General features: G+C 41.7%; 1 protein-coding gene and 1 pseudogene across 1 annotated transcript; both read left to right on the forward strand.

The window, feature by feature from the left end:
* Positions 1 to 19195: 19195 nt before the first annotated feature.
* CCL20 (C-C motif chemokine ligand 20) lies at positions 19196 to 22782 on the forward strand. The gene is made up of 4 exons (XM_058664264.1): positions 19196 to 19271; positions 20363 to 20477; positions 21755 to 21832; positions 22418 to 22782. Exons 1-4 carry the CDS (start codon positions 19196 to 19198, stop codon positions 22437 to 22439), a joined length of 291 nt encoding a protein of 96 aa, XP_058520247.1. The 3' UTR covers positions 22440 to 22782.
* A 3298-nt stretch (positions 22783 to 26080) lies between these two features.
* LOC101525311 (transmembrane emp24 domain-containing protein 7-like) lies at positions 26081 to 36737 on the forward strand (annotated as a pseudogene).
* Positions 36738 to 60948: the final 24211 nt, after the last annotated feature.

A 60948-nucleotide genomic window follows, 5' to 3' on the forward strand; every position in this document is an offset into this window, starting at 1 on the left:
TTGAGGCATTGTGTCAGGAACTGATATTAATGCATTTAGAAATTCTCAAGCATGCTTTTGCACCAAGATTGAGTGAGGATTTATCCATCTACCTGCGTATTTAGTAGTCATCTGTATCTGTACTATCAGTTATCAATTGTATTTATCTAATTATCTTTCTAATATGTGTATGTTTTCCACTTCTGCCTAGATAGAATATATTTTCTCCCCTTCACATTAAAATTTCTAACAAGTAAATCTGAGACAAGATTTAGAAAAAGCATGAAGTACAAAAGAAAACCACTTCATTTCTTGTTTTGTTAAAGTGCCATTTGGATATTTATGACATCATTCTTGAACCATTCAAAATCATCAGTTAAAGATTAGCCTTCTGTTGATTCACTGAGTCCTGCCTGTGATGATCTTGGCAGGGCCAGACCAAATGATATTGCAGGTCATGTTTGCTCTGTGGACAGACATTCGTACCCTACCCCCAGAAAGCACCATCATTTAGGTTGTCTACTCTAGTGTTTACATGCGGAGTCTGAGGCTGAAACTTCGTGGTTTGTTCAGGGCCACAGGACTGGTGTGTGGCGCCAGTGACAAAGGACCTTAGTGCCCTAGTGCTCCTGATTTATGTCCCCTAGACAGCCTGGCCACATGACACGTGTTCAACAACTGTGTGCTGTGTGCCTAGATTTCTCTAATTTACTTCTTTCTTATTCCATACAGTCATTTAGTCATGGTGACCCCTATAACCATGTATTTTTTGTATTTTTATGTATTATGTCATGACTACAACTCCTGAAAGAGGAGATCCATCAGGCTATTTAATGTGCCTCTTTTTAAAAATTTATTTATTTTTATTGAAGAGGCCAGTTTATGGAGAATAGAAACAAAGATCTTTCCACTGGTTCACTCTCCAAATGGCTGCAATGGCCAGAGCTGAGTTGATATGAAGCCAGGAGCCAGGAGCTTCTTCCAGGTCCCCCACGCAGATGCAGGGTCCCAAGGTTTTGGATCATCTCTCTTGGTTTTCCAGGCCACAAACAGAGATGAGAAGTGGAGCAACCAGGACATGAACTAGCACCCCAAATGGGATGCCCGCTCTTGCAGGTGGAAGATTCGTTAGTTGTGCCAATTGTGTTGGCCTCTATAGTCTTTCTTAATAACCGATTTCTCTCATGGTCTTGTTCATTCCTCAGCTTGAGTAAAAAAGTGGAAGATGTACTTGACACCTCCCTGGGACCAGATTCATTCCTGGAGAAGTTAGTCTACATGACCTAGATGTGTGAGAGTGCAAGCACGGGACCCTAGCTGAGGTACTCACATGCACCACGCATGAGTTGGTTGGTTTTCCTGAAAAGCTTTGGATTTACTCTGGAAGCGCTGTGCTGAATGTTCTTCAATCACTTCTCATTGTTGACCGTCACTAATCCTCTGCAGGCTTAACTGAAGGGCCGTAGGACAGAGGCAAACAAATAACCTCATTCAGCAGCGATTGCACAGCTCTGGCCTTGGCAGTGCCGTTCTCAGGCTAGTTACTCTATCACCCAATATAATTCTAATAGCAAGCGGAATATGCTTTGAGCTGAGTCAACGATTTATTTAATCAGTTGACATAAAGACTCCAAGCAGGCTCTTGTCTTTCTGGAACATTCCAGTTGCCTATCTAGTTCCAAGAGTGGGTTCACTCCCAATGGGCACCTGTGAGTACTGATGAAATATGCCAGTGATGATATACATAGTGGGAAGTGGCGGGCTACCACTTTTGTCAACCTTCTACTATGAGAGGAAATGACTAATGCGGTATGATGTAACAGACTGATGAAAGCTAGTTTGGTCCAAAATGAAGCTTGCTTAGGCGAGGCCAGACTGGTGGAAGGCAGTAAGGTGCTTATAAGACTGCTCCTTAAGCCAGCTTATGAGAAGGTGGTTAAAAATAAAAGGCAGGGAGTTAATAGTTACTGCTGATTGAATGGAAGCATTTTCTGTTGGTGATGCTGAGATGCACATTGTTTGCTCAGTAACACTGCAATTTACTATTGTGATAGTTACTCATTCTTTTGAAGGTAACAAATTATTCAAGGGGCAGACAGAAGTAGACACACATGCATGCTCTGATAAAATGCGAGAGAGAGAGAGAGATAGAGAGAGAGAGGGAGAGAATTGCCAGTATTACACCTCAACCTAAGTATTGTAATACTTGCAATAGCCAGGTTTTGGTCAAGGTCAAAGCTGGGAGCCAGGAACCCAATTCAATTTTCCCCAAACCACTATGACCTCATCACTGCCTTTCTGAATCTTCATTAGCAGGAAGCTGGAAATGAGAGCTGGAGTTGGGACTTGAATCTATCACTCCTACATGGGATGCAAGCATCCCAATCACCACGTCTTAATTGCTTGGCTGAATTCCAGCCCCCTAATTAGTTAGCCATTTGTTAACCCTTACTTGACAAAGTCCTTTATATTTTAAAAACTATTTTATGTACATATTTTTTCTAGCCTATCTAAATGATTTCACAATTAGTTTTTCAGTAGATTTTTAGCATGTAAATTTTATAATACAGTACAAAGTCCAATAAAATGGCATGGCTAAGATTGCTGATGTTTTGTTGCCAGAGTTATATGTATCTTAGTGTTATCTATACTGTCATGAGGGTAGGAGTTGGATCTGGTTTTTAAGATGTGGCTTTGGACGCATTCAGACATGGCCTGCAGCTCATATCTAAATCCCTGAGTTCAAGTCCTAACTTTACTCCCATTAACAACTTATTACTACTGTGCTGTGTGAGAGAAAGCAGGTGGTAGCTCTATTGGGTGGGGCCCTTGTGGTTTTTTTTAAGAAAGATTTATATATTTAGATGATTTTTACATAGTTATTTAGAGTGATAAGGGTCAAGGGCTAGGGAGAATGGGTGAGATGATTATTTTTATATTCTTTTTTTTTTTTTTCCATTCCTGTGTCTGCAGGAAGGGGGGGAGATAAGAAGAGAAGCCACACCCAGCCTCCTAAACACCTCTGCACCCTGGGATGGAGGACAGCTACCCGTCACCACCCCAGGTCTGCAATGTGGGCCACACTGTGAGGGTCCCGCTCAAGAGGTTTCGATAGTTCAACAGTTCTGAATTATTGCCGATCTCTCCGCTCCAAGCACGATGAAATCTCTCCAGAATCCACTGGTTGACATAGTCCACCTTAGAGTCTCTGTTTGTCAGGTATTTACATCCAACATTTGGCTGGGAGAGTTGATCAATTTCTTCTGTCCTCCATTCTCTAGTATCATCCCAGCTCTCCTCTGCAGGCTCCAATGGACTGCCATATAACTCCATGTGCACCTGGATATGCTGTCCACTGCTCTGTATTAGCCACTGAGGAGGCCCAGCTCTGACACATGGATTCTACGGTCAGACCATGGAACCTGCAATTCTCTCCATGTTTGGGGTTCTGAGTTCAGGAGTTTAGTTGGGTGGATCCTCAAAACAAACAAACAAACAAACAAACAAGCTTCATCTGAGATGATCCCAGACCTGATTCTCGTGTGTACTTGCCAATACAGGGTCCGGAACATCTGTTACCCCAATCAGCTTATGTACATGCTGGTGGTTGCAATTGTTGGGTCAGTTATGTCTGTAGCCCTGTCTTCTACACAAACCAATGGATGTGACAGCCCAACCCAATCCTGCTTACCACACACTCGGCCCTCACCCAAACAGGTGGGAGCTGCAGCCTAGTCAGAATGACCCAGAATAACCCCTACCAAGCCTGCCCTCTTCCCTGGTTCCTGTGCTTGCCAGTATGTATGGCAGGCTTGTCCAGTCTGTCCCACACCCCATTCAGCTCTCATACATGTCAATGGGCATTGAAGCCTAGTTTAACCCAACCAGCATTACTATCCAGCCCACACACCTGCCGGCAGTGCCATTCTTTGTCTAGCCATGCCTGTCCCAGTCCTGGTTTTCATGCTCCCCAGTGGGAGTGATAACCCAAGAGGGAGGTGCCAACTATTTACCTACTAGACCCACTCCCACTCCCAGATCTTACACATTCCAGATGGTTCTGCATTTTAACTTGATAGAATTGCCTGTGGGGCCCTGTTGTAAATGTGAGAGGCCTAGATTGTGTTTGCTGTGCACACTTTCAGCTTAGATTAGCTCTCCCTGTTGGGTGATGACAGGGAGAGTTGAACAATGGGTTAGAATTCTGTCAATCGCTACCAAACCAAAACAAAAGTGGTGAAAAATTTTTAAAGCTTACTGTAATATGTTTGTGAAAACCTAGAGTAACATACTCCTTATTTCAAGAAATAAGAAGGTTTTAATTTTTTTCTTGTAAGATTTCTCACTAGAAAGTATTAAACCATGAATTAGCTTAAGTCTTTAAAATCATATTTTTAAGTTCTTTTTATTTCGTATACGAAGAATTGGTGTTCTTTCCACATGTGGTTTTGAAAATAGTTTCTTATTTTGCGATAAAAAAGCAACATGTATTATTGTAAATTATAAATACAGCTTTATGAATAAAATATGCAAATAAGGGGGCAGGATTTTGCACATTGAATATAGTTTCTGTTTTTATTTAGGTGAATTTCATTTTAGTGTCTTTTTAAATGTGTGAATAAAGACACACAAAATTTCTCAGTGAATTAACATACCATTTACAATTTTGTGTTCTACTAGTCTCATTATCATTATATCATTAGATTTTCCCTTGAATAAAATGCTTAAAATGATTAAATAATAACATGACTCAACTCTGCACTTCTTAACCAGTACTCTGTTATTAAATGTTTATTTTAAATTTTATTTCTAATGAACCATTCTGTGCAATGTTTTGTACAAATTTCTTTGTCTTTTTTAAAAAAGATTTTTTTCTCTGAAAGGAAGAGTTGGAGAGAGAGAGAGAGTTCGTTAGACAGAGAGCTATTTTGCATCCACTGGCCCACTCACTCTTCAAATGACCACGATAGTAAGAGCCACACCAGGCTGACCCAGAACCCCAGAGCTCCGTCTGGGTCTCCCAATTTGGGTACAGGGTCCTCAGCACTTGGGACAAGCTCCACACTTTCTCAGGCATATTAGCAGGGAGCAGCCAGAACTTGAGCTGGCACTCATATAGGATGCGAACATTACAGGTGACAGTCCTCCTTGATGTGCCGCAATACCAACCCCACACATTCCTGATTAATATTCTTTATAAATAAAGAATTTGCTGCATATATATGGGACTAAGCTTAGACTTTCCTAGAATAACTTTTGAAATGTATAGCCAAAGGATAATTGGACCTTTATCTACAGAAGTGCAAAACTAAAGTTGAGATGTTTAAATACTACAGACCAGATGTTGCAACATGCCTATATGCTTGCCTTTTAGCTGGTACCATTTCCAAGGGTTAGTGGTAATTTTGGACTTTGACCTGAAACTGTGTGCTCTGAAGGAATTTGTGGCCCCAATCTCGGTGTGCGCCGTGCCCGAGCAGCATTCTTCAGCAAATTCTCTGCTTGTCACGTGATTACCATAATTGGCTTCTTCATGCCAGCTTAGAGAAAACATGCTGGGGAATTTTCAAAATTATAATAGGGAGCTACCCGGATTTCATCATCAGAACAATAGCTCAGTTACATATTTAAAACCTTTGATCTGTTAAATAAATATACATAGTCCTTAGAGGCTCCTTTGGAAAGTACGGTAGCGATAAGGACTGCCCTCCGCTCTTCCACTGGTTCTTTTTTTCTAGTTCTTCCATTTTCCTGGCGAAATATTTACTTTAAGAGTTCAGGGTGTGGCGTATATACCTTACAGGCATGCTCATTTTATGCTAGAAAGAAGTATGTATTCTCAGTCCTTGGTGGGCAGAGGTTAGGACATGCCACACAGAATAGAATGCTGAGGCATTTGTCATATTTTAGACTCATATTTATAAGACGTTGTCTGTTGTGTCCCAGGAAAATTACTTTTGGAGGGCATTATTAAATGTGCCAGGAAATGGGTCTATCTGGTCAGAGGTTTCCTGAAGGTACTTCTCTATCTCAAGGTTATTAGATAGGCATGCATTCTTCATCGTTGAGCTTCATTCATTGGATTTGTCTTATTCAAAATATTTTAAAAAGGTTATTGAAAAAATTTGAAAAAGACTGATCCATAGAGTATTCTTTATTGTATTATTTATAAACCCCCCCAAAAGAAAAAGAAAAACAACTTGGGGAATTAAATCTGGACAAGCATACAATGGAAAATAACGATCACTTAAAAGGGTGGTATAGAGTACATTTTCTTGAGGCGACATATGGACAGACAACTGTATACCTAGCCTTAAAGGAAAAGATGGATTTTAAAAGTGTTCAATAGGATCCAATTAATGTTAAATGTGAGTACAATAACTCTAGAAGTTAGCTGAAATTTAAGTGTCTAGATGGTGAGTTTGTGATTGCTCTTTGTGTCTTTTTGACTCATTTAAACACTATGGTATTTCAACAGAGTATACAACTTGGTACTTTTTAAAAGTGCAAAAGGAAATTTAAAACTCCTTTCTATATTGTGCCTTATAATCTGCTTCGACCTTCAAGAGAAGAAAACACACTAGATTACTGTGCTCAGTGGAACATGGATGTTTGTCTGTGATCAAATCTGCTATTAGGTGAAGACTAAGTCATCATTATTACGTTAAAGCTGCTAAGTTATCCAGGAGCAAATGTAATTCTAGGCTCTACAATATGGCGGCCTTATTACATGATGCTCCTTGCTCAAAGCTGCCAATCCTAGTTCATCCTGGAATTCGTTCTTCAATAGTAGATACTTAGCCTCAGAATCCTTCTGATTACAATATTTCTTGAAAGATTGGCATCAGTTTGCCAATTCAGGCAGTTATCACACTAAGTCACTCACAAAAAGTATTGAAGAGAATTTGCTGCATAGTAAGTGCACTGAGTGTTGTTTTATTTTAAATGTGTTTATTTTCCATTTTTCTTGAAAGGCAGGGAGACAAAGACAGAAAGTGATCTTCCATTGCCATTTGACTGCCCAAATGCCCACCATAGTAAGAACCAAACCAAAGTCAGGAGCCAGGAGCCAGGAGCTTGTTTTGGGTCTCCCACATGGGTGCAGGGTCCCAAGCCTTTGGACCATCCTCTACCACTTTCCTAGGCCATAGGCAGGGAGCTGGATGTGAAGTGGAGTAGGTGGGATTAGAACTAGAGCCCATATGGGATCCCAGGTGCATGCAAGGCAAGGACTTTAGCCACTCACTAGGCTACTGCACTTGGCCCAGGGTGGGTGGGGCAATGCTTGAAACGAAAAGGTAGTCATGAGACGTTGTCTGACTTGGTTATGTAAGTTATTTTGAAGTAGCAAGAGAAACCCACAACCATCTGCATTTATGATGGAAAATTACTATTAAATATCTGAGCTGTCATGTACATTGATAACTCGAATTATCTTCATGATGACAAAACATTTCCTGAAAAGCAGCCAAGTCCTTGCATACAAAAGAGGTAATCATCTGGAATAGTTAGTATAATGTGTTTTATTTTATACTAGATCATAATCTGTATTTTTTAAAAAAATTATTTTCATTCGAAAGGCAGATTTACAGAGAAAAGCATACCCAGAAAGACTTTCAGGTGCTAGCTCACATCCCGAATGGCTGACATGGCCAGAGCTGAGCCAACGAGGAGCCAGAAGTTTCTTTTGGGTTTCCCATGTGGGTGCAGAGTTGCAAGGTTTGGGCCATCCTCTATTGCTTTCCTAGGACATAATCAGGGAATTTAATGGGAAGTGGATCAGCTGGGACATGGACTGGTGCTCATATGGGATCCTGGAGTTTGCCAGATGAGAATTTGGTCACTGAGCCTGGCTGTGATAATTTATAATTTGATTATCATGGGCTACACTTTCTCCCTAGCCACAGCAACAAGCTTAAAGGATGTTAATGTTGTCGGGGACAATCTCTAAACAACGAGGGATGTGACGACTGGTGGTTGCTCTGTCTGTCTTTAGGGGACTCGTTCTGGAAGACAGCTGCTTGTTTCTCAGGGGCCTTGGTGCCATCCTTTTCCCAGTGCCATGACCTAGGGAGCTACTCCTTGCTTCATTTTTCTGATGTACTCCTACATCCTGAGACTGTTGTCTGCACCTGTTATTCTGTTTTCTGGAAAAGTCATGCTAAGATGCTGAGACACAAGGCAGTTGATGTGGGAATTCATATTGTAATGGCTATCCTCCTTTCAAATTATGGTTTATGATTTTTAATTTTCCCAGTGATTTCTATAACACCTTAGTGTATGGTTAAGTCTATATGGAAACTACAACTTGTATTACTCTCTAGGGGAAACGGAAATGTGAACTAACAATATATAATATCCATGTTAGATGCTATATATACATTTGAGACTTGAGGGTGATTTAAAAAATTCACTTTTCACATTAATATCTACTACTGCATTAAATTTTTCTTTTTACAAGTTGTAACTGATACATATCAACTATACATACTTATGGAATATCATATAGTGTCTTGGAGGCATGTTCACACTGTATAATATTCAAATCAGGGTAACCATATCTATCTCCTCAAACATTTCCAATTTTTTTATGTTGAAAACATTAAAAATACTTCCTCCCAATCTTCCTGTTTCTAGAAAATAAAAGTAGATTGCCCTTATCTATAGTCAGTGCAATGTATACTAGAACACGTGAACTACTCGCTCTTACTAAATGAAGTCCCGGCAGTCCCGTTCCCTGTCCTGCCCCTCTGCCTACACTCAGCAAACCCTGCAGTCATCATTTTATTCCTGGCTTTGGTGAAACACTTTTTTACAGCTCACGTAAGAGAGAGATCATGTGGCATTTATCTCCTGTGCCTGCTTATTCCACTCAACATAATAATTTTCAGGTTCACCTGTGATGTCTCAAACGCCACAATCTTATCCTATTTCATAATTGAGTAGTATTCTACTTTTCTTTATCCATTCATCAGCCGATGGATACTTGGATTGTTTTCATTTGTTAGGTTTTATAAACAGTGCTGCAATAATTCTGGAAGTGCTAATATTTCTTTGATATAATATTTTCATTTTCTTTGGATGCGATTTGCTGTATTTTTTGATGTTTCTAGTTTTGATTCTTTTGAAGAACCTCTGTATTGATTTGTACATCTCCGTACTCTTTGCTGCATTTTTTCTTTTCTTTTTTGATAACAAACCGTTTAATTGGAGGGAGGTGAGGTCACATTGTGTTTTCTGTTGTTTTAAACTTTTATTTGTAATCAGCATTCGTTGTCATTTTAATTTGCATCTCTCTAACGACTTGTGATGTTGACAATTTTTTCATGTGTCTGTTCGTTAGTTGCACGCCTTTCTTTGAAAATGTGTAGGGCCCAGTACAATGGCTCAAATGACGCATTCTCCCCTTTCAAGCGCTGGGAACCCATTTGGGCACCAGTTAATGTCCCAGCTGCCCCACTTCTCATCCATCTCCCTGCTTGTGGGCTGGGAAAACAGTGAGAATTATCCAAAGCCTTGGGACCCTGCACCCATATGGGAAACCAGGAGGAATCTCTTGGTTCCTGGTTTCAGATCAGCTCTGCTCTGGTCATTGCAGCCACTTGGGGAGTGAACCCAGTGGATGGAGATCTTTATCTTTGTCTTTCCTTCTTTCTGCAAATATACTTTTCTAATAATAAATAAATATTAAAAAAACTGTGTATTCAGATCTATTGTCACTTTTACTTGGGTTATTTGTTTTTTCTTGCTTTTGAGGTGCCTGAGTTTCTTATATGTTTTAGTTATCAACGCTTCATGACATGTATGATTTGCTAGTATTTCTCCCATTTTGTAACGTGTCCCTTCATTGCTGAATACTTCCTTCCTGGTGCAGAAGCTGTTTCATGAAATACTGCTTATCGGGTTTTCTTTGTTTCCTGTGCTTTGGTGGCTGATCCAAAACTCTCATCCGTTCCAATGTCCTAAATGGTTTCCTCTGAGTTTTCTTGGAATAGCTTGTTTCTCATCAAGCTTTTTGATCTTTTTGAGTTGATTTTTATACAGGATGAAGTTTAGGAAGTGTAACTTCATTCTGAATGTGGCAATCCATTTGTCCCAGCGTCATTGATCGAAAGATTGTCCTTTTCTCCGATTATTGCCAATAATCAGTTGGCCATGGACATACTTAAAGGCTCCCTAGTCTGTTCTGTTGCCATGTATGTCTGTCTTTGTGCCATGCTGAAACGGAAGGTTGACACAAGATATGGAAAGGTTCTTTGTGATCAGGAACTGGGAAAGTTAATGCAATTGAAATGTACATGTACCCAAGCAATATGCAGATTCAAGGCAATTTCTATCAAAATATTGCTGACATTTTTTACAGAGGCAAAAAAAAAAAACCCACCAAAAAACAAACAAACAAGCAAAATGCTACTGAAAGGTATGGAATCATATCAGATCCTCAATAATCGAAGAATTCTTACCTGAAAGTCACAAAGCAGGAGGCATTATAATTGATTTCAAAAGACACTACAAAGCTATCATAGTTAAAGTATAAGTAACTATACTTGAAAATTATTCTTTTAGAATTAATGTAAGTTTATGTTGGACATATTTTTCTATATTCAACATTTAAAAATTTCTGATATAATATTTTCTGTTTTCTATAAAGTGCAATTTTCTTGGTCTCTGTGTTCTAACATTCTCTGAAATGTTTACATCAAGTTTCTCCAGTGTGAAGTCTACAGATCTATTACCTCTGGACCTGCCTAGGTTAAAGCAGTGGGCCCTCTGACCACGACAAGAAAACCACTGAATTTACACTTGCTTAGCCCATATCCACAGTTTCCATCCATTTCCTACATTTTTGTTGTCAGAGTAAAATATTGCATTTCAGAATATCATCTGAAAATCCCAAGTATTTTCCCCTCTAGGTCAGAAAATACTTTTTTTCCCACCTGGCACTCGAGGAGAAATGAACTTTTCAAGATCTTTGATATTTACTTCTGGTAGGGATTTAAAAACTGTCCTGATCACAAGCGGTCTCTCTCTCTCTCTCTCCTCTCTCTCTCTCTCTCTCTCTGTCTGTCTCTCTCTCTTCTACAAGTGCTTTAAGGTCCTGTATTTTTTCTCCAAAGCACATTCTAGTTCTTTTATCGATGCAATCTTTTTATAAATGTTATTCCATTTGAAAGACAGATGCTAGAGATTCCACTTGAAAGACATAACTTGAGAGAAAGAGAGAGAGAGAGAGAGAGAGAGATTTTTCAACCCACTAACTCACTCCTCAAATGCCTGCAGTGATTAAGGCTGGGACAGTCTGAAATCAAGAGCCTGAAATTCAACCCAAGCCTCCCTACATAGGTGGCATCGGGTCTGCGGCAGGCTGGCTGAGCTGGTCTGGCCTGCTGCTCTCATTGGCTCATGCGAGATATGCAGCTGGGGCAGAACTGATGCTACATTGACTGGTATGTGTGCTGGCTAGGACGGGTGACAAAGCACACCTGAACCTGCACTGGCTTCATGCACATAGAGTCAAATCTGAAATCCCCCCAGGCGAGATTTCTTGGGGGACTCCCCAACTAGACTGCTGGACTCGGGGAAACTCACAGGATGTGTAGTCCGACACTGAAATGCACATATTGGAACCGGGCTTCCGCAGTTGCTGATGTTTGTGCAGTGAACAGCATTTAGAAATAAAAATAAAATTAACAACAGAAAAGCCAAACAGAAGTACAAACTATTTTCAGATAGTAAAAAACTGAAAACAATTTAAATGTACAACTTGACTGAAGACTCTGCAACTTTCCTGAAAAATCAAATGCCATGCAGTCATTAGAAGCAACATTTTAGAATAGATGTTGGGAAAAAGTTGTAAGCAAAAGACTGCATAGAAAATAGTTCAGGCTTTTCAGGATACACAATGCATCACAACCACTGAACTCCACAAACATCCTGAAGACACCATGGGCAGTATGTGTGCAATGGACTGTGACTGTCTTCCAATAAACTTTGCCCGCAAAACAGATCATGGACTGAATTTGGCCATGGATTGGCTGTGGCTTGTGAAGTTTCCTTTTTGTTCTTTCTTTTTTTTTAAATTTATGTATGCATTTGAAAGGCAGAGTTACAAAGAGGAGAGGAGAGGAGAGGAGAGGAGAGGAGAGGAGAGGAGAGGAGAGGAGAGGAGAGGAGAGGAGAGGAGAGGAGAGGAGAGGAGAGGAGAGGAGTGATCTAGCTTCCACTGGTTCACTCCCCAAATGGCCACAATGTCTAGAGATAAGCCAGCCTGAAGCCAGGAGCCAGGAGCTTCTTCCCCCTCCTGCATGGGGACAGGACCTGCTGCTTTTCCAGCACATTAGCAGGGAATTGGATGGGAAGTAGAATAGCTGGGACATAGGCTGGCACCCATACTAATGCATAGCAATGCAGGTGTAGACTAACCTACTACACCACAGTGCTGGCTCCGGTAGTTTGTAAACTTTGATTTAAGGAATTTTGAGAGGCTGGCACTGTGCTGCAGTATGTTAAACTGTCTGCCGTGTGGGAATCCCATATGTGTGATGATTTCAGTTCATCTGACACATTTAAGATCTAGCTCCCTGCTAATGCTCTTGGGAAAAGAACAGAAGATGGCTCAAGTCCATGTGCCCTTGCACCCACAAGGGAAACCCAGCTGAAGCTCCAGGCTCCTGACTGGAGCCTGGCACAGCCCTGGCTATTTGGGGCCATGTAGGGAGTGAACCAGTGCAAGGAAATCTCTGTCTCTCTCTGCCTCTCGCTTTCAAATAAGTAACATTTTTAAAAAGACAGAATTATGAATGTGTGATTAAAAGTTTATAATATTTGTATTTATACTATTTTTGTTATAATACTGGGAAATATAATTATAGCATGTCATACACTTACTTAAAAATCGCAATACTACTACTAAAAGTTATAACACTGTTGAAATAAATAGGATAATATTGTTTTAAAGGAAATTTTATCTTGAAATTAACTACAAATAACGTCATCATTATCTCTTGGGATAGCGATTAAACATTTGACAATGTTGAGACATTCTTATTGTAACTGGTGAGGTTGTGGCGGGGAACGGGGAAGTGGTCGCTACTGCCACCTACAGGGTAAAAGCAGAGCTACCACTAAACATTTTACAATACGCAGGATAGCACTGACAGTAGAGAAATATCAAGTCATACGAAACGTTAGTTGTGCCGGAGTTGAGAGACCCTACAAGAGGGTCAGAACTTGTGGATTTATTTCTTATTCTTTATGAATTTTCATTTTCTACTCCAAATTTCTCTCTAGTGATTGGAATTCATCTGAAGAATAACACGGTGAACATGCATGATTTCACTCCCAATGGAGAGAAAAATATCAACATGGAAACCCTAACAGGGGAGAGAGGAAAAGTGAAAAACACGGGCAAAAAGTTGCATGTCTAGAGACATAGAACAAGCAAATCTTTATTAGTGTCATTGTTATTGTGGATATAAGGAAATAGGAAAGCTACAGACACAATTTTGTGACACAATAATACACTTTAGTCTTGGTATAAAATCTGCATGCCTTCAACATAAGCCGTGTCATATATTACTCTAGCCACATTTGCTGCAAGCAGACAGGGAAAGATTTGAGCAGATGCTGAAATATCATTTTTGTGAGACACTTTTTAAGAGAATTATTTGAGAGGCAGAGTGACAGATAAAAAGACATACACACACACACACACACCCTGAGACCGTCTATTCCCGAGTCACTCCCCAGATGGCTGCAACAGCGGAGGTTGAGCCCGGCTGAAGCTCAGTCAGGAACTCTATGAAGTCTCCCCTGTGGATGGACAGGGTCCTAAGTATTCACAGCCTTTCCAGGTCTGTTAGCAGGGATCTGGATTGGAAGTGGAAAGCAACAGGGACCTCATCTGGAGTTCTGGTGCTAACTTTGTAGACAGCCACCTCACATGCTGAACCACAATGGCTGTTGTGGGATTGTTCTTCAACTGAAGTCAGTTGTTTAAAGATCACTGAAAGGGAATACTCTTTTAGAGGTTAAGAAATGGCACGCACAATGCATCAAACCTGGGATTGAAAAGGAAGGGGCAGAAAGAGAATGTCACCTGTTGAAAAACTGTATGTGGGGGCATGTCTTATTGTCCACATGTGTGAGAAAAGGACCCATGATGAAGCCACAGTTATTAGGTCAAAGTCACCATGGAAGGATGAAAGTTGATTTGAAGCCAAGTTCATCCACAGGTTTTCCCCTATAAGTGCTATTTTTTTTTTTATGGAATGAGATAAGAAATTTATAGTTGGTGGTGTTTTGGTGAGTCAGGCGGGAAGCTTAGCAATGTTTGGTTCTGACATTATGAAGGGAACTTCCTAATCACCCCGCAAGTCTAAGTTCAAACCCTGTCTCACACTGACCCAGAAAAGCACCTCATTCCTTGTGATGCCAGAGGTCTCGACTGACCTGTGATACAGTATTTTCCAAACTCTTACCCTTTGCTGACGGAACCGTCTCTTCCTGAAATGAGCACCCATTTTATAGGAATCAAGTTTCATCCTTCCTTGCCGTGGCAGTACATTTTCCATAAAAGAACCTGCATCTAACTGGTGTTCCCTAGATATTATTGTTATTATTTAAAAAGATCTATTTGTTTTGATTGGAAAGGCAGATTTACAGAGAGGTTCACTCCACAAACGGACACAACGGCCAGAGCTGAGTCACTGTAATGCCAGAAGCAAAGAGCTTCTTTGGACCATCTTCCACTGCTCTCTGAGGTCATTAGCAGGGAGCTGGATGGGATGTGGAGCATCTGGAACATGAACTATCACCCATATAGGATGTTGGCTCTTGAAGGTGGAAGATTATCCACTTGAACCAATGTATTGGCCCCTAAATATAATTTTTTAAAAAGATGTGTTTTACATTTTGTTTGGAAGGCATAGAGGTACACGCATGCCCACAGATACACATACAGCATGCGACAGTAAAATAGACAGGAGAGTCGTCTTCTATCCACTGATTCAGTGCCCAGGTAAGGTTGCAGCTTGGGCCAGGCTGGCGCTAGGAGTGCAGAGCTCCATCTGAATCTCCCATATGACTGGCAGGTCCACGTACTTGAGGCTGCCTTCTGCCTTTCCAGGTTCTGAACAGTTGGGACTTGAACTAGTCCTTGAATGTGGGGTGCTGCCATCACAGAAGGTGGCTCAATTTGTTGTGTCAAAACATTGGGCCCCAGTAAATGCTGTTTAAAAGGGACTCTTACCATCTTTCAAAAAACTTATCATGAAATCCCTCACAGAAAGAGAAAATTTTTTAAGATTTATTTATTTATTTGGAAAGCAGGGTAATACATAGAGACAGAGAATCCGCTCTGCTGGTTCACTCCCATGGTGGCTACACTGGCCAGGGCTGGGTAAGAACCAGGAGTTTCTTCTGAGTCTCCCCTGTGGGTGACAGCAGACCAACTTCTCCAGCTGAACGAGTGCCTGCACGGGGTTTTGACCGTGCAGGTGTTAGGTTGATACTACCCAACACCTCTCATAGAAGACACTTGTCAAATATTTTCTGGGGGAGCGGGGAAAAATAAGACTACTACATGCAAGAATTCAAGCTTAAGGAACATCTCTGAGATATTTGAAAAGAATGGCTGGAAAATAAACTCTAGTGAAATAAATTCCATGAAATTAGATTTGAAATAATATTATGTTGGCTTTCCCACTAAAATGTTGACTGCCTGAGAAAAACAAATAGCTGAGAATCACATTTTAGAAAGTATTTCAGTAGGGCCTGGCACGATGGCTCAGTGGCTAAATCCTTGCCTTGAATGGCCTGGGATCCCATGTGGGTGACAGTTCATGTAGTGGCTGCTACACTTACCATCTAGGCTCTCTGCTTGTGGTCTGGCAAAGCAGCAGAGGATGGCCCAAAGCCTTGGGACTCCTTGGGACCCATGTGGGCAACCTGGAAGAGTCTCCTGGCTTTGGATCAGCTCAGCTCATGCTGTTGTGACCATTTGGGCAGTGAACCAGAGAATGTATCTTTTGGTTTTTCCTTCTGTCTATAAATCTATTTTTCCAGTAAAAATAAAGAAATCATTTTTTAAAATAGTACTTCAGCGACAAATATGAAATGACATATCTGTCATTGCAAATGCAATTTCAAATAACCTAAAATTATCTTGCAATGAAAAGGAGGAGAGATGTGATGCAATCAAGACATGAGAGAGAAGAAGAGAAAGGAATCAGAGACGCAGATGAACCAGCTTACCAGGATCAAGAGTAGTAGCAGAGAAAGAAAGAGTGTGTGAGACAGAACTGAGTGTTGGACACAGGGAGATGGAGGGTGCTTGCTTTCGCTATCAGCTTTAGTGGGACAGAATTGACACACCATAAAATTCACTCTTTAGAAGTATGCAATTCAGAGTCTTCTAGTACATTCACAGGGCTGTGCAATCTTTGCCCATTTCTAATTTTAGACACACACACAAAACTCCCCCCCCCCCCACCCATTCAGTCACTCCCAGGTTCTTTTCCTTCTCTCAAACACTCCAGACCAGCCTTGGGTAGTCACTGTTCTCCTTCTTATCTTTGTAGGTTCTTCATTGCTGAAGATCACATAAATGCAATCACATGACATATGGCCTATTGTGCTTCTTTTCCATTTCACATAGAGTTTCAAGGTTCACATGTTTTACAGGTTTTGTCAGTACTTCATTATTATTAGTATTGAATAATACTATTCCATTAAGCAAAATTTTCACATTCTGTTTATCTATTAACTTAGGGTTTTTCTACTTTTTAAATTTTATCTTTGCTTATTTTGGAAGTCAGAGAGAGAGAGAGAAAGGGAGAGAGACAGAAAGAGAGATCTTCCACCGCTGGTTCATGCCCCAAATAGCTGCAACAGCCAGAGCTGGGCTGGTCTGAAGCATGCTCCACTGCCTTCCCATGCACATTAGCGGGGAGTGGGATGGGAAGTGAGGCAGCTAGGACACTAACTGGTGCCCATATGCAATTCCAGAGTGGCAGGCAGAAGGTGCGCCTGTCATGCCAAAGCACAAACCTCAGGATATTTCTAATTTTTAGCTAAATATTGTAAGTATTTACAAATTAGTTGTTGTGTGAGCATAAATTTTAATCTCTTTTTGTGTACCTATGCATGAAATTGCTGGGTCAACATAATTCTGTAAAACTCAATAATAATCACAAAATGATTGTCATTTCCACCAAGAATATATGATGATCGCAATTTAATTATCTCATTGCCAAACACTTGCTAGTTGTCATTTTGATTGTAACAACTCTAGTGGGTGTGAAGGGGTATGTCATGGTGATTTCAATTCACATTTCCCTAATGACTGCTTGTATTGAGCATCCTCTCATATGCTGGCTTGGCTTTTATATATCTTACTTAGAGAAGTTTCTATTCAGCTCTTTTGTTCATTTTTTGTTGGGTTATTTCTCTTCTTACCTTTGGGTTGTAAATGTTCACTATGTAATCTATATATAAATCCTTTCTAAGATATCAGCTTGCAAATATGTCTTTCTTATAATTAATTTTCACATTTTATAGTATTCTTCGAAACACAAAAGCTTTTCATTTTGATATCATTTTGTTTACTTATTTTTAAATTTTCTTGAGCTTTCGGTTTTGTACCTAAAATATTCTTGTCCCCTTTAGGGTAGTAAAGATTTAGCCTTTTCTCGTCTATCAGGAGTTTCATAGTTTTGGCTTTTACGTTTAGATCTATGAAACACTAGAGTTAATTTTTGTTTATAGCGTGAGCCAGCAGTGTAATTTCATTATTTTTGCTTATGAATATTCTGAATTTTCTGCACAATCTGTTGAGGACTGCTGTTTCTCCCACTGAAGTATCTTACTGCTCTAAACGTGTGATCACAGATAACAGGATTTATTTCCAAACCTCAAATTATATGCCCACGATGTGTGCTTTTATGCTTCTATCACTACCACACCTCTACTGGTTTAGATATGCTTTTGTAGAGAGTTTTGAAATCAAGCCATTGGAATCCTCTTCCTTCAGCCTTTTCAAGACAAGGCTTGGTCAAGTTGAAGCCAGGGCTTTTCACTTGGGGTGGCAAGAACCTAAATACCACGATATACATGATCAGGAATTCGGATCAAAAATAGAAGAGCTGGGATTTGAACTCCCCTACTGTAATATGGTATGCAGGTGTTCCAAGTGATGTTTAATTGTTGTGTGAAACAACAGTATATAGTTGTTGTTAAAACAACAGTATATAGTTGTCAGCTCCATTTTCTTTTGTTAAATTTGTGCCTAGATATCATGTTAAAATGGTTTTTTAATCATTGTTTTATGAATTTTATCTTCAGCATTTTTTTGATAGTGGCATTCTAGATCATTACAGTAAAGCCATTGTTGCTATTTGATATACAATTAGCTGTGACTATTAGTTTTACTACTTCAGTTCTTCTGTGGATTTGCACTGAGATATATTAGCTTTTGGTGATGATGAAAAGGGGATTTTTTTTTCTGGGCTTCAGTTAGAACCAGGTAAATATATAATTTCTCAGAAGAGTTGGCTGCAGAACAGGATGAAGATGCGGCTTGTGTCTTACTAAGGGGCTGGTATTTTCCACCATCACTGGGGACATCACCCTCTCAGAATGCTAGTCTAGAAATTCAGGGTCTGCTTTGTGATGCCCAAACACCGGCCGTGCATGTGCAATGCATGTTGCAGCATTCCTGGCATCCCACCTCGTGCTCCCCATGCCTGACTGGCAATGGAAAGGAAACAGGGTGTTACACTAGAGCCCTGGCATGCTCCTCTTCTGGGCTGACCTTTGCATTGCCCTGAATCCTTTATTTTCATAGGCAAAACAGATCGAGTTAAAACTGAACAAACACCTTTTCTGGAACACAGGGCTCAGGTGCTTTTTCTCTCTAAATCCAAAAGACTTGACAGGAGTCTCCCCTTCTCAGCACCACCACCCCCTTTCCCCAACCTTCACACCTTCCCAACATCTAAGAAAAGCAGGAAGTTTTCCCTGTGGGTTTTCTTTGTGTGATGACATGATGGGGCAGGTCAATCAACGGGGAAAACCCCGTGTGAGAACACGCCTTCTGTGTACATTCCCAATATTTACTATAAGTAGGGCTATCCCAAGCAGCTGTCACACAGCAGCACAGCACTGCCAAGCACTGGGTACCCAGCACCAAGCACATTTGGTGTTTGAGCTGAAAATGATGTGCTCTGGCAGAAGCCTGCTCCTGACTGGCCTGATGGCAGCGTTACTTCTCCATCTCTGCAGTGAGTCTGAAGGTAAGTGTCACCCTTTGTGCTAGTCCAGGGGAAGGAGTATTCCCAGTGGCCTCTGGGCCCTGAGCTTTTCTGGAAGCCTGTTAGGAACTGGACAACGGAGTGCTGAGAGGCTCAGCTCATCAGTGAGTGGAGAAGGGCACGTTACCTCTTCTTGCTGCAGATGAGGCTTTTTAATCACCATCAGTCCCACCAGATTTTGAGAGTTTGTGGGCTCTTGGGGTCAGTCCCTTTCGCTTCAAAACAGAACCAAAATCCTATTTCTTGGAGTGATGACATTTGTGAAGAAGAATCAGTAAATGGGATTATTCTGAAATGTAGACAACACTCCATTTCCTATTCATAGAGTTTTAGTCAAGTGTATTCTTACCACTTATGCTCATGTCATGATACCAGACTAGGCTTTGGTGGCATTCCTCACCAACTTGGAGATCATGTTTATCCCTGAATTTAACTTAGGGAAGTGCCCAACGATTGCTTTATCCCAGAAGGCATCACATTTAGTACCAGGCACAGTCCAGAAAATGCACATGTTGAACTTTTCTGAGTTCAAAATTGACAATTTCTATTAATTATCCTTACAATTTGAAAGTGCTTTAGCTGTACCTCCTAAAAGTTACATTTTTTTGTGTGTGACCTAATATTTTTCAGAATCCTACTTTCAGTGCAAAATAGGCAGATAACAACTGGAAGTCTGAGGGTTTTTCTATTTTCTAAATTGGAAAAATTATAAAGATTTTTTTCAAGTTGTTGGGTGTCCATGTTCTTGAGTTTTTATAGTGAGTTAGTATGAAATCCTGTTAATCTGGATTCTATACTATAGGTATTCTACTTATGAGAAGTTGCTTGTTTCTAAGCCATATTGTTGAACAAAAATGTCTCAATACACGAACTATTTTTGACATGATTGGAAACATGTTAAATTGGATCTCAAAGACCTAGTAGAGTTTTCAGACATGGAAAATCATCTGTTCATTAGATTACTTGCCATGTAGGTCAGCTTCAGTAAACATTGCCCACTTCGGATCATCCCAAAACACCAATCACAGAACCAATCATTCATGTGGACTCAGTGCCTTTCCATTCTCTTTTAGCAGCAAGCAACTTTGATTGTTGCCTCCAGTATACAGAATTTGTAATTCCTCCCATGTCTATTGTGGGCTTCACTCAGCAACTGGCCAATGAAGTTTGTGACATCGATGCTATCATGTAAGTTCTTAATTGCCTTTAATTCAAGTATATCAAGAAAACGTGGGAATTTCAAGTATGCAAGTTTTTTCCTTCTTGAGTTTCATTCAGAAATAATTAATGTCACAAAGATAATTTTGTTTTATTAACATATTTCTAATTTTAAATTTATTATTTTTTTAAAAACAGATTTATTTGTTTTACTTGAAAGTCAGGGTTAGAGAGGGAGAAAGAGGGAGAGACGGACAGAGAGATCTTCCATCTGCTGAATTACTGCCCAAATTGTTCTGATGGACAGAGATAGCTTGGAGCCAGGAGCCAGGAGCTAGGAGCTTCCTTTGGGTCTCCCACATGGGTGCAGAGACCCAGGGCCTTGAACCAGTCTTTGTTGCTTTTCATACCATAAGCAAGGAGCCATATCAGAAGCAGAGTAGCCGGGACACAAACTGGTGTTTACGTGGGGTGTTGGCAGAGCAGGCAGAAGATTAGCCTGTTATGCTATTGCACTGGCCTCTAAGTTTACTTTTAATAAAACTGAAATAAGGCAAAAATTGATTTAAAAAAAGATTTATTTATTTCATTAGAAAGGCAGATTTACAGAGAAACAGAGGAAGATCTTTCGTTCACTGGTTCACTTCCCAAATGGCTGCATTGGAAATTGGAAGTCAGGAGCCTATCTAGGTCTCCCACATGGGTGCAGGATTCCAGACTTACCATCCTCTGTTGCTTTCCCAAACCATAAGCAGGGAGCTGGATCTGAAGTGGAGCAGCTGAGACATGAACTGGCACCCATAGGGAATGCCTGTGCTTGAAGGTTTCGGATTAGCATGCTGAGCCACCGCTGCTGCCCTGAATTTTCTTTAAGAGCTTTCTAACATAAACTTATAGCTAACATAAACTTATAGCTAATTAAAAAAGCTATCTCTGAAAGACTCGAAGGCATGTGCTTTAAAATTCTGAAAAAGGTTAGGGAAGAAAAGTAGAATGGATTAATTATAGTATCACATAGAATATTTTTGATTAACATAAAATATTATAGTTTGGAATGATATGCCACAAATCAAATGTCTATACATCTCATACAGCCATCCTGTGGCTTGATTATCCCACCATTGTCTCAGGATTTGCTACAGAACAGAGCGAGGTTGGTATAATCACTTGGAAGGATTTTCTTTCACTTCATTAGCTGAAATGTTTAATGTGTATAGCACTTAATTGGAATATGAAAATTTCCATTGTACATCCTGTAAAAAGTTACTTGATATTCATCAAAAACAATTAATTTTCTGGCTTTTCAGCTTTCACACAAGGAAAAATTTGGCTGTGTGTGCAGACCCAAAGAAGTTATGGGTGAAGAGAGTTTTGCGTAACCTCAGGTATGGAACCTGGACAATCAGTTTCTCTTAAAGTGTTTGGATTCACAGGTGAGAGCCAAAGGTGGACCATGGACTTGCTGGTATTGGCAGTCTAAGTACTGTGAAATTTTTAAAGAGAAATTTGGGGTTTGGTCCACGAAAAAGAAGGTTGTATTTTCCCACTTGCAGATCATCATCATAGCTATTATTTTAATTTGTTGATTTTAAAATATGTGTTGGATTTGTTATGCACTTGATGGTCACAATGACTTGATTCTTATTGCAGAGATGCTCATCTATATACTTTAATGACAAAATCTGAAAAAATAAGCATTAGCTAAGAGAGGTCAATGGTTTTGATTTAGATAAGAGACTGACAGACTCTAACATTTTCTGTGAGTCATAGAGAGTGAATTGGAGACGTAAGACAAGTGTTCACCAGTCGCTTCTGTCATTCATTAAGTGAGCTGTGGTGAGCAAGGCCCATCTTCTCTCAACCCCAATTTCCTCATTACGACTGAGTTCCATGACAGCCTGAGATGATCTTGAAGGCATGGGGTGCAGCCACCCCAAATTTGCTTACACTTTTTTCTTCTCTCTTTACAGTCGTAGAGCCAGGACTACATAAAGATGAATGGTTTCCTGGAGTGGGATTGGACACAGCCCAAGAACCAAAAGAACTTCTGTGGGGTTGGAGATTTCATTTGCACATTTTTTGGGAGCTTGGCACCTATCTGATTTGTAACTTTTTGGGCTTGTCCAGTTAATGAAGTTGATTCATATTGCATCATAGTTGCTTTGTTTAAGCATCATAATAAGTCAAAGTACTTTATGTAAAGTTATTTATGGTTATCCATTTTCTGTGTCTATTTAATACTATTTTCTCATAAGCTATTGGTTTAATATAAGGTATAAAATTATGCTTTGGGGAATATGATTATAAGGGCTTTCTTGCAAGCAGCAAGCTATTTTTTTAAACAAAAACCTATTTAACATTCTTTTGTGTATATAGTTTTTCTCCTATATTGTAAGTCTGAACAATAAGAAAGATGAAAGATAAAAAATGAAAGAATAAAGATAAAAATAAAAGAACTGAGAGGTTATTTGTGCATCATTTATTATGATAATGTATATAGAAAATATTTAAAATATGGAAATTTTCTGAAAACTCTTTTTATTCCATTTACTTCTCTCTGGTTGTTCTCTTTATCTCTTTTCCACTGGGTTGAAGACTTGAATCCTAATGAATTATAATTTAAAAAGCTACTGTTTCTAAATTTAAAGTCACACAAACCAAAGATTAGAAATATCCTACATCTGAAATCTGTATCCCAATGTTTATTGACATGAAACATTTTTTAAATTAAAGAGTACCAAAAATATTTTAGGAATAGAAGTACATACTGACTACTTCAAAAACAGCTTGAAGAATGACTCAATTCTTCATTCTGTCATCAGTCAGGATCTTAGAAACGAAATAGGAACATTTCCATCTAAATCCTCCTGTTTCATGGAAATGTAGTTTCCAAAAGGGTTGTGACTTTCACACTAGACAGGGGTCTGCAAATTGGAGACAGCTGGCAAAAACTGTCACAGGGCTACGGGATTCTGCACCAGTGTAGAAGTGCAACATCATGCCCTCAAGTTTGCAAACCCCTCCACATAGCACGCCATCACAGTCTGTCTCAGATTCTGTACAACAGAAAGGTCACTGGAGATAGGTATGTGATGATATGATGCAAATCTGTGATGAGCAAATTCATTAGGCTGGGCACAAGTGCCTCGTCTCATGCAGAGCCACAGAGTAAGAGGCTCAGTGTGCCCTGAAGGCAGCTCTGTGCCCAGGAATAGTAATCTTGAGTCATCAGGGAAAGTATGCTCAAATCCTGTTGGTTTGTTCATTAAGCACAGTGCTAGAGACCCTGAATGATTTAAGGTGTGATAACTTGGTCCTTGTCAATCTGGCCTAAGCAATGTGGGAGGAATGATGAGTAAAGCAGTTATTACCAATGCATGATCTTAAATACCCTATGAAGAAGTCAGAGGGTGCCATTAGATATCAATAGTGAGGATGTTCAGAAGAAAAGACAGCTCAGTCTACCTATGGTAAGAACTAAGATCTGATGTTCTTGATCTATGAAGTAAGTGACTTCACATGTCTCAGGCTATGCACCACTTGGCAGGTAACCATTTGGAAAGCAGGAAGCAGGAGTGTGTGGAAATATCTGGAACATGTTTTAGTTGTCACAATATCTGAGGGTGAGGAGCTACAGGTATTCAGTGGGCAGGAACCTGGGATGCTAAACTTAATGGTATGTTACTTAATATGTTAACTTAATAGGATCATCCTATTCAGTTAAATTGTCCCACCCCAAACAACAATCGCATCATCATCAAGCAATACTGTTTGAAAGGAAATCCGCACTTCCTGGGTGGTGGGGGTGGAGTAATGCAGACCAGGTGAAACTGTCACCTCAGTTAAGTTTGAACTTGAACATGCCTACCTTTAAGATGAACAGATGCAGTCTCTGGAAGGTGAGACTCAAAGGAAATAGAGGTACCGGCTACAAACGAGATCTGGTGAGACACAGGGGAAGCCATGCCAAAAGAAAAGGTGCAGAAGCCACCCTGAGGCCCAGCCTAAGACTCATGAAGACACCCCTTGCAGCCACCGCCAGCAGTCACCCTTTCTTGGAACAGCACAGCTGAAGAGAGGCATTGTCAGGGGACAGACGATCTCCCTGATGACCAGATAGGGCCTGTGGAATTGAAAAAGAAAAGCAATTTTATTAATAGTCTATCTTTTTAAGTCAGGGGTAAATTTCTGGACGTTGCAATCTCCATGCAGGAATGTCAATTTTCCGATCGACACGGAAAATATTCACAAGCTAAACATATGTACAAAAGTACCCAAGCGTCTAGGTGAGCAAGACACCTGAGAAGCCCAATGGGCTCAGGCAAAGCCAGTTTGTTCAGCTTCCCATCTGAGCACCTGGATCATTCTGTAGTTCTAGTATTTAATGTGATAGACTCATTGCACTAAAAATTTCCCTGGATGAAAGATGTTGGTCCCAACTGACAGCTCTTTGTTTTCCCATTTTGGAAAAAGAATGTATTTGTATTTAACCTGCAACTGATGCATAGGTTACATGCTAAAAGTATATGAACTATATGTATCTTGGATATACAGCTTGAGGAATCTTCATATATATACGTAGCTGGGTAACCATGTTCCCTTCAAAACATCAAGTACTTTCAGCAAAGTGCAAGTTTCCCACATGCCCCCTTGTATGTGTTCAACCTGTAGTAACAGTTATTCTGACCTATTTTACAGTAGGTTGGTTTGCCTCATTTTGATTCCACATTCATGGAAATACACAGACTAAATTTCCTAGTGTCTGTTTTCCTCTGCCAGAATCAACTCTCCTTTTACACCAGCTTTAATTATTCATGATATACATGGATTCACTCTCGTTCTTAGTTTCAAATAGTAGTGATAAAGGGAAGGTCTTCTTTACACCTCCATTACACCCCACGACTTGGGGAGAAACAACAGAAGGAAGCCCTTGTTCTCTCATTGGCTGCGGAGCCCTTCGGGTCTGTACTGTCTTTCTGAGAACATTGGTATTTTCCATTAGCTTATAATCAATACCCAGTCCTATATCCACGGATCACAATAAGATCATCTGAATGTTTCTAAAGTTTTCCGTTATTTATTCCAAAAGTCTCTTGTGTAAGTGGCTTTTGTGGATTTCAACTTGTACATCCTCAAGTTTCCTCAGAGATTTTCCGAGACTCACCACTGTTTCACATTGGTGTCAGCTGTCTTTCTGAGCTCATGTAAGGTTGGGATTATGTCATCTAATCCCAGCAGTCTTCAGGTCACTGATGCAAATATGTCATTGCTGATTTTAGGAGTATTCAGCGAGATCAATAGAGATGAAAATCCCAAAGCTTAAGAATTAATGGTGACATCTAGTTTAGCTATCAAGATAAGAGGAAATAAAAGCTTAGAGGGAAATTTTTTTTTTTAAATTAAAAAAGTGTGTGAAAGATCCGAAAAGGGAGGAGGAAAAGGAGAGGGAGCAGGAGGGAGCGAAAGAGGCAGAAGGAATCAATATATCGTGAAGAACTGGAAATTATGACGGAGGTGTGAGTGGTGGGTTGAACTTCCCCTAGCAGGTAGAACAAGCAGTTCTTAAAACCCTAGGCCGTGTTGTAGTATCTGAGGATGATATCTAATATGGGAGAAAATGGAGTGGTCTTCACATGCAAGGCCTCCATGTGGTCAAAGTGGCTCAAACGGACGAGGACTTGAAAAGCCATCAGGTTAGGTGAGTTGTTCTTATTGCCTTTGCCCTCTGCTTTTGATTACGGCAAAATAAGAAAGCAGAGAGTCTCCTTTAAGGACCTTCTAGGTGCTCATACCTAGCATTAACCAACTAGTGCCAGCCTTGGTTAGCTACACTGCCCTGCCTCCAAACTGACTTTGCCCCACTTGCAGACCCTGGACTGCTTCGAAGACATCACCAGCTATCAAAATAATATTATTTGTAAATATTTTAATGTAAATAAAATTTAAGGAATTTTAATAACACACTTTTATTATCATAGATTTTTTAAAAATCATCACTAATTTTTCAGTATTACTGAATGCTCAATGTTCAGATTTGCTTGTTTTTACGAAGTTGTCTCTTTAAAAAAAGTTTGAAGAAAGATCCATGTGAAATTCACATACTGTACTTTCTGTTTTTCTCTTTTTTGTTTTTAATCTGCTACCTCCTTTCTACTACCACTCTTACGCTAGCCTTTTTTTTTTTTTTTTTTTTTTTTTTTGCTACCTTAACTAAAATGCCTAAAACGCCTAGAATGGAAGGCTTATTTTTAACTTACAGTTTGGCGGTTCACTGTCTAAGATCAGGTGACTCATTAGTCTGGCCCCTGGCGGAGGCTGGCAGCAGTGGAGTGACTGTGAAGGAAGCCACAAAGCCCAGTGACACAAGGAGCCCTTTTGGCATATGTTACAAACCCTCCTCTTACGAGAATGCGCTCCTGAGGGCATGCGCCCAGTGACGTGAAGGCCACCCACCAGACCTGCCTCCCAGACACCACCATTAATTTCCATCCTTAACCCACCAATCATCAGCATTAACAAAAACATTGGAGTTAAACATCTGCCTGAATTTAAACCATAGCAACCCTGCTCCCCTCCTCCTCTTTTTCTGAAATGTGTAGTTTAGAAAAACCAGGCTCTTTGCTCTGCAGGTTCCCATCTTTGAGGGATTCCTGATTGCAGCCCTGTGATGTCACTTAGCAGGTACACTTCTTCCTATCTAGAACTAAAGGTTAAGTTGAACCTTGCCTGGGGGAGGGGGTTAGAACATTGAATGAGTTGTAGCTTGTGCAGGTAGCATTTTTTTCAACTTCTGTAAGGAGTAACAGTGAAAATGGAAACAATGAATCTGGGCCAAAGTCCTCAGTGAATGTGAAGAGTAATTAGGCCAAGAGAAGGGGAAGGGAGATAGATGGTGCATGCATCCACATGGGGAAGATGTGCGGAAATGGAGAAATGCCATCCCAGGAGCAAGGTGCAAGAACACGAGTCGGTACTCGCTGCTGGCTCTGTGGTGGGAGAACAAATGGAAAAGAAATTCTTTTCTTCTGAGAATGCAATAGAGGAAACAACAGTTTTTGCCAGAAGCTTGGGTTTCATCTGAAGCAAGAGATGGAGAGGGGAAGCAAAAGATTCGGACAAAGAGGCTGCTTTACAGGAACAAAGAGTTGCGAGGAAAATTGGAAGAGAATATGTTGAAGTTGAGTTGTAGGCACAATGTAGCATTGGGATGGAGGGATGAGAAGCAGGAGGCAAGTTTGGTGAAGGCAAGGATTTGAGTGGTAGTAGCCATGATTGTTTATGCTGTCTAGACTACCACGTGTTTATGGGCTAAAGTTGCTTGCTTGGATTTCTAACACAGCAGCTGTCTTATACATGAAATAGAAGGTACGATTTATACAAGATATAGCAGGGTGTCAGAAGTAGTCATTATTTTTAAGCTATTATTGTTACTCTTTTATTATTATTTCTTTTGTTTTTCATGATGCAGTTCCTCAGGCTCAGGTATTTCCCCTTCTATCCTACCCTTACCCTCATTTTCCCATTTATTCTTACACAAGTTCAGTTCTTCAACAACAGTTGCAAGTCCATCATTCTTCTATTTGAGTATATCATGACATTGCTGTTCTGTTGTAGTCATTGGTTTCTTTCAGAAATAAGGGGTAGGATTCAGTTATGTTGTGGACACCCTCTTCCCTAGAATTGTCAGACATGTATCACACTAAATGTTTCCCTCTCCTTGAATTTTTTCATAGCTTTTAGGAGTGTGTTTTCTATTCATTCAATCATTCGAGAGATTTTTTTTTGAGCACCTACTATGTAGTATTAACTGTTATGGACATGGGTATAATCAGGACAAAGTTCCTTCTTTCAAGTTGCTTTTAGTTGCAGGTGGTGTAAAAACAACACACAGTAACGAAAGATGTATATATGTAATAACAAGGGAAAAATGAGTCCAATGAGTGTTTGGAGAGTGAGATGAGGTCCGGGTGAAGCATTCCTGCTTATCTGTGTAGGGCCTATCCCAACTCACTGGGCTTTCCTCGGAGCAGCATCCACATCCTGCTTGTGGCTGAGAAAGAAACCTGAAGGGTAAGGATGACCTTGCTCTGTACAGTCTCCCATGTGTGCTCTCGCCTCTCCGAGGTAGTGCAGGGTCTGGGAGGACTGCTACACCAGGACAAGGAAAGAATCCCTAAGATCACAAAGCAGTGTTAGATGGGCTGACTTTTGACCATCATCAAGACTCCAGTTAGGATAAATTAAGTTAGGAGAATGCTTTTAAATGGCGAGTTCGTGATTTAATCAGAACAAAACCAAACTGCCATCCCACATTCGTGTTCTTTCTATGATTCTGATTTAATTACAACCGACAAGGCGGGTACCACAGCATGGCTGGAGGACATGGTGCATTCCTTTAAAGATTAGCATCAGGGCATTTCCAGCAGGAAACTGTCTCAAGGCTGGCATAGCAGACTTGCTTCATTTTTCTTGCCCCTTCTCCCCTTCCCTGTAACCAAATGACAATTATCTGAAGAGAGATGAATCGAGTTTAGAGTCACCAAAGTTCCAGATGATGAGAAAATCATTGGATTTAGATTCACTTAGGCTCAGGTCACAATGAGTTTATTGCTTCAGAAGCTCCAAACCTGGTTCCCTGCTGCATGTAGGAACAATTCCTGAAAAATTTTCATTTACATATGATAGCTGTAAAGTTTAAGACTAACTAAAAGGAGATTTACCAGTAAAAAATGTGAGGTTTAGCCTTTCCTGGAAACTTTATTTTCTAAGATTTATTATTATTATTGTTGTTGTTGTTGTTATTATTAGGCAGACTTACAGAGAGAAGGAGAAACAGAAAGATCTTCCATCTGCTGTTTCACTCCTCAAATAGCCACAATGGCTGGAGCTGAGCTGATCTAAAGTCAGGAGCCGGGAGCTCCTTCCACTAGCATGGAGCTGGATGAGAAGCAGAGTAACTGGGACATGAACCCATGCCCAAAGGGATTGCTGTCTCTTGCAGGGAGAGGATTAGCCAATTGATCTATTGCGCTGGACCCAAGATGACATTTTTACACAAAATTTCTGCATAGCACGCTCATGGTGAGAGAGGCAGTGAGCAAAGATCTGCCTCTTTTCTTTGCTTTGGGAAACTTGTGTGGCCTTGCCCTGGCACTTTCTCAAATGCCCATGGCAAGCAGGTTAGAAACAGAACAATCACTGGTATTTGTCTCTTTTAATAAAAGCTAGTCCAAGGCTAGTCCAAGGATTGCCTCCACCCTCTTCCATCATCCTGTTCCCTGGCTGTGGCAGCTCGGGTGCAGGTTTATCTGGCACAGATATTGGGTGGCACTCACTGAAAGGCTTCTGTTTCCGGTTTCCACCCTCAGATCCCTGAGGAAGAACTTGCCCTCACCACCTGTCTCTTCCTATTGCCACCACCGCCCTACCCTGCTCAGCTCTGACCCCGTCTGGGCCTGACCCGGCTTGCCCGTTCTCCCCACCCAATTCTGAAAAGCAGCTCCACTTTCTCTAGGCGGTGAAACCTGCCTAGAATGGGTCAGTTACCAGTTTGAACAAATGTGTTTTCCATTTGACAAGAAAGAGGGTAAAAATATTGTCCCTGTGCACAAAAAAAATCAGTATCTTCCCCCCCACCCGCGTTCCCACCAACATTATGACATCCATCTGAGAGGAAAGAAGAGACTTGGTTCGAACTCACAAAAACACTCTTCATAACAGAAATTCTAAAGGAGTTAAGGGAGAAGTTTTACCTAAGACTTATAAAAGGCTTGCAAGAAAGGAGGTAAGCATGTAAGGATGTTTTTCAAGTTGACAGTTGGGGAAACTGACTTGTGTGCATCAAAGTTCTCGTGTGTGTATGCAAGCATGCCACAGAATTGCTTGGAAGTAAGTATGAAAGGGACTGGTGTCACCTTCAGGAGCTGCTGTTGTCCCTGACGATGAGGATCTAGGTGTGAGTGACACGGTCAGCTGGGCAGCTCCTGTCTGAGAATGGCTCTTCCTCTTTTGGGTACTTAGAGCTCATGCATGCTCATTTGTGATTCTTCCCTTTAATTCTTGTTAAATATTTTTCACAATCTATTTCATTTTTTTGAAAGAGAGAGAGAATTTCCATCTGCTGGTTCACTTCTCAAATAGTGGCAACATTCTGGGCTGGGCCAGGCTTAAGCTAGAAGTCTGGAACTCACTTTGGACCTTCCATTTGGGTGCAGGGGCCCAAGAACTTGGATCGTCTCTTGTAGCTTTCCCAGTCAAAAGCAGAGCAACTAGGACTTGATATGGGACTCTGGAGATGCAAGAAATGATGTAACTGCTGGGCCACAACACTGTCCCCTCTTCTTTTCGTTCAATTAGATCTAAAAGCCTCAGTGTTTTTCCCCAGGCAGCCTAATCCCGACCTGTGACACAAAATCAATTCTGTGGATATTCTTGTCCCTTTGCAGATTTGTGCTACATGAAAGCTGCAAGACTCCAGTCTTGACCCCGTCTGCCCTTCTCCTGGATTCATGGGTGACTAAACTCCACTCTCTTTTGTCTGCTGCTGTTGCAAATTCCTAATCTTTCAATGTGCCTATCAAAGCAAAAAAAGCTGCACCAAAGTCAGACAGGCAAGGCTATTATGACAGAAGAGAGAAGATTGTTGTAAAGTCTGGACAAATTCTTCTGAAACAAAGGACAGTGGAGTTTTTGAGAACTGGGGTAGTGTATTGCAGACATCTGTGCTTGCTCATTGATTTTTACCAAAGGAATAGTAAATGTTTTCATATCTCCATGATGGAGACAATTTTACAACATGGATCCAGATACACACCCACAGGAGTTTGGCTCCCACCCTACTATAAAGCTCAGAGATCGGCGCTATCTTCTTTGATGATTACATTTCAAAGGGATAGCTTTCAACTCCTTGAGAAAGCCATTCCTATATAATAAAATTGGCAAGAGATTTTTCCAAAAAAATCTACACCTCAAAGGGGCACAGGAAGAAATGGATGCTATGAACACAGGGAGATCAAAGGCCTAGAAATAGGAGAAATCTATTCAGCCAAGCCAGGGGAGATTAAAAGCCCCTTGATCAGCCACATGACCCTCATTACTGTTTAGGTTAACTTAACAGCCTCCCAGAGGTGTCACCTCCAGCCTGCAGCTTGCTTGGGAGCCTCCATCTTGGCACCCATGCACCATTTCATACAGAGCTGCTTTCTTAGGCAGCCTGGCTTTCTGCTTCATAAGCAGCAAAGAACTTGTCTGGCAGGTACCCGCTCAGTGCAGCCTGCTGAGTTCATGCTGTTTACCGGATGAACTCTCCCTGGAACTCCCTCTATAATTGGGCTTCAGGCATTGACCTTGCTCCCAAAGTTACCCCTTCTTTATCCTGTTTCTCTAGTACTTTCCCAACCATGCTCTTTTATTTCTTCCTGCTTCTTTGACCATTTCCTTGAAAACTGACTTGAGGCTTCCAGCTCTTCATTACATGTTCATCAGTCTTCCTCTTCTTGGTAATCACCCAGCTCCTTAAATGCCACCTTGCTTTTTGCTTGCCCTTAGCCCTCCAGCCCTGCCACAGATTGATATCTGATCCTGCTGCTGATGGTTTGCAACAGCTGCCACAGCTGCTCTGTTTTCTTTCTCACCACCTTCACTTCCTGTGACTTTCACTTCAGCAGATTTACAGCCTTTACTCTCTTCCCTTTGGAATACACCGTGCATATCATTGCCATATTATGTACTAACAGCTCTCTTAGGAAGATGAATTGCTCCTGAGTTTCCATTATATGTCATGTCCTCACCCTGGGCTCCAGGGACCTGCATCATCTGGTTTCACCTGCGTCTTCAATGCACTCATGCATTCCATGTAACCGAGGCACATTGGATTCTTTTTTTTTTTTTGTTAAAGATTTATTCATTTTATTACAAAGGCAGATATACAGAGAGGAGAGACAGAGAGAAAGATCTTCCGTCTGGTGATTCACTCCCCAAGTGAGCCGCAACGGGCTGGTGCGTGCCAATCCGAAGCCGGGAACCAGGAACCTCTTCCAGGTCTCCCACACAGGTGCAGGGTCCCAATGCATTGGGCCGTCCTAGACTGCTTTCCCAGGCCACAAGCAGGGAGCTGGATGGGAAGTGGAGCTGCCGGGATTAGAACCGGTGCCCATATGGGATCCCGGGGCGTTCAAGGCGAGGACTTTAGCCGCTAGGCCATGCCGCCGGGCCCCTCCCATGCATTCTTACCTCCTCGCCCTCTGCACTTCCTGCATGTACAATGCTGTGCTCTCCTTTAGGTCAAGAAAACTGTCATTTTTCACCCATGCAATTATTAGTAATGCCTTGAATCGCGAGTGTCCCTTGACTATTTTTGAATGACTATAAAAACTATTTGATAATTTTAAGGGAAAATTAGCATTCCCATGCATAGTGGAATGTAATTTAGAACAAATCTTCCAAAGATAGGTTTTTTAAAATGTATCTAAAGGTTAAAAAGTATGTATGGTTTATAACATTTCTAATAGATGGGAATACATCCCAAATATAAAATTACATAAGGACACGAACTATATGGACACCAATGTTTGTGACAGTGTTGGCTACTCACAAGTTTTTCCTACAAAACAAAAAGAACAATCAAAATATCTAACCTAGAGGGATAGTTCTGATACATTACAGCTCTATACACAAATGCTTTCAGTTCATCTACGGGAGTCTTTGTAGCTGGTGCCACCAATGTTACATTCGTTCAATGTTTTTCTACTGAGGAATAAATTGATAGTGCCTTATATCTCCAGTCTTCATTTCAATTCCTTTGCAAGAACATCCATAGTTCTTCACTAACAGAAAGTAAAGGTGGTACGGGCCCTGCTGGACTCCCTGCCCCTGGGGCTCTCAGGCCGTATTACCACCACCCAGGCAGGGAAAAAGACCCAGGCCATGTGACCCAGGTCCCACTGGATTTCCTGCCCCTGGGGCTCCTGGACCTAGCTACCACCAAATAACTGCATTTTAAAGTTAGATCCATATGATGTACTGATATCTTCTAATATTTGATGGGAAGAACTCACTAAGGAGTTCTCCTACCAATAGAATCTTCTAGAGCGGATCAAGATAAGACATAGGAGAAAGCACACCTGCTTTAAAGCACAATAGCCTTCATTCAATGAGAGCAGCGTTTGCTTATTGTTTGCCTTATGAAAACATTATTTGAGGTCTTTGATTCACGGGAGTAGGCAGATTTTTCTGTCCTGTTGACCTGGATATGTTCCTTTCCTTCGGACTGGAGTAATCCGTGGATCGCAACAAGTGTGCAACAGCCAGGACACCCGCCCCTGAGGTCTGGTCCTTGGGGTCAGGAATCATTATGTGTCTGAGGCCAAGAAGACATGAGAGTAGAGGCTGCTTGCCGAAGCCAGAAGCCACCAGTGGGGCCTGCCACCAGGGCCTGGGGACCGTGGTGCCCAGCTGTAGGCTCCAGGCCCACTCCAGCTCTATGTACGTGCACTGCAAGCAACCAGCTCTAGATCTGAAAAGCTTTTTCATAATTCTAGTTTTTGGAATAGTGAGGATTTTCTTTCTCAGCACATTTTTCTTTTTGTAAATTCTATACTGCATATGTATTAATGTCATAATTAGAAAAGTATCTTCCAAAGAGAATATTATCTAAGACTTTGGTAGATGTCTAGATTGATAAAACCATAGAATGCCAAGAACAATATTTTTGACCTTATGAGGACAGAAATGTTTCAATTTTGGAGAAAACTCTGACTGCAAGGCAACTTTAGCAAGGTGCCACATGCTAAGTTTCTTTTATCATATCCTTTACTTTAAAAAAAAATTAAGGTTTATCCTGGTGGTATCAATACAACATACATGACTATTTTTCCTACTAGCACCTTGGGAGAAAAATTCCTCCTGCTTTTTTACCAAGCCACCAGGTTTCGTCTCTTAATTAGATTTTATTCAGAGCTATATAAAACAGTGTTAGTCAACATTTTTTGTTAAGAGCAGAGATCCGTGGAGGTTCTTGTGTATGAGGTCTGGTGTGGAGTGTAACCATCGACACCATGGTCCTCTAAGCTTGGTTTCTGGTGAAAGCGAGGGAATCCGCTTGCTCCTCCCCGCGTAGGTCAGGAGTAGCTGGTGGGATCCTCCAAGCTAGAAGGCTGACCAAGAGGAAATTCTCAGCAAACTTTCTCTTCATTTCTCCAAAGACTGGCCTCCCTTGTCTGAAGGATATGAATAGCTTTCTCAGTCTCTACCATGGAGACATGGTACCAAGTTTGTGCCATGGTGGTGGATAGGGTGGCCCACACTGGGGACTGGAGAGAGAGAGAGAGAGAGAGAGAGAGAGAAAGAGAGAGAGAGAGAGAGAGATACCAGATCAAGGGGGTTGTACAAGCATGAGATTACATATTGAAGAAGTGAGACTAGAATCAGGTGAATCTGGCACCCAGTGTTGTGCCTTTAGAACGTCTGAGCAGAAAGAGATGAAACAGCATCCTAGACGCTCCTAGGATTTCAGTTCTGTGTGGGCAAACAGCTCATCACCGTCTCCCAGGCGGGTTAGAGTGCCAGCTGCATACTAGACATCCAGTAAATTCCTGCTGAATTCATGAATCATCTTGTGTTCACCTGCTCCATAACCATAAAAGTGTAATTGTATGAGTTTTTCAGAACTTTCAAATGTATATACTTAAAAACAGAGAAAAAAATTAACTTTCCTGTGTGCTGATTCAATTCCCAGCAGTCAGCACTGAGTGAGGCAGAGATCAGGAGCCTAGAGTTCATTCTTCCTCTCCCTGTGGACGTAGGCACTCAGATGCTTGGAGCGCTGCTCACCTGCTTCTCAGGCTGCTGCTTGGCAGGAAGCTGCGATCGTAAGCAGAGCTAGAAGTGGGACCCTGTGCACTGACATGGGTTCTGGTGCACCGAGCAGTATCTTAACCTGGGTACCATAAGCTTGACCTTCTGAATGAGTTTCGGGCAACTGACTCTGTGTGTGTGTGTGTGTGTGTGTGTGTGTGTGTGTGTGTGTGTCCGTCCTGTAATCTGACTGGTCTGTTTTGAACAGTCATTACTTCAGGAAAATGAGGCCGTTTTCTGCTGCAGACTCTGTTTCTTACACCCTACCAGCTACAGCATCTGTAAGAAGTTGCTAAGTAGGCTCTCACTTTTGAGCAGACCCAGGTGTGTTTTTGAAAGATGTCCTATTTGTTTATTCACTAATATAAATTGTGCAACCTAAAAGATCAGAGTGTTTTTTGATATTTTTGTAGTATTCAGCTGAAGCTAAGCCACATTCTTGAGATTTTCAAGAAACTCAATGTACTGAAAACCTAGAAGAGGAATGAGAAATGAATGAAATACTCTGTGGCTCGCCTGTGCAACCAACAGAAACACCTTACAGTGTCACTGTCAGGTTTCGAATGGCGGTCGTGGTGGGCTTCCATTCACCATCATTTCTCAGAGGGTAAGGAGGTCCTGCCCTTAGTTTCCACAAAAGGGATTCGATTAATGAGCATTTCAAGGGAATATTTCAGCGAAAATTTAAGAATGATTAAGTAGCATCTGCCGTTCCTCTCGGCGCCCCAGGTCATGTTGGGTGCTGGGCCTGGCCACTTGTTGCCCCTTGTCAAACGCGGTGGCGGTGACCATCCTGTTGATGCTCTATGGGCCTGGACCCCGCTGCTGCTGCTGGGACTGGGACTGGGGCTGGCCCCGGCGGCGCCCCAGAGATCACCTTCCAGCTGTCAGACAAAGCCAAGCAATGTTTCTCTGAGGACATTGCACAGGACACCAAGTGCACCCTGGATTTCCAGGTTATCACTCGGGCACTGGGCCATGGACTGCCCGCTGGAGAACCTCCCCGGGAAGGTCTTGTACAAAGAGATGAAGCAGCGGTGCGGCAGTTTCACCTTCATCGCCTCCCGAAACGGGACGTACACATGCTGTTTCAGCAAGGAGTTTTTTACCTTCACACATGAAACTGTGTATTTTGACTTCCAAGTTGGAGAAGACCCACCTCTTTCCCAGTGAGAACCAAGTCCGCGCTCTCCCCGACGTGGAGTCTGTCTGCGTGTCAATCCACAAAGCCCTGAGGTCGGTGGTCCACGACCAAGCTCTCTTCCATCTCAGAGAAGCCGCACAGAGGACCTGAATCCCAGAGTGACCTACTGGTCGGTGGGAGAGACCCTCATCCTCCTGGTGGACAGCACGGGGCAGGTGTTTCTGCTGCACAGCTTTTTCTCGGGTAAAGAACCCCTGCCTGCTTTTGTGCCTCGCCTTCCCACCCAGAGGTGATGGATGCGTGCCGAGCCGGGCGGTCCTAGGTGAAGACTTGGCTAGCTAACACCAAAGGCTGCTGATGGGCTAGTAATGCTAGTCCCCTAACCATGGCTGACTAGAAACAAGTTCTTTTTTTCTAAGCTATCTTAAAACGGGTATGTACACTTACGTATGTAAGAGCCAAGCAAGCGCAAGTTGTCCTTGCTGCTAAACCCAGATGCCACAGTGCAGCACAGGGTGAGTCCCTTTGCAGCTTTTTGATTAAGATTTTTCAAGACCAAATGACTACTCCTAAACAGCGAGTATCAGTGGCTTAGGAAGTTAAGGTAAGCCTTTCTGGGCTCACCTTAAGAAAGGTAGGCCCTTGGGCAGGAGCTAGCCTGCAGCTTTATTGTCCCTTGGTGGTTAGACTTCAGCGTTTTATGCAGTGACGTTCACGTGGTTGGCAAGCGTGGGTGTCAGTGGTCTTCTTCTGACGGCCGGTCCTACTGTGCTGAGATAATCACACCACTATTTTTTTTAAAACTTTTTTCTAATTTTTTATTGTATTTTTACAATCTTTACATAGTTAATCAGGGTAAAAAGGTCCAAGGTCTACAGGAAAGTGGGTAAGACTGTTATTTCCACATTTTTTTCATGTATCTGAGGTAAAGGGGGATATTAAGGGAGAAGCCCACCCAGTCTCCCACCCACCCCAGGAGCCTGATCTGGGGCATGCTCCGAGGGTCTTGCTCAAGTGCTTTTGATAGTTTAACAGTTATGAATCGTTGCCAGTCTCGCCACTCCAAGCATGATGAAGTCATTGAAGAATCCACTGATTGACAGTCCATCTTAGAGTGTCCATTTGCCCAGTTTTTTCACTGCCAACAAATAGCTGAGGTGGTTAATTGACTTGTTCTGCCCTCCGTCTTTTCATGGTTGGGGTTCTGAGCCCAGCAGTTCGATTCGGGAGATTCCCAAAGAAACTTTGTCTGAGGTGTTCCCAGACAAGATTCTTGTATGTGCTAGCAAGTACAGGGCCCGACACAGTCTATTGCCCCATCACCTGGTTGCTGCAATTGCTGGATTGGTTCTGTTTTCAGCCCTGACTTCCACTGGAACCGATGGGTGTTGCAGTCCACCCTAATTCTGCCCAACACAAACTCAACCCTCACATAAACCAGTGGGAGCTGACGCCTAGTCGGAGCAACCCACAGTAACCCTACCAAGCCCGCCCCCTACCTTGGTTTGCCAGTATGTGTAGCAGACTAGTCCAGTCTGTCCCACATCCCGTTTGGCTCTCATACATGTCAATGGGCATTAAAGCCTAGTTCCATCTAACCAGTTCCACTATGCAGCCCACACGGATGTTGTTGGGTGCCTCTCTGTCTAGCCACCCCAGCCCCTGTCCTAGTTTTTGTGCCCTCCACTGGGAGTGGTAACCCAAGAGGAAAGAGCCCACTATTTCCTTCCCAGCCAGTCCCACTCCTAGATTATGCACTCTTCGGGTGGGTCTGTGGTTTGACTTGAGAGAATTAGCCCCCAGTGCCAGCTTCTGCCAGCTTCTGCCAGCTAAGCCCAACCAACCCTCACCCGCTCTAATTTTAGTTTGTACCACTAGGAACAATCAGCCCAGCCTGGCTTTTCCCTGATCAAGTCCACATGAAGCCCACAGGTGTTGTAGACCTGCTTAGTCTGGTCTGCCCCCATTTCAGCTCACGCTCTCCAGTGGTTGTAGCTGTCCAGCAGGGGAACCCCCCATCCGCCCCTTATTCTCCCTGCTGGTCCCGCCCCTGCCCTTCCTGGTTCTCAGGTGTGCTGGTTGGGTGCTGCAGTCACATCCAGTACAGGCAACCTCACTTTGGCATTCCTTAATGTGTACTGGTATGTGTTGCAACCGAACCTGGCTTGTACCACACTCTGTTCTGGTGTTCAGATTTGCCAGTGGATGACGTGAACGGATTCAGCCTGGTCTGCCCCCGACCCATGCCAATGTGTGCCAGTGGGAAACTTCCCATGGCCTATTTGGGCTGTTTTCTATCATGCTTCTTGCTCTTACCTGCAGGGACTGTGTCCTTCCAGAGGAGTTGTCCATCAGAACCTCTCCTAATGCCAGGATTCGAACTTACCAGTAGGTCCATGAGCCAGCACTACTCAGTTCACCTCCTGTCCTAGCAGGAACAGTGGCTTTTCCTGAGTGGCCTTCAACTCAATCTGGTTCTTACTGTTGGATGTTTCAGCCCAGCCATGGCTCGTCCATACCCACATACGGCTCACACATGGCTCAGTAGGGGGTTGAGACCTAGCCTAGTCTGTCCCACATCTTCCCTGGTCCTCCAGAACACCAGACAGTGTTGGGGTCTGGCCTGGCCTGGTGCATCCAGTCCCAGTCCACATTTGTGCCAAGGGAGACTACAACCTTATCCTGATCAGAATGCCACCCCCATTCCAGCCCTGTGTTCTTTGGTGGGAACCTCAACCGAGTTAGGGTGTCCCCTTAGCTCCCCAACCAGGCCTGTTCCCAGTCATAGATTGCGTGCTTGGCAGTGGTTGTTCTGACTCAGCTTGGCACAGCCCCCCTCACCTGTCCCAACCCCTGCCTTAGACACTGAGGCTTAGTGTCCCTGACTCACGCAGACCAGTAGGTAATCACACCACTATTAAACAATCAGATAGGTCCTGCCAAGGTTGGCTTAGCTGGTGCTCTGGTTTATCTGTGCCTCTCAAAAAGTGATGCTATTAGATTATTACCACAAGATTTTTAAAAAATAAAATTATTGACATATATTAAAGTCTTTGAAATCACCATTGTTACCTGTTTTAGAGGATGATGTGGGTTTAGTCTTGGCCGTGTGATGTTTTTGATGGCTGTCTATACTCAACTTGGTATGTCTGTAAATTACAAAGTCCATGTGTCCAGATTGATATCAGTGCTTTGAATAGCATTTCTGTCTTCCTTTTGCTCTAGTTGGTACCTTACCTTTTCTCTTTAATCCTTTCATGACTTGTTACAGCAGTTTGACTTTTCCAGTGTTTATGTTTGGACATATGACCCAGCGTGCATATTTGAATATCATAGTTGTGTATAATTTTAAAACTAGAATAAATAACAGTGGTGACTTGATATACAAGTTTACATTAAAATTTCATCTGTACAAAGATAGTTTAAGATATTACTTTGCTAGTAATTTAAATAATCTTTTTTTTCTATTAAAGAGAGAAACGGTTTGTGGGCCATAAGTTTTATCCAGGCTTGATGATAATTAGCTTTAGGAATACAATGGACTGAAAAACAGTTTTATTCTTTGGAAGGTTACACTTACATCTCTGTTCTATCCATTTATTTTTCAGTTTGCAAATGTATAACATTTAAAATTAATAGGATAGGAAAAGCAAACCCTATGACGATTGTTTTCCAAAATTAAATTAATACCATGCTTCCTTAAATACATTGCTTTTTGCTCAGTCACTAACTGAAGAATACCAGTAAGGTATGGAGCTCTGAATTTATTTTTCTCACACTGTCTTCATTTTCAAATTGTATCTTCTAGGATAGATTCCTGTTGTAAACAATTATCTATAAGGATGCTTCTAATCTTAATTCCATGTTTTCATGATATGCTATATTCTAAGAGCCTGTTTAGATCTTAGCAAAATCACAAATATTTTTTAAGTAGCAGAATATAAAGAACTTACTTGTGTATCAGATACTAGCATACATTTCATGTATTATTTTAAAGTAAAATTTAAGTTTCAAAGTAGCAGGTTAAGTTGGGCACTTGCTTCACGATACAGTTTTGAAAGAAGTGGCTTCATTCCTTCTGTGAAGGTGGCTTTCCTTAACAGAGTTTCTGGTGGGCTGTTAAACCACTGCAGGCAATCATTTGTAATCTGTAGGAGAGGGAGGTTGAGAAATCCTAAAATGTCAGCAGTGAGATTCTTGCATCAGGTGGAGGTTAGGTTTCATGACGTCCACAGCCTGTGTTCCTTACAGTCTCATGGCAGACTGTGGGCTTCTGTGCTATGCAAGTTGCATCACAATCATTTGGAAATTTAAACACATGTCCTGGCAGCACCTCGAGAGGTTCTTTTCTATAGATCCGAGTACAGTCAGATAGTTTGCCTTCTTCTGATACACAAAGTGGATTGACAGCCCAGATTTGGGAATTCTTGGTGGAGACTAAGTTTAGAATATCTTTTAGAACAAAATTTACTTATTTGAAAGGCAGAGTTACATATGTAGACATGGATATACATGAAAGTATATGTTTATGTAGAAATATATTCATTGATATGGAGATAGGCCACTTGCTGGTCACTCCCCAAATGGTTGCAACAGGCAGGAAGGAACAGGCTAAAACCAGGAGCCTGGGACTCCATCCAGGTGTGGATGGCATACACCTAAGTACTTGGGCCATGTTCTGCTGCCTCCCTAGATGCATTAACAGTGGAGCAGCAGGGACTTCAACCAGAGCCCACATGGCATGCTGGAATTACAGGTGATGTCTTAACCCACCATGCCATAATGCTGGCCTCTAAAATATCTTATTTTTAAAAGATACTTGTTTACTAGATCCACAGTCTCTTACCAGTCAGAACTTATGTGGAAACTAAAAACCTTTGGGGAAAATAAGAAGCATATAATAAGTATGCTAATCAAACAACAATTCCAAACAGTAGCAAATTAAGTCTTAGAAACTATTTGGAAAAGCTAAAGGAATAGTTCTATAACCATACAGAGATAGTGACCATGGAATCAAGAATGTTGATTGAAATCACCAAGTGTGGAGGACGCCATGACACAGCCACCTCCAGGCTGCCAAACAAGTGGACCTGAGCACTCAGAAGTCAGAAAGCTTCCCCCGGAGGACCAGCTGCTCCTTATCCTTGACGTTGGATATGTGAAGGTCGATGTGACAGCAATTTGAAAGTTTACTTGACACTGCTTTTAATTTTTTGACATTTCCTGTTGGAAGGTGGAAGGCAGAACGGAGGGCATGGGAGCCAGTCTACACGATCCATGTCTCAGGCCTGGTGTGATAGTGTAGTGGTTGAAATCCTCACCTTGCACACGCCGGGATCCCATATGGGCGCTGATTCTAATCCTGGCGGCCCCGCTTCCCATCCAGCTCCCTGCTTATGGCCTGGGAAAGCAGTTAGGGACAGCCCAAAGCCTTGGGACCCTGCACCTGCGTGGGAGATCCAGAAGAGCTCCTGGCTCCTGGCTCCTGGCTCCCCGGCTCCTGGCTTTGGATTGGCTCAGCTCTAGTCGTTGCGGCCGCTTGGGGAGTGAACCATCGCACTGAAGATCTTGCTCTCTGTCTCTCTTCCTCTGTATATCCTTTCCAATAAAAATAAATAAATCTTTTTAAAAACTCCATCTCTGTTAGAGAACAAGGGTGACTTGGGTATATAGTGCAGTCACTGCTCTGGAGCTCTGTGGAGAATGTGAACAGGAGGATCTCGGAGGCCTTGAGCCGAGACTGGGAGCTGCGCCTTAACCACTGAAGGTTGAATCGTAAGACCTGGCCTTTTTCGGGGGGTGGGGGGTCATTTTGGGTGCAAGGCATTGAATAGGAAGAATTAGAGGACCAGAGTGTACCTGTGTCATTTTCCATGATGTTTTTAATATGTTCAAATAATTCTATTTCGAATACATTTTGGTCTATTACTGAGTTATTTTTAAATAACTCTATTATGAGTATAGAAAAGATTTTATTCCATACTATTCACCTTATTTTGTATAAAAAATCTTTTTACTATAAAATTTTTCAAACACACAGATAAGTTGTAAGACTAGTATGCTGAACACCATGTACCCACCAACTAGTGTCTGCACTTTAAAGCAATTTTTTGTATTATTCCTCTTGCTTTCTTTACTTATTAGCTGAACAACTCACAGTAATTTGAGAACATGGTACTACATCACAAAGAATATAAGATAGGGGATGGTGTTGTGGCATAACAGGTCAAGCTACCACCTGCTCTGCTGCCATCCTATGTGGGCACTGTTTGTAGTCTGATTGCTCTGCATCTGATCCAGCTTCCTGCTAACGGAAAGGCAGCAGAAGATGGCCTAAATACTTGGGCTCCTGCCACCTGAGTGTGAGACCTGGAGGTAGCTCCTTGTTTGCAGCTTTGGCCTGACTCAGCCCTGGCCATTTTGGCCATCTGGGAAGTAAATCAGCAGATAGAGGATCGATTTCTTCCTCCCTCTGTTTTTAACTCTGATTTTTCAATTCAATCAATCAATCTGAATTTTTTTATTAATTACATTGTGTTATGTGACACAGTTTTATAGGTGCTGGGATTCCTCCATCCCCTCCCCAAACCCTCCCCCCATGGTGGATTCCTCCACCTTGTTGCATTACCACAGTTCAAGATCAGTTGAGATTCTTTCATTGCAAGCTTATACCAAACATAAAGTCCAGCATCGTATTGTCCAGACAAATTCAACGGCTTGTTGGAGAAACCATCTCTGGTCTGAAGGTAGAGCCGACTGAGTATCATCCCCATCAATTAAAAGCCCCAACCTAACAGCAACAATTTACTATGTTATGGGATTAATTGACATAGAATTGAGTAGCCAACATGTTAAAAAAATGCATCACATCCTGTGACACCTTCGTTGACATTTCAATTTTAGTTTATACATGACTGGGTTCTATACACCTTAAAATGGCTATAGATTACTATTCAGCTGTCTCGTGTTATTTTCATTACAGTATTTAGCATTATATAGCATTGAAGCATAATTTTGCTGAACTTGACTTTTTTTTTCCGGGTAGTCTAGACTGGCTTAAAACTCTAACAAGACATATGTCAACAGTTTAGGAGCAGAACAGTTTTAGGAGGGGCATGCAGAGAAATCCTCAATACCCTAGTGAGGAGTAACCAATCTTTGTGTCCCACCTAGTATGATATAAGTGAATCCCCGCTGACCATTTCCTGTCTGATTCCAAGCTTTCCTTGTTCTCTATCTATTCTAAAGTTTTGATTGTCTGTTTGCTTTGAGGGGTTTCTGGAGCGATCCTGATGGTCATTGAAAAAGAGAGGGTGGGAACCCAAAGTTGGAACCAGGCAAGGAACAGAGAAAGCTCCCCTCCCTAGTCCCGAAGGAAGTTTACTGTTCTGTTTCTGCAGACTGCTCAGGGCTCTTGGCTGTTGCTCTGATGCCCTTGGATCCTGCAAGGAAGGATTTGGATTTCTTTCATCCCATGTGGTGGATCCAAGCGGGAGTGGATGAACTCAGAGTTCTTGGCCCCCGAAGGCACTCCAATTCCCCATGGTCTCCTTGGCAGTTGGGATGTACTCCTTAGTGCTTGTACTGATAGTCCTTGGTGAGGATCTGGGAGTCTTTAGGGTTGGGATACAAGCCTCCTCCTGTCCCCCTGCTATACTCTGGGGTCCCCCCTGTTCTATGCGTATGACCTCCTGTTAAGAAGTTGTCATGACCGCTCTTAATTCCCCTTATATGCCATTGTAGTTTAACTATTGTCTAACGCTGATTCGAGTCTGTTGTCTGTTCAATCTGAAATGAAGGAGAAATAATCTAACATGAGTTTACTAAAGAAAATGAAACTTTTTTCCAGTAGACAGAATTGTCACATCACATCAGAATAAATATCGATATCATGACCTAATCAATGTCACGTAACACCGTAATCCATATGTCTATATCAAACTGCAATCATTCTCTAATATATGTACTGTCCTGTCATATTACACTTTGCCAAATTATGCTCCATGTATCTTTTTTTGGAATTTTTGAATTTACTAATTAGATTCTATTAGAAATTTATATACCACAATCTGACAAATAATTGGGTTTGTTTTTTCCCTTTTTTCTTTTTTAAATTTTACTTTTATTATTAATATCATTTTATGATACAGTTCTGTAGGCCCTGGGATTTCCTTTACTCCCTCCCTAAGACCCCAGCCATCCCCCACACTGAATTCACATAGTATATATATAATATTTACTATTATATAGTTCTTCATAGACAGTTATATGTCCATCATTGCAGGCATGAACAATGGCAGAGAGTCCAGCATCTCATTGTAAACACATATTTAACAGTTTCGTTGGGAGTCCATCTTTGGTCTGGAAGTAGAGATGCATACTGCGTTGTATCCTCACATCTGGATATGACAGTCCCATTACACAGTTACTATGCATTCCTTTAAATGAAAAGCCACAATACAAAATTAACAACAGGAAGAAAAATAGAAACTATAAATGCCATGAATTTAAATAACATGCTACGAATGACTAGTGTGTCACTGAAGAAATGAAAAAGAAAATCAAGAACCTTCTTGAAAAAAATGATGCTACTGCATGATCTATGAGTCAGTGATAATTTAATGAGAAAATGTTTTGATTTTACTGTTTTTCTAACATTTCATTACACGCGCCTCCAAACATACAGAAACATTAAGTGCACTACATATATGTCACCATAAATTATATATCCACTAACTAGCTATTTATAAATTCTATTCACTTCATCTCCTAAATCTACAAGCTGAGATGTAAGGAAAGAGAGACAGAAAAGAGAGGAGACAGGACATGAACTCGTAAGGGAAATGAATTTGCAGAGGTGGCTAACTGCCAACATGTATACACAGAGCCCAGCCCTCCTGCACGCTGGCTGTTATCTAACTTCCTGGAGGCTGAGGGTTTGGAGGGAAGGGGAGTTAGTGTGCACAGGATTTTCATTGGCAAGCATTGCTCTGAGTAGGAAAGGTCCTTGAACAAGCGTGCAGAGGGTAGGGTGAGGAAGAACACAGGGAATGGGACTGAGCTGGTTTGGGAAAGAATGCAGGGAGTTCCTTGGAGACAGGCTCTGCTTGCAGGCAGGGATCTGAAATGACTGGGGCTTACATCCTTGCTCTGCGAGGACATAGTTCCGATAAATTTTAAAATGAGTTGTAGATACTAGTGTACTTGTAACTATTACTACTTGCATATTCCATGTTGGTGGTATTTATGTTGTTTTTAAAGAAAATTAACATAAACTGTAATGCACAAATAAGTGTAGCATTCCATTAATTTTGTCAAATGTGTATGCCTCTATAAACCTCCCTAAATGCATCCTGACATTCTTTATTCAGAAAAGTCTCCTCATTCCTCTTTGTCTTTCGGTGTTGGCCACCAATTCCAGAGGCAAACAGTATTTGTTTTCTCCATTAGGTTAAAGCATTAGGTTTATCTGATTGAAACCTCATATAAATGGAAGCATAAAATATGCTGGTTTTCGCATCTGATTTCTTTCACATTATGTTTTTGACAGTCATTCGTGTCGTAGTGTTATGGAAAATGGCACCCAAGAAAGGTGGCTACCGCAGTTCTTGTCTCACATGAAAGAAAAAAACTTGCATGTAGACCAATCTGTGATCAAAGCAAGATTTATTAGAATCAGAAACCTCCTGCCCCAGCAGTCAGGAAGGGGACTACAAGAGAGAAGCCCTGAAAATTTGGTTGCACAAGAGTCTTGTAAGCATATACTTTGGAGGAGGGGACACAACTCACCAAAGTGCCCTGGAATTGTAATCATATCTAGCTTGCTCACAGAAGAATCCATCAGAGGGGGCGCTGTAACTGTTTTTCTATCTCATGGTAAGCTGAAAGCTCAGAGGGGTGCTGACCCTGCATTGCTGTTTTCATGCTAAGACTGAAAACCCAGAGGAATGGGGATTGGCACTTTTGATGTGGCCTAAATCAGCCTTTGGGCTAGCGTTTTGCACCCCCGGATGATATTTCTCTCCTTGGTTGTTATTTTTAAATGAAAAAACAATGTATTTGGGTTCTCAGGGCTGGTGCACAGTGAAACAGTGAATCTTATTTTTTTTTTTCTAAAGACGTGTTTACTTGTTCGAAATGTTGAGTTGCACAGAGAGAGACAGAGAGATAGATCTTCCATCCACTAATTCAATCCCCAAATGGCGGAAACAGTTTGAATCAGATAGCTGTGAAACTAGGAGCTAGGTGTTTCTTCTGGGTCTGCCAGGTGAGGGGACTCTCTTCAGTTGCTTTTCCAGACCATTAGAGAGCTAGAGAGTAGAACAACTGAGACACAAACTGGGGCCCAGATGCAATGTTAGCATAGTGCTGGGCCCGCCTTGCTATTCTGATAACACCAGAAACTTAAAGGAATAGGATTGGTATTTCCACAGTCTAATTGGTACTCCACCTAACTGCCTATCAATTTGTCTACCTCTGCACACTGATACCTGTTAGTAATTTTTCTTTCTTTATTGTGGAGTATTGTTCCACTGTACTGATTACTCCACAGAGCGTATATCCATTCACTTGTTGATGGAATCTAAGCTATTTCAGTTTCAGATGATTATGGATGAAGCTGCTATGAACATTTATAGAAGACCTTTTGTGTGTGTCTGTGTGTGGGTGGACATTAAGTTTTCATTTCTCCCTAGTAAATCAGTAGGAGTATATGCTTACATGATACTTATGGCTTTTTTTCCCTCAACATCGTCACTGATTTTTATCTCTCACTTTTATACACACAAGTCCCAGTTGTTCCATTTTCTTGCCAACATTTAGTGTTGTTGTAATTATTATTATTATTATTGTCATTTTTTTTAGTTAAGCCATTTGGGAAGTGTGCGATATTTTTGTTTGCTTTCATCTTTTGGACATGTAAAAGCTGTGATGCTTCCTGGATTAAGAAACATTTTTTTACTTTCTTATTACTTCTGGACCTTAACATCAATCAATCTTATAAATCAAAGTGTGTGCTTGGTTATGGGTGTTGTATAACTTGAGTTATTTCATAGGTGGTGACGTAATAAAGAATATGATGTGACACACCAGACCCTTAGCCCAGTGCCCTTTCTACTCACAAAATCCCCAGCATTTGAGTGTGTGTCTCCCCCTCATAAGTGACATTCTCTCCTTGCAAAGAAACCACTATTCCTCACGTTTACTGAGATGGTTGGCTGTTGTGCTAATTCCAAATGAAAATTTAATTGTTTTTTGTTCTTGTGAGTTAACTATGAGTTACTAATAGGGACCCATACATTATTTAGGAAAATGTAATCATTACAATATTGCTAACTGGATAAGTTGCATAGGATGAAGATTGCTCCTTTTTGTGTCCCCAAGTATTGTTTATTTGAGTGTGTTAAAAAAATCTACAAAAAATGTTCTAATGACATTTATTCTCATAATGAAAATGACTTCTCCGACAGTCATGTGTTTACTTAGCCTTCAAATGAAGAACTTTTTCAAACATATACTTTCTAGAGGAGGAAATGTAAAGAGAATATATTTAAAGATCAAATTGTGAGCTGATTTATCACAAAGATGCTGACCAAAAAAACTTAAAAAAATTATAGAGCATTAGTTCCAAAAGTCAATTAACATCTGAATTGAGGGGAACATTCAGGTGTAGGTGGGGAAATTCTTATGAACAACATTTCGCTGCCATTAAAAAAAGTTCTTGATCGTGTGTTGACAAGTTTCAGTTCTTTTGCACTTTATAATTTCCCTCATATCTCCTCCCTAGTAAATCATATCCAAAACGGTATGAGAATAGTGTTTGTTCTGTCCAAATGTCTTATAATTAGCAAATAATAAAAATAAGCACTTGTAACTTTAGAAAAGTCACTAGCTGGCATTTGTTAATTCTCTGGGGTTAAAGGAAATATATATGAATCAAGTTCTGTGAGGTAAGCAGGAATGCATTATCCCACCTCTGTCCTGGACCCATGGCTAGTAGACTCCACAGAAATCCTTGGGAGTCTCAAATCTTTCGAATCCAGAACTATGTGTGAGGTGGAGGTGGAAAGTCTGCTCTTGACCTCAATAACATGACAACTTGGAGGTGGTCTCCATCTTCTGTCTTGGGGCAGAAGACATTGGCTACGTGACGTACTGCAGGCTTTTCAACTTGCACAAAGGCTTGTCCCTATTACCAGTAGAACTACTGCAAATGTTTTTGGGATTAGTGAAAAAGAATATTTCCTAGCAGATGTTCACATGTCCACCAGTCCTCCAAGATGGAGCCTTGGGGAATTTCAAATACAGAGAAGTCTGCGAAGATGAGTAAGCACAAGGGAATTGCACGAACTATCAAATGGGTGGGAACACCTTTTGTATGCATACCAATTTGGTAGCTCTGGGAAAAGATATGAAAATGCCAACCGTACTAATCAGATGACTAAGCTTTTTGGCAAGGTTATGGAGCGAAAGGAAATCCCACACAGAGAAGCCAATCTGTTACAACCCCTTTGGAAAATAGTTTGGCGACTTTTACTGAGGCTGCACATCTATGAACTCTGACTCAACAGTTCTTTTTCATCCCTTAAGAAGTTTGTCCCATGATTTACAAGAATGTTTTTGGCATTGTGTTCCATAGTAGCTTCACACTGGTTCATCAGCTTTCAGATGGATAAATAAATGGTGGCAGAGCAGGTGTAATGGAGACCTATAACTAAAGACAATTTCACTTTGGAATCTTCAATGTGACTTTCACAGAAAGGAAGACAACACCTACAGGATGGTTCCATTTCTATGAATTTTAAAATCATTCACAATAGCTTAGAAACAGATAGCAATTAATTGATGACTGAGTAAAGAAAATGTGATATGTGTGTGTGACAAAATATTATTTAGCCATAAAAGAAGTTCAAAATCAGTCAAATCTATTATTCAAGTTATAAAAGTTGGAAAACTATAAGGAAGAGAGATGAAATGATTATCATAAAGCTAGGATAGTGGTAGTTTTGGGGAACATGTGAGTAAGAGGTTGATTGAAATAAACAGAAGGTTGCAGGGGGTGCTGATTTCCATGAAATGAAATAAATGCTTAGTTGTTTTATAAGTTTTGCCTATTTTGTGGTATTTGGAAAAATTCTTTGAAAGGCTGAATTTGTAATGATACTTTGGTTTTGGATTGGTAAGTGAGATCCATGGGATCAAAAGCACAGAATAGACATAACTCAGCTGGGAAGCCAAAAGGGGCATCCTTGGATAAGTCTTGGAAGAAAACCAGAACATATGCTGTTAACATGGGAAAAGCATCCCACGGGGAGGCGGCACTCATCTAGGAGAGGAAGCTGGGGTTCTGTTGACTGGTACTCCTGTTGACTGTGTAACGGTTAGAAGATGGGTTGGCACGGAAGGTCTGTTCACTAGAGTGTCTTTGTTTTTGAAGCAAGGGCAGATTTCTTATGAAGTATCAATAAATGTATATTTACGTATTTATTATTTATAGTATATGACATATTTATTATTAATACATGTTTATTATTTATATAAATAAATATTCTCCCTTTTATTTTAAAAATCAAACAAACCAGGGGGAACATAAGTAAAAGAAGAGAAACAGAAGCAATTCTAAATGAGGAATCTTAAGACGGTGAGCATATGGCCCAGTGGTGAAGACAGGGCTTGGGATGCCTGTATCACTTTGGACCGCCCAGGGTGAGTCAAGGCTCTGTTTCTGATGCATTGAGGAAGGCAATAGGTGATAGTTCAGGTGCTTGGGTCCCTGTCATCACTTATGAGACCAAGTTGAGCTCTGGGGTTCCAACTTTGATCTGGCCCAACAGGTATTTGGGAAGTGAACCAGACGATGGGATATTTTCCTATTTCTTTGCTTTTGAAATAAATAAATGCTTCTTTTAAAAATGAGATTTATGCTCTGAGGGTCCTGCTCAAGCAATTTTCATAGCTCAACAGTTCTGAATTCCTGCCAATCTCGCTGTTCCAATCACAATGAAACCTATTCAGAATCCACTGGCTGACATAGTCTCTTCATGGTTGGGGTTCTGAGAAAGGACCCTTGGAGCATGCCTCACATCAGGGACCTGGGATGGGTGGGAGGCTTGCTGGGGCTTTTCCCTTTGTTTCTTCCCTGACCCCAGATACATGGGAAAAAATTGATGATATTAGTGTAGAATCAATGGTATTACCCACTTTCCTGTAGCCCTTGACCCTCTGAACCCTAATCAACTACGTAAGATTATTAAAAAAATACATAAAATGAAAAAAAATGAGATTTACTTAAAAAGGGTAAATTGAACCAGAGAGAACAGGGAATTGGTAAGAGATGTTGAGGCTACTGAAAGAAAAAGTAACGGAAAGATTAAAATGACAAAAAGAAAGAAGTGAGCTAAGGGAGCCCACTGTTCAGGTAATTTCCCTAGTAGGTGAAGAAAGGGGAAAGACAAATGCTTAAAAATAATTTTAAAAGAAAAAAAAAAGGAAAAGAAAATTTGGGAAAGTTTAACAGAAACATGAAAATTGAAAGTTCAGTGGGGAAGAATTAATTGAGACTTAGTTCTCATTTTAAGAATAATACACATTTACAGGAAATTAAGACCTCAAATTTCAAAGGTTAAAAAATCATAACTTTTTTTTACAAGAGAAACAATAATGGTAGACAAGTTCTGAAAAAAAAAAGTCTACCTAATAATGGTAGACAAGTGATTATGAGATACTAAAGTAAGGCATCTAGAATGACAAGGAAAAGATACAAGAGAAAAAAAAAAGATAAAGGCTGTTAAAGTTTCTAAATTAAATGGTGCCAGAAAAGTTGAAAATCAGCATGAATCCACCCATTTTAAGTACCCCAAGTTATTAACACAGGGGAAAACCAAAGGTTGTTGAAAGAAATGTTGAGTCTGCTTAATAGTTGGGAGAAGGGTGGAAAACGCCAGAAGCGGGTTAACAGATGCAGGAGTTCACCTGTCTGGTCCCCCACAGGGCGGACCACTGGAAAGACAAATTCCACTCCAGGAAACAGAGCAGCTGGGCTGTGACTTCACCAACCCCTTCCTCCCCAAAGGTAATTTGTGCCTTTTGCGATTTCACTCACTCTACCACATCTTGACCTAGTTGAAAACTGGGTCAAGATCATTTTTTTTTTTAAAGCGGAAGTCTGAAAACCATCCCCTTCTTAAATTCATATTTTGCAGTTTTTAATATTCAGTTTCTCTCTTTTTTTTTTCTCTTTGAGGATGCTAACAAAATCTGTCATGCTCATCAACGACTCTGGACTCAGAAAAGGAGCTGGGATTGCATGAGGGAAATTAAAATTTGCTTGCAGGTGTTCTCGGTAGAGCTCTGGGTGTCCATTCCAAAGACCTTGGGCTCACGTGAGGGGTGACATTTCTCTCTGATTATTTGTACATATAAATTCCAGTTTGGCCAAGGTTTTCTTTGCAAGACAGAACAGACAATGTGATGAATGAGGCTGCCAAGCTGAGTCTGAGGCTGAGACTACCAGCACACATCACGAAGCCCAGGAGGATGGTCCAAAGAGTGGCAGAATGACCAGATTAGGAACAAGTAGAACATCTGGTGGTGGGGGTGGAGAGATGATTAGAGCCAGCATGGTTGATGAGCAAAGTTGTCCCTGCCTGGCCATGGCGTACCGGCGATCATCGTTGTTGCTGTTCCCACTGAGTCGGTACAGTTCCCGACAAAAGTTGTCTGATAAAATACAACAGAATATGTCCATTAGCTTCAAATTTCAGATATGCAACAAAGGTTTTGTTTTCTTTTTTTTTGTAAAAAAAATATTGATTTAATTATTCAAAGGAAGAATTAGAGAGAGGGACACACACACTTAGGGAAAGAGATACTCTTCCATCCTCAGGTGAACTCCCTAAATGGCAATGATCAGGGCTGGGCCAGTCTGAAGCCAGGAGCTTCTCCTGGGCCTCCCACCTGGGTGTCAAAGGTTCAAGCACTAGGCTCATCTTCTGCTGCTTTCCCAGCCACATTAGCAGGGAGTTGGGCTGAAAGTGGAGCAGCAGGGACTTGAGCTAGCTTTTGCCTACCTGGGATACTGGCATAGTAAGTGGCAGCTTCACCAGCTATATCACAACATTGGCCCCAGAGCATTCTTTGTTTTTGACATAATTATGTTTCATGATACATTTTGGACATACTTACACAAAAAATTAAAAGTTAATGAAGCATCTTATAGTTTTACATGCTAAATCTGGCCACCCTGTCTCCAAGGATAATCTCAGGAGTTATGAGCAGAGAAAGGAACAAAGAGAGTTGCAGAGACAGGGGCTCCAAATCAGAGCTGTATGAGAACTTTACGACAAGGCAGTCTGCCCAGAGTCGAGGAATTTTGCTTTCATAGAGAATTTAAGAGAAGAAAAGGGGCTGGCAGTGTGGCACAGCAAGCTTATTCTCTACCTACAGTGCCCACATCACATGAGTTAGCGGTTCTAGTCCCAGCTACTCCACTGCTGATTCAGTTCCCCATTTTTGCCCTGAGCCAGCGAAGGATGGCTCGAGTTCTCAGATCACTGCAGGCACATGGGAGACCCAGAAGAAGCTCCTGGCTTCAAATCAGCCTAGCTCTGGCTATTGCAGCTATTTGGGAAGTGAACCAGCAAATGGAAGATCTTTCTCTTTTTCTGTTTCTCCTTTTCTCTCTCTCAGTAAAATCTGCCTGTCAAACATAAATAAATAAATCTTTAAAGAAAGGGACAGAATGGAAAAATCCATTAATGCTACAGTAATCTGTTAACAGTCAAAAGAGGGAGCTAATACCAAGGCTAACATTATTCATTATTTTTTTAAAGATTTATTTTTATTTGAAAGGCAGAGTTACAGAGAAGGAGAAGCCAATCAGAAGGCAGAGCAAATGCGTCGTCTGAGCCTCCCATGTGGCTGCAGCAGCCCAAGCACAGCCATGTTCCAATCCTGTCCTAGTCTATTAGCAGAGAGCTGGTTCAGAAATGGAACAACTGGGACTTGAAGGGCACCTACTCGAATGCCAGAATCCTAGGCAGAGGCATAGCCTGCTACACTCACATGGGCCCTACGCTACCTCAGACACACAGACATTGAAGACGTTGGGAGCTTCTTGGAAGAGGAAGCTGAGGATGTGATCATCTTGAATGCACGTGTACAGTAATTTTCAGTGTCTTTTCCTTGATGCTACCCGTATACTCTCAGAGTTCTTCCTCTTTTTTGGTTCTTTCCACTCTTTCTGTTCTATCTCCATCATATTCCCCATCAGATACCCAGTCATCGTCCGGCCAGTCTATCATCCGCTGGTTCATCTATCCACCACCTTTCATTCGGTTTTAATATTTTGTTATTCCCAAAAACTACTGTCTAAAGTCACTATTTCCTGTGTCTCAAAAATACTTTATAAATTTTTTTTTCCAGTTTTCACTGTGCCATATCAATAGTTTTAGAATTTTTTAAGTATAAGAAAAGTCCCTTTTAAAGCCACAATACTTCCACTTTTGTTGTCATATCTCGGTATGCATTTGGCTAACAACTGTAGGTGTTCATTTAGCAAGTGTGGAGGAGGCTCAGGTACGTGTGCATTGGTGAAACACTTCAGAAAGCACTTTGCACTGATCATCTGTTTTCCAATACTTTGGGATTTCATAGATTGGAAGGGGGAATCCCTGAGCCTATGGAACTGTATCATGAAAAATTAAAAATAAAATAAAATAAAATAGTTTCTAAAAGCTGTGGAACTTAGGGTGGGCAAATCATCCAGGGTTTAGAGGCCAGTTGGGTCACCCACACCCTGTTCACCAGTGCCTGTGCTGGAGTCCCAGCTCGGTGCCGGATTCTATCTTCATGGTAATGCTGACTCGAGGTAATAGCAGCGGACAGGTCAGGTAACGGTCCCTACTGTCCAGCGGGCAGACTGACTGAGTCTTAGGCATCCAGCTGTGGCTGTCCCAGTCTTGGCTATTGCAGGCATCTGGGGAGTAGACCAGCAGATGGGAGCTCTCATCTGTCTATCTTTTTCCTGAAAGGTAGATTTTGCTATTTGCCACCTAAGTATTTTTTGTTTTTGTTTTTTAAGTTATAAAAGTGAAGCGTAGTGGCCCTTTAATTTTCAAAGCAAGTCATTAAAAAGAAACGAACAGGCAAAGATATCATAATATCATCAGAAAAGATGTTTTAACACTATGAATCTAGGAAGAATAATTTCAGAATAATTGAAAAATCACTCTCAGAAACATGAAGATGGGGTCAGCTCAATGGATCAATGGTTAATCCTTGACCGTATAGCACCAACAATCCCTGTGGGTGCCAGTTCATGTCGCAGATGCTCCATTTCCCATCCAGCTCCCTGTTTGTGACCTAGGAAAGCAGTGGAGGACGGTCCAAAGCCTTGGGACCCTGCACCTGCATGGGATACCCAGAAGAAACTCTGGGCTCCTAGCTTTGGATCACCTCAGCTCTGGCTGTTGTGGCCATTTGAGAAGTAAACCAGCAGATGGGTGATTTTTCTCTCTGTTTTTCCTTCTCTCTGCATATCTGCCTTTCCATAAACACAGAGGTAAACTTAGGTTTACAAATGCCTCTTTTAAAAAGAGGGGATATGGGCCCGGCGGCATGGCCTAGCAGCTAAAGTCCTCACATTGAACGTCCCGGGATCCCACATGGGCACCGGTTCTAATCCCGGCGGCTCCACTTCCAATCCAGCTCCCTGCTTGTGTCCTGGGAAAGCAGTCGAGGATGGTCCAAAGCCTTGGGACCCTGCACCCGCATGGGAGACCCAGAAGAGGTTCCTGGCTCCCAGCTTTGGATCGGCGCAGCACCGGCCGTTGCGGTCACTCGGGGAGTGAACCATTGGAGGGAAGAGCTTCCTCTCTGTCTCTCCTCCTCTCTGTATATCTGACTTTGTAATAAAAATAAATAAATCTTTTAAAAAAAAGAGGGGATATGTTTAAGAATCATATAGATAAATATAACAAGCAGGGTACAGTTTATCTTACTTGGATGTGTTCTTTATACAAGCTTGTCAATTTGCACATCTATATTTAATTCAATGTGAAATGATGCAATACAATCAGTTATTGAAAATCTGTTATCGCATGCCCTTGTTTATGGAAATACTAACAACTGTTTTAAAACACACACACGGTCCTGGCACGGTGGCCTACTGGCTGATGTCCTCACCTTGAACACACCAGGATCCCATATGGGTGCCAGTTCTAAACCCTGCAGCCCAGCTTCCCATGCAGCTCCCTGTTTGTGGCCTGGGAAAGCAATCGAGGACGGTCCAATGCCTTTGGACCCTGCACCCATGTGGGAGACCTGGAAGATGCTCCGGACTCCTGGCTTTGGATAGGCTCAGTTCCAGCCCTTGCAGCCACTTGCGGAGTGAATCAACAGATGGAAGATCTTTCTCTCTGTCTTTCCTCCTTTCTGTATATCTGACTTTGCAATAGAAATAAATTAATCTTAAAATCACACACAAATATGTACACACACATGCACACGTATATGAAAAAATATAGAGACAAAATGAGAGATGGAGAGAGGGAAGGAACTTTCATCCACTAGCTTACTCCTGAAATGCCTGCAATAGCTAGTGATTGGCCAGACACAATTAGGTGCTTTTAACTCCCGAAACTCTGTTGGGTTTCCCACACAGATGGGTAGCAGGGACTCAAGGAACCATTATCGTCAACATCCCAGAAAACTGGATTGGGAATGGAGCCAGGACCCCAATACAGGATTTGGTCTTCAAGTGGCATCTTAACCCTTGTGTCCAATGTTCACACCAGAAACAACTCTCTCAAGGATGTGCTACTCAACTTAAAATACTCTGGATAAAGACTTCAGTCATGTCTGCTACATGTTTTATTGGTCACTGTTCTTAATGAAGAAAGCCATTCAGGTGTGTGACTTGATGATTAAGAAGGAAAAAGCATTAAGGGGCCTCAGGCATCCTTTTCTTTCTGGATACCACAGCTCCCAGGGCTCAGCATCTGGTCCATATGTAAGAAGTCTGGCCTAGTCCCAGACAGTATGCACACCACTGACTTGTTTGGGAAGCAATGGATTTTCATTGCATGTTGCAATGTGGCAACTATTTGCTGGCTAGTGGCTATCTAGAGGATATCAAAATCCCCCATGTTGCTCTAGAAATATCCAGCTCCTTGGTCCACCTTTGTAGGATCAGAGTTTCTATGAGGAGAGCCTTGATATTTGTACTATTTTTTTTTTAATCAGTCATGTGGTCATGTGCCAACCTTCATTGAGAGCATTATTGTTCCTCTGTGGTTCTTGTCCCTGGGTGCCCCTTATACTCATAAGCACTATTGGTGGTTCAGGACCCTGGACAATTGGGTTGGCACTGGGACTATGGAGAGTATCTGGTACAGAGAGTGGCCATCATCAAGAACTCCCCAGATTATTCCGGTGTACAACCAGAAGAGGATTTCAGAGAAAGAATGCTTCTATCCATGTATCTGTATGTATTGTTCCAGAAGCCTAGACACTTTGAAACCGGTAGTTAGCTGCTCTGTGATGTGACCAAATCCATCAGGTATCCTAGGCAATGCTGGATAACTGGTCTGTTGTAGGGTTTGAGTTTATTCCAGTATCTGTCAGGGACTCAGGGAGTTTGATGCAATTATTACCCTCATTGTATGGGGAGAGGAATAGTGATTGAGTCAGATATATGGATTTGTATGGTTGAATCATGATGGACCCTGGCTCAGGGTTTGCCCTCAGCCAAAATGCTGGTGTGGAGGATGAATAATTTGGATAAGAAAGGGTAGGGGTGTGTGTGTAGAGGGAGAATCTGGAAGAGGGTGGTGAATGTGCAAGCTCACAACAAGTTGGTGGATATGAGTGAGTCCAGGGGAACTTTGCTAATGCAGAAGCTGAAGGAGAAGAGCCTTTGGCAGCATCCCAAGCAGGGCATGAGTGTAGGTGCATGCAGTCTGCTGGAGGCAAGTAAACATCCCTTCCTATTTGGATAGTTTCCAAAAGCTTTGAACCCAGAGGAGGAGATAGAAACTGTGAGCTATGAAGTGTTCAGCAGTGGTGAGCTTTTACTGTCATGCAACTGTCCAGAGTCTTCAAAGCAAAGCTTTGTGATTTCTAGAATAAGAGAGGTAGTAACCACTTTGCTTTGTGTTTCAGATGGCACCCGCACCACTCTGCCAATGTTAAGTGGGGTTAGACACTAAAATGTTAGATTCAGGGGCAATTGGGAGAGAGACAGACACAGATTTTTAGTTCAGGCCAGTTTTATTAGGGGGGAGAGAGTCTGATGGACTGCTTCCTTGTGGGAGAAGGCCTGAGACTATTTCCTCATGGCAGGGCTATCCCGTAAGGGAAGTGGCTGCCCAGGCATACAGCACTGGGCTTTTATACCTGTTACACACAAGGGAAGGGAGAAGGCAGCAGTTCTTCAGTTGCTCTTACATGTGACATGTGTCATAGTGTACTCATCATGTAGGTGTTCACGTTTTGCATAGAGACAAGGTTAGCGTGATTGAACTCTCCAAACATTCCTGGATGAAAGTGTCCTTCACTTCAGCAGGATGATGGTGGAGTCACTTCTGCCATGCCCAATCTAACAATACCAAGATAACAAACATGTTTTGAAAATAAGAATGATGGATGAATTCAATGGGCAGGATAAAAATCAGTGAGCAACTAGGTGGAAGTTTGAGGGGACTTTGAAGGACACATGCAACTGGTCTCTGTTGAACTGTCTTGTAGGAGTTGTGTTAGATATGGGCAGGAAGGTTAATCCTGTTAGACAAAAGCTGTCTCCAAGAGTCTTGAGAAATGTATTTTTAAAAATGTACTTACTGAAAAAAAAATGTACTTACTGGGTCCGGCGGCATGGCCTAGTGGTTCCTGGTACCCGGCTTTGGACCAGCACGCACCGGCCGTTGCGGCTCACTTGGGGAGTGAATCATCGGACGGAAGATCTTCCTCTCTGTCTCTCCTCTCTGTATATCTGACTTGGTAATAAAATAAATAAATCTTTAAAAAAATGTACTTACTGATTTATTTGAAAGAAGTGGGTAGGGGGAGAAAGAGAGAGAGGGAGAGAGAGAGAGAGAGAAAGAGAAGAGGTGGAGAGAAAAGACACAGGGAGAGCTCTTCCCCCTGGTCATTTCCCCAAATACCCACATCAGCTGGGTTTGGCCAGGTCAAAGCTAGCAGTCAGTAACTCAACTTAGGTATTTCATATCTCCCATGTGAGTAGCAGGGAGCCACTTATTGAGCATCACCTGATGTCTCCAAGAATGCACATAGCTGGAAGCAGGAATTTCAAATAGAGTCAGAGCTTGAACTCAGGTACTGCAACAGGTACTGGGTGTCCCAAACAGTGTCTTAATTGCTGTAACAAAAAGCCATACCACCAAAGTGTATTAAAAAAAACACATTTTATTTATTTGGAAGTCAGAGTCATAGAGAAAGGGAGAAACAGAGAGAGTGATGGAGGGAAAGAGTAGGGGGAGAGAGAGAGAGAGAGAGAGAGAGAGAGAGAGAGAGAGAGAGAGAGAGAGAGAGAGAGAGAACTGCTACATGCTTGTTCACTGCTTAAATGGCTTGAATAACTGGTGCTGGGCTGATCTGAAGTGAACCATGCGGAGCTTCTTCTTGCCAGGGCCCAAGGACTTGTGCCATCATTTGCTGCTTTCCCAGGCCCATTAGTAGGCAGCTGGATCGATACTGGAACAGCCAAGGCAAGAACTAGTGCCCATAGGGGATGCTGGCACAGCAAGTGGAGGCTTAACTCACTGTGTCATGGTGCAGGCCCCCAAAGTGTCTCCTTTATTATTGGAAAGAACCAAGATAGGCTGAATATTCACCGTACAGAGGCCACAGAGGCCATAGTTTTCAAGGTGTTTGTGACTGATGTTTGAGAATTTTGTGGTGATTTCTCAGTATCATTGTTTTCAAAAGTATGTATTTAGTAATGACAGAGAGAGAGGCTAACTTCCATCTACTGGCTCACTCTTCAAATATCTGCAATAACCAGGACTGTTCATTCAAGTTGGGATGTGGAAATATGAATCATAGTTCCCATTCGGGAGGCAGAAATCCACCACTGCTTCTTTCCAGGATCTGCAATGGTGGAAATGAGGAACTAGAGCTGGAAATGAAACCTGGGCATTTCAGTGTTGACATGGTCATCTTAGCTGCTAGGCTAATGGCAATCCTATGATTCAACCATTGAACTAGTTTAGTGGGTTTGTGCTAAGCTTGAGTGATATGGTGGTGAACTCAGAAATTTGGCAAGGAGAGAAGACATAAATAGGTCCAGTTTATTCTCCAAACCAGTTGTCAAAAGAGGAACTTTCTCCTTTTACTTTAGACATGGGAAGTACTGAGCAGGTTATACCAGGAAACACATCATGCTTAGTGCATTTTGTTATGGCGTAATGAATAGCTTTCTTGTCCTGGGATTATCAGGTGCCAAACATTTCTAGAAAAGACTCAGTGGGATGATAAGTTCTGTTGTTCCCTTCATTGTTTAATCAGCGGTGATTTCCACAGTGAGGAAATAGTCCGAATTTCTGTTCTTTTCATGTCTGAAGGTTAAGAACCTGAGTGAATTTTGACAAAGAGGATATTAACTAGTTGTATTGTCTTATAAAATGGAGAGCAGGTAACAACATATTTCAGGAACTTGAACTTGGAAACTGCTAAATAAAGGTCACCCAATGCAATAGTTCTGTGTTATATGGGCTTCTTGCTGTAAGAGGGAAGCAAATCAAGATGACAGAGGAAGGAGGGGCTGCATACGAACAGGATTCTGTCACCTGTAAACTATGTGAACATGGTTAATTGATGTATCTGGTTAAACAGCAATTTAGTGCAGAAGCTTAAATGATATTGTCTTTTGCCCTGGTAACTTTTTACTTCCAGAAATAAATCACAGCCCAGTTAGGGTAAGATTTCCCCTGGCACCATGCCCTGCCAGATAATATCATTAATTCTTACTGTTCCTGCAATATTGTGCATTTTTAAAAACTCATTATTTCCCTGGAAAAGATATGACCAGTTGTCTGATGGCCAAATAAAGCTGCCAACTGTGAAAAGGTAGAGATCTGGCACTTCATGACCCTGCCAGGTGGATCCACTAGGTGGTTTACATTTATTCCTTTTGACAGTTTTCTGGTACAAGGTAGCATTTTACACACGGCACACTGAGGATCAGCTCTGTAAACATTAATAAATCATGTATCCTGAAGCTGGCTTAGCAAGTTAATACTCCTTCTGTGGCACCATCATCCCCTATGGCTACCAGTTCTGGTCCTGGCTGCTCCACTTCTGATTCAGGTCGCTGCTTATGATCTGGGAAGGCAACAGAGAATGGCTCAAGTCGTTGGACCCTTGCATGCATGTAGGGCAGCTGGCAGAAACTCTTGGCTCCTGACTTCGGACTGATTTAGTTCCAGCTTTTGCAGCCATTTGAAGAGCGAACCAGCAGATGGGAGACCTCTCTGTCTCTCCTCTCTG

This window comes from Ochotona princeps, chromosome 5, assembly GCF_030435755.1.
Source record: "Ochotona princeps isolate mOchPri1 chromosome 5, mOchPri1.hap1, whole genome shotgun sequence".
In the NCBI taxonomy this organism is placed as follows: domain Eukaryota; kingdom Metazoa; phylum Chordata; class Mammalia; order Lagomorpha; family Ochotonidae; genus Ochotona; species Ochotona princeps.

Excerpts from the sequence above, each read along its gene's own strand:
- CCL20 (XM_058664264.1), top strand. The coding sequence starts at position 19,196 with ATGTGCTCTGGCAGAAGCCTGCTCCTGACTGGCCTGATGGCAGCGTTA. Across the intron at positions 19,272-20,362 it reads TCTCTGCAGTGAGTCTGAAG|CAGCAAGCAACTTTGATTGT; the intron begins GTAAGTGTCACC and ends ATTCTCTTTTAG. Across the intron at positions 21,833-22,417 it reads AGAGTTTTGCGTAACCTCAG|TCGTAGAGCCAGGACTACAT; the intron begins GTATGGAACCTG and ends CTCTCTTTACAG.